The sequence below is a fragment of the Fundulus heteroclitus genome, chromosome 22 (genome assembly GCF_011125445.2).
Source record: "Fundulus heteroclitus isolate FHET01 chromosome 22, MU-UCD_Fhet_4.1, whole genome shotgun sequence".
Lineage (NCBI taxonomy): Eukaryota > Metazoa > Chordata > Actinopteri > Cyprinodontiformes > Fundulidae > Fundulus > Fundulus heteroclitus.
In genome coordinates, this window is record NC_046382.1 from 13,467,931 (window position 1) to 13,540,019 (window position 72,089).

Sequence of the window (72,089 nt, forward strand, 5' to 3'; positions counted from 1 at the left end):
GTCCAAGCTCAGTAAACCAGGCATCAAGGAATTTCAGGTCCAGCCAAGGAACATCTTCTCTAGACATCCCAACATGATCTCTTTCCGAGTCTTTCAGAGTCTTTGAGTAAGACTCTGAGATAATGGAAGCCCTCTGCTAATCTTGAATTTTTTGCAGTGCGGTTGCAAGCGTGCACGGGCGATTCTTCACACATCTGCCACAGATTGTGCTGCATTTTAAAATTTTAGCATTGGCGTTCCTCAAGGGTTCCTCAATTTTTTTTTTCTTACATATATAAGTAATGTTTTTAGCAAGTTCACATCCAGCTGTGGTTAATTGTTAGGCAGATGATAAAAATATATACACGTTAACATCATCTTGATAATATACTCTCTCAGGTCTCCAGTTGATCTTGTAAAAAGTTATTTGACCAAGCTAAAACTGGTACATGAAATGTTGAATGTATGGTTTTCACGCATTCTGAGTTTATGAATGCCTAAATCTTTGCAGTTTGTAAACTGCTTACTGAGCTGTTTTACCATAAAATGCAGGCTGCCTTGCAAATATACAGGAGCCTGTTGGTTTCAGGTCATTAGATCTGTGGACTTAGCACAGGAAGGTGGGTGATACGACGGCAAAGATGAGCTGCCCTTGTCTGGTGATGACGGCATCTGTGTGAGCCAGAATATGCAGACGACAAGGTTTTAATAAAAAGAAATAACTAAATCATAACGTGCTTGGTGAATGTCCACCATGTGTGTTTTTGTGAGGCAATTGTGTTTTGTTTTTGTGTTGTGGTGCTGTACTAAAGTTGTTTATATGTATATCTATGTTTTTTTTTTCTTTCTTTCTGGAAATTGCTTAATCTTCCTGGTGTCTGTGCCGTTTTGTTAGTTACCCTCAGGTGCCCCAGCTTTTTTTTTTTCTCCATGACTTCAAAACATCTTAAGTCACTTTGCCATTCAGGAATCCCCCTCTTTAGCATATGAACTCCTTGGTTTCTGTCATTCTCCGTCAGAGACTCCGCTTACCTGTTTTACTTTATGTTTATCCCAGGAACCATGTGTTTTTTTGTTTTTTTTTGTATTTAGGCTTTCAGTTCTTGGGCTTCTTAGGTTGTTGGCACTCATTTTATCTGCATTCTGATCCTTCACCACCACATATGCATGTAACACAAGGTCCATAAAATGTATAAAGCTGGTAAATACATGACAATTTTTCTTCAGCTGCTCTGGAAATGTTACAATTTATATCCTATGTATCACATGCAAACTAACAGACCCCAGATTCTTTTTATGACCACTTTTTATGCTGCCCTACCGCCAAATTAGTCACTTTCCCATTGGACTTTTCTTTTTGGATCTGGTTCAAGATTGGCACAGATGGGAAGAAACCCTCAAACTCTCCAAATCTAACTTTCCTCAAGGTCCCTGGTCTCAGCGACTAACCTTGTTTGAAAGCCAGAAATGTTGGCGCTGTCTGGAAAAATGATTACTTACAATAATAAATTAGTCGCCGCTGAAATGTATCAGAGGAAACGCTGATTTTCATCACTTCATCTGGCCTCCATCTTCAGGGTCAGAGTTCCCAACACTTGCTGACAGAATAACAGAGCCGACCTTCAGCAGTTGTGGGAGCTGATGTCCTCCTGAAATGTCAAGCTGAATGTCGGGCTGTGATGAGGGCAGAGGTCGGCACATCCACCTCAAGTCGCTGGACTGTTGCTAAAATAAGCTTCGTTTGACATTCATTGGCCAGGTACACACAGTTCACCTTTCCTCCGTCACCATGGTCTCTATGCGTGTCCACTTAAGCACTTCTGCTTTGACTGTGGAAGACGAAGACATGCCTGCAACACAGAGATCTTCGATGTAAATACAAATTTGACATCTTTAAGGCAAATTTGATGAAACCTCCTGCTACTGATTTTAATTAGGGCTGCAAAGTAACCTATAGCTCAAAAGGCAAGGTGATACATTATGTTGGGTTTACATCATGACATATAGAGAAAATTAGTCCCTTTTTTTAATTTTCACAAATCCATTGTTTGTTTGGTTTTTTTAATAAATCCATAAGCAGGGTCAAATAATTTAGTGCAGTTGATTTTATTATACCTGTCTCAAATCATTTTCACTTATTCTATGAAGTAAGGTGCTTTAAGGGCCTTCCACGTCAACGCTGTTATCATCCATGCATTTGGCGGACCAGTGATTGCTTCTTTAGATAGTTTGGTTGTTTTAGGCACATGTGAAAGTCCATCCAAACTCTGGTGCGGACCAGCCAAGCAAACTCTGGTCAGCCTGATTATGTGGACCCCGGTTCTTGCAAGGAAACCCTGGAGCGGTTTCCTTACAGTAGGAAAGCAAACTGACTTTTCAGTGACCTAGAGCAAAAATGTGAATCAGCTTGGAGGCAGTGATACACGAGTTGTAAGAGATTTACACAAAAGGTGTGTAAATATCTTACTTATAGCTCCTTTAAATGTGAGAACAAAAGAAAAGAAAACAGCAGCAATCCATAAAAGGAAAATACTTTTTTGGGTCACAGGATAGAGAATCATTTACAAAAAGTCAGGTGTATTTCTAGCAGCATTTCAAACTGTTTTCATGGTAAACTTTAGCAGTTATTTCTCCAGCTACCACCATCCCTCTGAAACAAATAGAATACTTGGACAGGTAAATGGAAAGCAAAGGGGGGGAAAGTGCTGAGTAAGCGATGCTCGCTGAGAGAAGTTTTTCCTACCATCAATCCTCTCTGAGCTTCTGGCTCCCTTGCCTCGTTAGCTAATTGAATAAATGACAGATTGTCCTCAGCTCCCTGTGAGACCCTTAGCTTTGCCTTTTATAAACATCCAAAGGTTCTTTTTAGTCATATCTGCCCTCACATCCATTTTTATGTTGTGATTGCATAAAAATTGTTTTTTTTCATGGATTGATGTCAACAGACCTAGTTTAGGCAAAACATTATGACCACTGATAAGTGAAGCACGTGACACAGATTGTCTTTTCATACTGTCTCGTCAGTTGGTGGGATGTATTTAATTCAGTTGAATAACTTGATGATCAGTTGTAGCTTTTGTTCTGAAAATGATTATGTAAAACTCTGAAATAAACGTGGTGCTTTGTTTTAGGAATTTAAACACAGTTTTAAATTAGGCTTAAGGACAAATCAGTAGATCTCTCAACGAAATACATTCCTAAATATAACATGTGATTTTTAAGATGACTGAATGCTGGACAACATCGGGGTGACCATATATAGAATAGAAATACCTTTATTATCCCACAATGGGGGAACAGTAACAACACACAGGCAGGATACACCAGAGATACACTAGATTAAGAATTAGCATAAAAACAGCTAATTTAAAGTTAAGTTCTAAAGCAAAAGAGATTGCACTTATCACAAAGGGGGGAAAAAAGAAAAATTGTGCAGTTATTAATTGGGATTAATTGATACACGCCATATTCAGGTGAGAAAGCATTCAGTACTTCAAAACTGAAACGTAATATTCAAGTTAAATAGAGGAAAGACAGCAGCCGATTTTACAGGACAACATGAGGAAACTATGCATTATTCATGTTTGTACAAGCAAACTCCTTAGAGTAGCAAAGGTATTCGTAACTTAACATTAGCATCTGAGTTTAAATGATTCTTTATCAGATTAAGAACCCGTGTAACCATTAGCATGTTCATAAACACTTATTGAGTCTCTTGTGAGAAGTAGAAGTTTAAAAGCAGCTGGGAGGAATAACCTACGAAGGCGCTCCTTTGAGCAACTGGGATGCAATAAGCTCTCTCTGAAAGAGCTCTCCAGCTCTGCAACAGCTACATGCATGGGGCGGGAGACATTGTCCATCAATGAGGTTATGTTTCTTACAGTCCTGCTGTCTCCCTCCACCTGCCCTGGGTTCAGGGGGGAATCCCAGGACAGAGCCGGCTCTCCCAATGAGTTTACCGCAGCAGGTAGAGTCTGCTCTGACCCTTTCTGTAAAAAGCATTGTGGGAGAGGATTTAACCTTAAAAAACAGACAGACAAGACCAGACACCACAACTTCTCTTCAGTGACCAGCAGGGGGATTTGTTTATTCTGGACTTACAATCATCTTCATTTCACAGCAGTCCCAACAATCCCAACAATATGGGGTAACTTTCAGCCTTTATAGGGATACAGTATGACGTGAATGGGAACATGATATCTTACTGTGTACAGGCACTGCTCTGGACCAAAAGCCCTTCCTCCCTAGTTGGAGGGGTGTGTGTGTGAAATGGTGTGTGTGCTGCTCTTCCATTTCTAGGAAGTCTTATAAACAGACCTTTAGAAAAACACAGAAACAGAGTAAGAGCCAAGAGTAGTTTAACTAAAGTTCCTTTGGCCTTACTTTACCTTGTTGTGATTCAGTGAAACATTCTAGAACTAATCATTCTTTGGGCAGTGATTTCAGTTATTAAGACAAACAGGATTCAACCTTGACAATATTAAAAGATCAAGCGGTTCTCTTCAGTTCCATATTGATAAATTCCTCCATACATCCCCCCTTGGCTCACTTACGTGAGCCATATCAAGGGGAAATCACACTGGGAACTATAAGAAAAATGGAATAATGTAAATGTGGAGTAATAGAGGAATATAAAAGGGTAAGAACACTTGCCAAAAAAAGAACAAAGAAAAATCGGTAATGTATGGTCGTAAATGTAGAATAAAATAAAAACATGCACTCAACTATTTACGAATGTACAAAATGTCCATTGTTTTTCCATAGGCCAGTTATTTCTGACCATATGCAACCGAAAAATCCCTGTTGCTGGTATTTATGTGTTTATTCAGGGTAAAAACTGTTGCAAGGACCCCTCCCCCACGGGCGTCCGCCAGCCGACCACCTGACCGACCAGCATGGCTCAGAAACCCAGCCATGGTACTCACAATGTGGTCAAAAGACATAAACATCTTACAAATAACAGGAAAGAAGACAAACATATTAAACAAAATGAAAACAATTCAGAATAGTATAATAGCGTCATTAAGTTTCTATGGTTACCACCCAAAAACATCCACCTAAAATCATGCCCATCATACACCTTATCATAAATCAAAAACTTCAGGGATTTAGCATAGCATAGATAAACTCAGATTTTATAACATTTGGTGGGATTGGCAGCGTCGTAGTGTAGCAAAGTTCTTGTCCTCATGTCGCTGACACCGTATGTCGCTCTCCAGGATCCTTTGATTAAATTGCACTGCTTTCTCACAGTCCTGGTGCAGGGCCCCCTCTGTTGCAAACATCACGCCTCTGAGTCCCTTAGTCCAGCACACAAAGAGGGACCCCGCCCTTCTACGTCCCTGGGTTGCCCTAAGGAGACAGGAAAAACTAACCAGTATCATATATTACAATGGTTCCCCAGCTCAGTCTTCACTAGTCTCATGATGATATCCTTCAAATGTCAATGGGGCTAATGTACATTTTCTTTAACATTGATGTTTAGTGTCACTAATTGCAGTTGGTCTAATGAAATCACTGTTTCATTAGACCTGATGAAGTTTTTTTGAACTACAGAACACCATGGCTGTTTTCAGCAGAAGCTGATTTAATGTTTGAGTGCGGTGGCATCTTCATGGAGGTAACTTCTCTCCTCCCCTCTGTGGTGCAAAGAAAAAAGGTAATGGCTATAGATGACGTTGGTGTGTCAAGGGAATGTTGTATTGTGTGCCCACCTGTGTGTGTGTTATTGTGTGTGTATGCTCTGGTGGTGTGTCAGCCTGAATTAGCCTCCATGTGACATGGGCCTGGCACACACTGCTGCCTGCCCTCTGCCCACCACCGTGCATATGTGTCCTAGATTATAATTAATAAGTAGCGTGCCAATCATGCTTTAATCACAATATCTCTGCATTTAGGGGGCACAAAGGGGTCAGATGCATCTGGGCCGCGGGATGGCCAATCTGGAGCAGCTAATAAGATACGTTTGCATCTGTGCATCCCTGATGGACTCATTTGAGTGTTGGCGGTTGCAGCTGCTCAGGTAAACCCGGGAGACTGGTCTGTTTTTTATTTTATTCATTTACTTATTTATTATCTTTCAGGAGAGGGGAAATCACTAGTAGCTGAAAATTGAAACGATAATTTTAATTTTACTTACTTCCTTGTTAGCTTGCAAGTGAAAGACCTTTGATAATGAACAGTACATGATAGTTTATTTCCATATGAAAGCAAAACCCATTTTTCAATATTTTCTTTTTTTAAATTCCTACTTTGCCAGTAAAGTAACTTGCCATCTATTCTAACAGCAAAAAAATTCCAGACTTCAATTCCAGATGCAAATCTGCAAAGTTTGGGAACATGAAGTCAGCTGAAAAATCCACCACCCCCACCCCCGGATGGTGTCACAGCTTACAGAACGCCAGACCATATGTACCGTCCCTAACAAAAAGAGAACAAAAAGTTAAATGTTGAAGACTGGTCATCTTTGAGAAACTTTCTAGTGTTAATCTGAAAATGTGCCCATCTGGAATCTGTTTCAGGGCCTCAGCTAAAGAATTAAATATATGAATGAGTCCGCTGCCTTCCATGCATTGAGTCTTCCCGATGTTCTCTGGAAATCAGCTGTCTCATGTCTCAAGGCGCAGATACACCAAACTGTCTGATCCGACGGAAAATCACGTTGTAGCAATTAGATCTGTTTGAAGTGAATAGGGCCGGGCAGACCCCTTTGCGATTCTCTGAAACTGTGTCTGCGTAGCTCCTACTAAGGTATACCCCTGGTCTACCTTGGTCGGAGCTATGTAGCAAATACGGGAAAGTCATGAGTCAGACAGGAAGACAGACACTTTGGCAAAGTAAAACTGTGCTTTTTTTTGTCTCTCTTATTGTGTCTCTGCTCTGTCTTCTCTAACCCCAGTGGGTCGAGGCAGATGACCGTTCACACTGAGCCTGATTCTGCCGGAAGTTTCCCTTCCTGTTAAAGGGGAGTTTTCCTCTCTACTGTCGCTTCATGCATGCTCAGTAACGGGGATTGCTGCAAAGCCATCAACAATGCAGACGACTGTCCACTGTGGCTCAACGCTCTTTCAGGATGAGTGAATGCTGCTTGTCAAGATTTGATGCAATCTGCTGGGTTTGCTTAGATAGAAAACTTTTTGACCAATCTGTATAATCTGATTGAATTTGACTTTGGAAAGTGCCTTGAGATGACATGTATCATGAATTGACGCTGTATAAATAAACTTTAATTGAATCTCTATGGAAAATTCAAAATAAAATCTCCAAACTGCAAAGTAAACGTCGTGGAATTTCTAGGCATGTTCGTCCCCATTCAGGTTCATCCCAGAAAACACACAGCTCAATCAATAATCAGTGAAACTTTTCAATAAACAGTGTACTTAACCATGGTATGAGCTCAGAAGTACAGAAAACAGATAAAGTGAAATGCCTATCTTCTTTATGCTTGTTCGAGCAGGAACTGCAGCTTTACAAAGGCTGTCCAGATTGTTTTTGCAGGCGGAATTTCTGGAATTTGCAGTATACACTCTGACGTAAATATTTGCAAGTCCGGTGCTCCGTAGAGGGACTCTCTATGCAGCCAGTAGGTCAGGAAAAGAATCTGTACGGATCATTCTGTCGAATTGGACAGTTTGGTGTGTCTTGGCCTCAAATGCCTGTTCATCTGGTGAGGTGTAGATTTCCTAACAGGAGTGTTGTTAAGAGATCCAAGCAACCAAAGCAATTATTGTGAACATTGATCGAAGCCTGTGTTGTCCTCGCAAGGTAAAAGGAGCAGCCTTTTAGTCTGTGATGTTCTGGACACCTTGCTACATGCGCCTGGCGTTTGTCGGGTCATGGAAGAATACCTGGATTTTCTGATTTTGCTGTATGGCACGGTTAGGGTTGACTCAGCTGAGTGCCTAACTGTCCCCACACTTGAACCTTGCATGTTTTGTCCTCAGCATTGTGCGTACCTTATTGGTCATCCAGGGTTTCCCATTTGCCCTTGTGGTGAAGATCTTGTTTGCAGAGACATTCTCCATGCAATTCTGGATGTTCTGGATGGACATTAACATCCCATATCCTGAATTATCAATATTCAACCAACAAAAACTTACAAAGTGGCTTAAAGACAACAAAGTCAATGTTTTGGGGGTGGCCATGGCAAAGCCTTGATCTCAGTCTCATGGAAAGTATTGCAGGTAGAGTTGAAAAGGGGTGTGAGAGCAATGCATCCTACAAACCCTTATTGGTTATTCCAGTTCTGTTAGGAGAAAAATGACAAAATTCCAGCAAACTACTGTGAGAAGGAAGAACATCCAAATCTTTTGATGTAACTCAGACACCTTTAAGGAAATTCTACCACGATATGTATGGAAACTATTGACTTTGATGAAAGTTTAAAGGTATATAGCCACATAATATGCTTACAGAAAAACAAAAGACCAAAAACCCTTTGATCATGATAAAACAAGGTTATCTACACCAAGACTATCTTGATAGTGTTTTGATAGTCCTTTTTTAGCTGAAAGATAATTTGCTCTCAGACGCCGCTAAAACAATCATAATGCCAGTTTGCTTAACTTATAATCCAATTGTAAATAATGCCGGACCAAGCCTCGCAATGCCTTGCCCCCAGGACAGCTGTGGCTACTAACATAGCTCGCCACCGAGAGGGTGTGACTGTGTGTGTGAATGACTGATTGTAGTGCAGAGCGCTTTGTGGTCTTTGGACTAAAACGCTATACAAGTACAAGCCTTTTACCATTTACAATCTAAAAGATTCTTTCCATGCTTTATCGCACAGGAAGCTATTCGTTGTGATGTGGATGAGAATTAGTCACCCAGCAGACAGGCGTGTCATTCCTACAGCACTGCATGTGAAGTTTTCCATTGTCATATGTTCACATTTGTACTTTGTAAAAAAGATTTTCTTTGTGCTGTTCCTGTCTTTTTCTTTCCCTGTCGCAATGACCCTGGTCTGTCAATAAATGACAGTACAAACAGTAAAAGCATAAACGTGAAATGTGTCCAGTCTCTTACAATCAATCCCCCACTCTAAGGTGTAACTTAAAATTTACAATATAATTGTCGTCAAAACGTTAGCAATACATCAACATTGACATCACTAAGAAATTTGACTTCCTTGTTCATACACAATGACACAAAGACTTGTCATTCGGATGCCACTGTTCAATGATACAGATATTTACTTTTGAAAGATGAATTAAGGATTTTGAGCAAGAGATTGACTTTTGCAAGTAAGCCACGGTGTTTTGCTGTCGAGTTTGATTCGAGAGATGTACCAAAGCGACCGATAAAAAAAAAAAAAAGGAAAATCTTGTGAGGGTTGAAAAAGAAAGAGTGATGTGGAACGTCATCTGCGGAACCCTAGTGCGCTGGAATTTGTTTCCACACGGCTGTGTTTATGGAATTCCCATTCATTTCCTGGTTGCGTTCAGAGCGTAGCTGAAGACCCAGAAGCCAAGTGGTTTTCACAGCTCGCACTGAATAAATGTGGATGTAGCGTCAAGGTTTTTCTGCCGACAATGATTCCTTACACGGTCAACATCAAGCTCGCGGCTCGGACGCTGACTGGCACGCTGAACTTGCAGAATAAAACAGCCGTTGACTGGTGGGTACGACACTTCCGCCGTTAGCATCATTGCTGTGTTGCTATTTAATTCAGCCGCTGTTGACAGAGCGAATGCTGTTTTATTGACTTTGGCTGTTTCGTTGTTGTCCGGGTGGAAGATAAACTAATTGTCAGTGTCGACGTGCTTTGACAGCGCAGAATCATGTGCCGACAAGCTGTCATGCAGGACGTTTGTGTGTCACGTGATGTGGCAGTTTGATCGCACCGATTAAACCTGACGACGTGTTATATTATGATCATTTTTGTAATCCCTCTGCTCAGCCCCTTCCCTTTTATGGAGCAGCGGGCTGCCACTGTGCTATTTCATCACTCCTTCCATTTTATTTTAATTCGTAGCCATGTAGTCCTACGTGATATCTTTGTGTTGATTCAATCAGCGTAGCCTGTGCACGTCTCAACAAATGTTCCGCATTTTATAGCAGAAATTAAACCAGTGGAACATTTTGGACACTATTTTTCACTGTTATAAATAAATCTGTTCCTGGTAAGAATTTTGTACATGAACAGCAGCAATTTGAACTTAAGGGGGTCTATAGGTTAGAAAACATCTTCCTTTTTTTTTTTTTTTCTTTTTTTTACAAAGGGAGTCAACTCTTTGATTTAGTTCAACTTAATTTATTTTAGGGCTGGACGACAATTCGATAATTATATATATTGATCGATAGGCATATATCGATGATAGAAAAAAAGATTAAATAAAAAGTTCAATAGAATAGGTTAATATTACAGTCATTACATCCTCCCAACCAATCACAAACGCAGACCTATGAACACACACACCAAGCCCCGCCCCCTTTCAAAGAGTTCAGAGCACCTGTTCTTCTTTTCATCTTGCAGTTTTGATAAAAAAAAGTTGGTTGAGTAAAGGGTTGAGTTTGAATTCAGTGTTTGTGTGTTCCTTATCTAAAAATAAGTCACTAAGCAACAGCATAAAATGGCAAGGGCTGCATTAAAATACATGTTTTGAATTTGTTGATAATTACCGGTATCAATCAATATGATTTTTATTTTATCGATATGCTTTTTTTTCTGTATATCGTCCAGCCCTAATTTATTTCAGTTCAAACTTGTTCAGTTAATTTCAGTTTATTTATGTCCCACCAGTAAAGACACTTTCCATGAGAAACGGGCCTAGTTCATTTTACTGTGACCTAGAATCATTTCGACCCAAACTCTGTTCATTTCAGTCCAATCAGATCCGATTCAAACATATAGTCAGATGTGCATTCAAAGTACACACATTCCAAATGTAATCCTTTTTTAAAATACATTACAGATAAATTCAGTCGGTCTAGTCATGCTAGCTGGAGCAACGCTAGCCAAGGTATCACTGATTGTTGCACAGAGTTGAGAATTTTTCAGCAATCCCTCATCCTGAGCAAGTATGCGGCAACAGTGGAGAGGAACGTTTAGTAGAAATCAGGTTTCTAATGTGATGCCATGTGCCTTTTAACATGTAAACATGACCAGATTGCTTAACTATTGCAAGTTTTTGAATTTTTTTTTTTTTACATCAGGCAGACCACATTCAAATTCTTTGCAAATGAACAAAATGTATGTATTGCTAAAAAGGTGGATTTTAATACTTTTATGGTGATGTTTCATTTCTATGTGATCTTTTTCATCAAATAAAATACCCATTAAGGGCGTTTGCAACAGACTCTCAGCGGTCTTTACTCACCCACATGTACTTGTTTTTTATTTCCTTTATCCATCCTCTGTTTATTGTCCATATCCTACAGGGGATGGCAGGGACTAATAGCGCAAGGATGTCACTCCAGTATTCTCATAATTGATCCAAAGACTGCTCAGACCATTCAAGTACTGGAGAGGCACAAAGCAATCGTTGTCAAGGTGAGTTTTTCTAAGTTGTTGTTAAAATGAATAAAAATCATCTTAAATGTTCTGCTTTGGTGGAATTTTTCAAATTTGTCTCGGGATGGGATTCTGCTTTTACATGGGGGTGAGTTACATTCTAAACAGGAACTTTCATTTCATGGGAATTTGCCAGGATGTCTTTTTTTTTTTTTTTTTTTTAATCAAGCATTCGTGATTTATTTTCTCAATACGTTACAAGTATTTGGGTCAACGTCTATGTTTTGTGCTCGCAGGTGAAATGGTCAAGAGAAAACTACTACCACAACCTGAGCTCTCCCTACTGCCTGCGGCTGGCCTCAGGAGACGCGTCAGGCAAGATCATCGTGTGGGACGTGGTCAGCGGCACAGCTCACTGCGAGATCCAGGAGCACTCCAAACCTATCCAGGGTGAGGCTCTTAATGAACATGATCATGAAGCTCTAACTCTGTGTTTTTCAACTCGCCACAAGAGACAGCCCTCACTCTGGCAGCTCTTCTGTCAAACTGTTGCTCTATCGATAGGCGATTTCTCTGCAGCAGCGTTTCTTTTACTGCTGCTCTGCCACACTCTAAGTCCTTCCTACTGTTTTGACCCTCGTCTCCCCCCGTCTCTCTGTGACAGATTTAGAGTGGCTGTGGAATCAGGATGCGTCTCGTGACCTCCTCTTGGCCGTTCATCCTCCCAACTACATCGTCCTGTGGAACGGAGACACCGGCACCAAGCTGTGGAAGAAGAGCTACGCTGAGAATATCCTCTCGTTTTCATTCGACCCATTCGACCCATCTAACATGGCATGTAGGTTCAACAGCGGGCCGGAGCTGTCAGACTCTGTGTTCTCAGTTTTCTTCTTCTTCTTCTTCTTGTTTTATGGCGGTTGGCAAGCAACTTAATGATGTGCATTACCGCCATCTACTAGAGTGGAGTGTGGATCGGGATGCTATGTATATATATTCTCCCACAAAAAATAAATAAATAGATATATAAATAAATATAAATATAATGATAATTACATAAATATACGTATATCCTTTCTATCAATTTTGTTTTCTTAAGGTAGCTTATCAAATAACCAAAATACTCAGAAGTAGAAATTTTTCCCAAAATATCTTTTAAATTTAACTGTAATTTATTTTCTTGTAATTGACGTAATAATTCTCTTCTCTCCATAGAATATTTATAACAAACCAACAAAACATGCTCCACCGTCTCCCCTTGATAACAAAAGTCACAAACTCCTGTTGGATGTTCTCCGTTTTCCCATTTTAGCTGGTACTTATTGTCAGGAGTCTTGGATTTACTGTCCTTTTAATGTACTGCGACTACATAAGACTTTATGAAAAAAGAATTTGAGATAATTTGGTGAAGATAAAGTAGATTTTTCATTAGACTAAGTGGTTTTAGTCCTGCTCTCAATCATTACTGGACAGAAAACAGTTCTGGCTTTTAATATAAAGCTTCTTCTTTTTTACGTTTCATTTGAAAACAAAATATTGAAATAAGTGTTTAGACCCTTTGTTATAAAAAATATGTTTGAAGCTGAAATCTTTTAAGTAAGACATTTAAAGTTTACAAAGCCCTGTGGTCTCCATTTTTCAAAAAATGTAAAAACAAATTTGAATTAACAAATATTAGAATCAGGCGTCTCTACATAGATTTTTAACTGATATTTTAACAATGAAACTGTTGGTAAAATGTAAGTATTTGTTTTTATAAAAAGCAGGAAGAATTTATATTTCAACAAGTGCCGGATGCAAAGTTGCCAGCAGACTTAATTCCATGAAACATTGCTTAGTAAGAAGATATAGAATATTTTTTTTATAATTTCTGTTTTGTTTCTGCTTTGGCAGTGCTGACCAGCGAAGGAATCGTTTTTATCACTGATTTCTCCCACTCTAAACCACCGAGCAGCGCTGGCAAAAAGGTGTACATCGCTAGCCCTCACGCAAGCCCAGCGCACGCCAAACCTGCGCCTGCCGCTGCCCCTGCACCCACCGGTGCCAAGAAGGCCCTTAACAAAGTCAAAGTGCTCATCACCAATGAAAAGCCCACGTAAGTACAGTTAAATTTTATTTATATAGCGCCAATTCATGAAACATGTCATCTCAAGGCACTTTATAAAGTCAAATTCAATCAGATTATACAGATTGGTTCAGATTATACAAATTTATTTCTAAATCCAGGATGAAGACGTCTCAGCCTAAATTTCCAGGTTTTGACAGAACTACAGGGTTTCCTCTTGGATTTTTTTAAAACCGTGATGGTGTCATCATCCTGTTTCCATATTTGTTCATACATTTGGGACCCAGGCTGTAGGGAAGCTTTAAATGTGTTTAAAATTACCTTTTATAAAATTAATTCTGAATTTTATTACATTGCCTGAATCCAAACTACATAAAACAAAGTGTACCAAAAAGACAGCCATTAGAGGCACACAAAGTGAACGAGGTGAATAAGTGATTGAAGCTGTGTGTGAATCAAATTCAGGGAATTATTTTAGTGCAACAGTTTCAGAAAAAAAAAAAAAAAGACTGTTTTGAATACTATATGTACGTGACGAGGCAGCAGCAGCTCTGGTGTGCCTGTGAGACAGCGCTGAGGGAAGCAGGAACCCTCATAGCAGCTCTCGCTGCTGCCTCAACACAGTGATTCCAGAACAACTTGTGCTTTCAGTAAAGTTGCCATTAAAACACAAAAAGTTGCTAAAAGTTGTTGTTGCTGGTCGCTTTTTGAAAGAAAATTGCTAGAGGTGTCTGAAAGGCCGCTAAGTATAGCAACATAGACGATAATGAGCATCAGTGGACTGTCCTCTCTAGTTTTCCTTCCCTCCTGAGAGCACCGCAGCACAGTAGCTGCTAACAGCTTCGCAGCCAGACAGGAAGAAACAGGCGGTGTTGGTTTATCAAAATAAAGTACATTTTAACTTTTCATGATGTTTAAATTGATTTCAAACTCGGATTATGGTTAAGTGCGCAAATATAGGCTGTACATAATATAGGATATATATATATCTCATATACTTGACCTTTTTTTTTTAAATACATTTAAAAAAACAACAACTTAATTCTGAAGGGGTTGTGGCTTTTAATTTGCTGTGGCGATGCGCCACGATCGATTACATGTAGCAGAAACCCTGAACTATGAAGGTTGAGTAAGATTTGCTTTCACCAAGAGGAAAGGAACTTTGAGTTGTAAAGTTTTCCTTTCTTTGTTTGATTCCACCGTAAGCACAAGGGAATATAGTTTATTCCAACATGGCTGAACCTGAGCTGTTTTGCATGCAAATATGAGAAAAATCATCTGTCTTACAGATGTGCAAAGCTGGTTGAGGCATACCTTAAAAGTCCTGCTGCTGTTATTGCAGCAAAGGTGGTTGTGAATAGAAATGCACAGTCTCTTCTCAGATTATTTGTAAAAGATGCAAAGAAAACACATGTATAATTTTACATTCCCCTTATAAATGTGCAGTACTTCTGTTAGTTTATCATATTAAATCCCTGAAAAAATGCACAGAAGCTTGAGTTTGTAATGGGACAAATATGAAAAGGTTTTGCAAGGCATTTTAAATACTTTAATACTTTAACCCTCACAAGGTGTTACAGTTTTTATCGGTTGCTTTGGCGCATCTCTCGACTCATCCTCGAAGCAAACAATTCGTACAAATATTAAAACACCACAGGTTACCTGCAAAAGTCAATCTCTTGCTCAAAATCCTTAATTCATCTTTCAAAAGTAAATATCTATATCAGTGAATGATCTGAAAAATGAACCTGTTTTCCTTCCTGCTGTGCGACGCTGCAGTGCAGAGGCAGTGACGCTGAACGACTGTCTGCAGCTGTCCTACCTGCCGTCCAAAAGGAACCACATGCTGCTGCTTTATCCCAGAGAAATCCTGATCCTGGACCTGGAGCTCAGCCAGACGGTGGGCGTGGTGGCCATTGAGCGCTCGGGGGTCCCCTTCACCCAGGTGACCGACTGCATATGCTATTGCTGAAAAGTTTGACAAAGTGATCTCTGTCGGTCAACGTGCGTCTTCATTCTCAATGTTCTCTTGGTACATTGCTAGTTTAATCACATTCTAGTGTTAGTTTTACAGCCATCAGTTATTTAGGTCCTAGAAGCCCACTGTGTCTGCTGTGATTCAATTCTCTGCTTTTATTCTTCACTGTGAGATCGCATCAACGTTGGATCTGCAGCTTCTAAATAATCTGAATAACTCAGTTTTGACATGGGTGATCAGATCATTAATTCTTCTTAAATGAGTGTTTTACATATCTGTGAAGGAATCACTGATATTTATTAATACTAAATGGTTATATTCAGTTTGAAAGCACACCTTTGTATTTTAAGTTAAAACATAAGGACGTAGGATTTGAGCTAAAATTCAAACACCCTCAGCAGTAAATAGGTTTATTCTCAGGTTTGTTGATCTGCTGTAGATAAGTGCATTCAAAGATGACCAAGCATTTAAAAACACAGTAAAACGCTACAGAAGGAGCTTTTAGATTGGTTTCTTTAATCAGCTTTTCCAACTTGGTTTTGAAAAGATGAGAGATGAAATGCTTGTAATCATTTTGCAAGCCTGGATAAGTTTGGAAAAAGGACAAACTTATTTTTTTGTCAGTCTCAAAAAATGTCAGAAATGTCAAAGATTCTTGATGTAGTCAACCTTTATTGTGTCCGCGGCACAATTTGTTTTGTAGACAGTGGTGAACAAATCAAACAAATGCGGCAGAAAATACATTAACTCTTGAAGAAAACTAAAAACTTGGAAAAAATGCCCTTTAATTTGAATGTGCATTCCTTTCTATGATTTAGTTTTTACCACAGAGAATCATCTTTTATTTACCCAAATTTTTTTTTCTTTTCTTCTTCTTCATTTTAGGTAATACCTTGCGCTCAGCGCGACACCCTCTACTGTCTCCATGAGAACGGTTGCATCACTCTGCGGGTGTGCCGCTCAACATCTGCTCAGGAGGAAGCAGCAGGTAGTGAAATGGAAACTCTAGCACCTGAAATCCTGAACATGATTCGCTGTAGTTATTTTCTACTCAGAAACTAGTCTTACCCCTTAGCGATCTTCCACTTCTTGCTTTGTCGTTGTTCTATGAGCAACTGTTCCAGGCCTATCTTAGTCAACCTCTCTCTTCTCTTGATTTAGTCTCCCTCACAGACACTTTGATTATTTCACTCACATGTCTTTTAGTTTCTCATATTCACCCATTCATTTATTTATCTAGCCCTTTACAACAGCCATTCTGATAGCCAAAGTGCTTTATAAAAAATTATAAAAAAACAAATATTATGCAGATGACTCCCCCAGATTTATCTCTCACTTAAGAAGCCAAGGGCTTCTTATTAGATTCACTGTCTAAATGTCTTAATGATATAAAGTCCTGAGGTGATGGTATTGAGGTGGCGCATCTGACATTTCCAACATAGATCTTGGTTCTCTGGCACAAAATGTTCAGCCGATTATCAAAAATCTGGGATTTAAGATTTTCAATTCAATTCAATTCAATTTTATTTATATAGCGCCAATTCATGAAACATGTCATCTCAAGGCACTTTACAAAATCAAATTCAATTATATTATACAGATTGGTCAAAAATTTCCTATATAAGGAAACCAGTTGATTGCTTCAAAGTCCCGACAAGCAGCATTCACTCCTGAAAGAGCGTAGAGCTACAGGAAGAGTCGTTTGCATTGTCCATGGCTTTGCAGCAATCCCTCATACTGAGCAAGCATGAAGCGACAGTGGAAAGAAAAAACACCCGTTAGCGGGAAGGAAAAACCTCCAGCAGAACCGGGCTCAGTATGAACGGTCACCTGCCTCGAGCAGAGACACAACAAGAGAGACAAACAAGCACAGAAGATAGATAGATGCAGATAAATAAAATTCAAAGCCAGGTTAGGGCAATTTTAAAATAGAACTATTTTTCTTTGAGGCAGCTAGATAAAGTAAAGTTATTTATATCAAGACAGCTTTTTTGAAACAGTATTCCATTCATTTGTTACATCTAGGCTGGAATACAGTAACTCACTTTATCTTGGGGTTAGTGATGCAGCCATCAGGCGCCTACAGGTTGTGCAAATTGCTTCAGCATAACCAGAACAAGGTCTGAGCACATTACCCCCATTCTGAAATTTCTGAAATGTCTTCACTGGTTACCTGTGTGTTTTAGGACCATTTTAAAATTCTCTTTAAAGAAGGGGGGTGGGGGGGGGGTATTTTTATGTTGTATCCCCAAATTCACACAGCCCTTTAGGCTCTACACGTCACTGCGTCTCACTATTCTGCACAGCCTAGATGGCTATAGAAAACCAATAGGCTATCTGGGAACAGACTGTCCGGTAATTTATGTGCAGTGATCCCAGGTTGAGGCGGTGAGGGGAATGGAAACAATTCTTCTTTTCAGTTACTGGACCAATTGAAGCCTGTTGAGGGACGACTGAGAGACACCAGCACAAACAGCATTACAGTAATCAGCTCTTGAGCTGCTAAGAGCGTCTATAACCTTCTCTTAAAGGCTTAACCTCAGATAAAAGATGAAGGGAGTCAAAGGTCCATTTGACCACTGAATCAACTTGTTTGTTGAATTCACTGATTTGCCATTATGTCACGTCTCTAAATCCTTACTATCAGACCCAGAACAGAGTCCCCAGGAACTCGTTTATGACCTGCGCTCCCAGTGCGACGCCATAAGAGTCACCAAGACGGTCCGGCCGTACCGGATGGTTATTTGCCCCGTAAACGAGAACAAAGCTGCGCTCATGGTCAGCGATGGAAGAGTCATGCTCTGGGAGCTGAAGGCACACACTGGACGGTCTGCTGCCAATCCAAGGTAGGCTACGTTTAAAATACATATACAGAATAAATCGATGGCTAAATGTTGACTATTTTAAAAGGTGAATGAATTAAAAACAAACAAATCCTATATTTTGTTGTCACATTGCAAACGAGGCCTTCGCCACATTGTTCATTTGCAGAAACAAAAGCGAATTACTTTTTAATTAGATTTCCTCCGGCTCTCCCTCCTCAGCTCTGGGCTGTCGCCGCTCTACTCCCCCGTGTCGTTCTGTGGAGCTCCTCTGGGTCCAAACCAAAAAAGAATCCAGGATCTTTGTCTCAACAGCATGATCGGTACGACCGTACACGACACCTTCGTCACCATCTGATATGTTAGACCAGAGGCTGGCTGAGGTTTAAAGCGTCTGTCACTTCCCGACTCTCACTGCGTTGAAGAGTGATTTCAATAATTTAAAGTATAGGTACAACAACAACAACATAGAAATTTTGACAATCGATTGTTTTTTTATATATACAGTAGCTCTGCTGCTAAAGATTTCCATTTAAATAGAAGTTTATTTAACATGAAATAGCCTAACAAGTCAAGTTAATGACTTAGTTATAGATTAATATGTAATATACATGCAATAAAGCACTAGGGCTGCAACTAACGAGTATTGTAATAGTCGACTAATCACAATTATCTTTTTTGGATGTTCTCCATCATGATTTCAGTTGCTTGTAAAAAAAATATTTATGACTCGCCTGTTCTTATCTACACATACCTTTTGAATGCCTCTTTATTGCCTCAGCATTTCATAACTTAGCCATATCTTGATAAACCAACCAAAGGCTACTAAGTCGTAATTATGAAGTGGTGCACAACTGTCCAGCAAATGTTTTTGGAGATCTGGATAAGTGTGCAACTTTCCTGATTTTTCTTTAGCTGTAAGGAAGCACAACAATTCCTGCCTATTTCCTTTTTAAAGGAGAACAAGCTAGACTTGCAATGTCCTGCTTGCACTGACAAATGCTACATAAGCTGTCATGGCTTCTGTGTGATTGATCCAGGTCAGACTCTGCTCGGTGGTGAAGCTCCTCCTCCATCATCGAGCCAGCAGGAGGTCCAACTCAAGTTCCTGCTCACCGGCCTCCTGTCCGGCCTGCCGCTGCCGCCCTTCGCCATCCGCATGTGTCCGCCTCTCACCACCAAGAACATCAACCACTATCAACCCCTTCTGGCTGCAGGTGGGCAGGAAAGCGTCAGCGTAACATTTTATGTGGAGCACAGCTCTCCCTCTGCCAGAGCTAAGAAAATGAATGACTTCATCAAACCTCCTTGGAGTTTCTCATCACATCAGGTGTCTGGAGTTCAACGGGGTTGTTTTGGGGGATGGGTGAAGTTCATGCAACGTTTCAGTGCAGCGTTCTCGTTTGATTCTGTAACTTTGTCTCTGAACAAACTTGCAACCAAAGTGTGACCCGGGGACTTAATTTCAAGAAAGATTTGTCCGATCAGCGCTGGTGGCTTTTTGCAGATGGAAACGTTTAATTTTTGATTAGGGTAAATTTGTTATCGACAAGTTTAAAATCTTACAGTTGAATGTTTAATTGAATGTTCAGGTACAACACAATACATTATTCTTTAATAAGGCACACTTTTTATATTTTGCTTTGATTTCATAGTAAATAGGGGGACTTTTACTCAAATGCAGACTTTGGTGCATTGGAATAAAATGGGCTAAATACAGTTTAAAATGTTTTTGTAAAATGATCATATTCTGTTGGGCAGGGTCAGTATTTTTGTTTATGTTATTTACTATTAATTTTTTGGACCCTCGAGTGCTTTCTGTTTAACAGGTTTGGCCCAATAGCCAAAATGTTTGAACACCGCTGAATTAGATAAAGATAAGGAGCTGTGTTGCTCTCATTTTTCTGTCAGTCATGTTTCTAATGCTCTGCTTTTTTTCCTGTCTCAGGCACCAGCAATGGGTCGGTGCTGGTGTACAACCTGACCAGTGGTCTTCTGCACAAGGAACTCAGCGTACACTCCTGTGAAGTCAGGTAAAAACTTGTTGCTTCGTGAATTATCTTCATTCAGATGTTAATCCAGAGTCCCACCACCACAATCCAAGGATATTGAGTTACTTTACATTTTTTAAATCACCTCAATTTGATTTATTCATATTGCACCGGTTTACAGTGGCAGTCATATCAAGGCTCATTGCAAGACAAATGGGTTTGGATCCAATAACTTATAATCAAGTTCAATACAAATTATTAAGCTTTTAATTAGGTTGGTAAGAAACGTTATTTATCAGTAGAAATGCAGCTGATTGAAGTCAGTCACTAACTTTGCAGCAATCCCTCATCCTGAGCTAGGATGTGGTGTTGGTGCAAAGCAAGCGCTCCATTTTATCAGGAAGAAACTTAAAGCAGAACCAGGTTCAATATGAGGCTAAATGAACTGAAAGGAGTCCCTAAAAAAACACAAGCAGTGCCTCTCATAGAGTTTTTTTGTTTGAAAGATAAAAAAAGAAATATTTTAAGCTTAAGCTACACCCAGTGCAGGTACCCAGCTGAATAGGGAAGCACCTGCTCAAGTGTTTTTACTTTAAAATCATAAAGTTAATGGCAGCTATAACTGCAAAAACTGAGCCCACTGGATCAATCCAGACAGTCGCCCGCTGGTGGATTTTCTTCGTCAGAGTTGGTGGAGGTAAATTCCTGAAATGTTCACCACAGCATTCACTGGATTTGACTTGATCATAGAAATGCTATTAGGAAATGAAAATAGCAAACCTAGAATAAAGGATCAAAAAGATAATTTGGCTTTTGGTACTGAGGCTTATACCGTCACATCAACGGTGTTGACAATAACGCTAAGTTAGTAACAAAACTACATTCAAAGGCATTCATACATATGTACGTCCCTATGATTGTACAGGCCATAACATTATGGTACCAAAAGTCATTCCTTCATTGGTTTCCTGTCATATTCTTATTTCAAGTCATAATAGTAATTCAAACTAGCACATTTACATGTTTAAAATGTATCCCCCAAAATAAGTAATTAATCTTTATGTGCACACTTAACACTTTTGAATTGAATTAAATTTGAATTGAACAATTGAATTAAAGTTGTTGTTTTTTTCTGATACTACACTAAATATATACCAGTTTAATGAGATTCAACTGTAGTTTTCGATCAAATGTGTAAACCGTAGTAATGGTACACAAAAGAGTATAAAGAAAAAAAAAAGTGGTTTTCTAATTTGCCATGAAGTGCATCATAGTGTAAAGGTACACTGGACAGTTTATGAGAAATTAGGCATGTAGGATATCTTTTCCACTGAGCTGAAGTAAAACGTACATTAAAATTAAATGAATTACCGCTTTTTAAAGAAGTACATTTCAAACATTGTGAGTTTTTGAGTTTGTAGTCACATCTGGAACATGTGCAACAACTGAAAAACCTCGAAGCACAGAAAAGTTTCCAGTAATAATGCATTCAATAGACAAAATAACAACTTTAGACTGTCTGTGTGCTGGCTTCTTTCCTCAGGGGACTGGAGTGGGTGAGTCTGACCAGTTTCCTGTCTTTTGCAACTTCTTCCCCCAACAACATGGGCCTGGTGCGAAATGAGCTGCAGCACGTCGACCTCCCTACTGGTATGCAACACACAAGTTAAGCCTCGAATACCGCCCATTCGTTTTCTCCTTGAGTTTTTTTAATCCTAGCAACAAATAAAACACATTCTTTATCTGAGCTGTTTTTAAAAAGACTCTCATTCATGAGTCCCTGCATGTGTGCAACAATGCTGCAGGAGACGTTACAGCAGTGGATGAAAATCTGTTACAATTGTTTGGTGCCATAGGAACAATTCACCAGCGAAGTGACATCAGGGCTTCTTTCTTGAGCAAAGCATAACTAACCATCAGCACCTTACTTATTTTACACATTCAAACAACCTTTACTGAGCATGATCCCTCTCTCCAGATGTAGCTGATGCTTGTCCAGACAAATCCTAGTGTTGTGGATCCCATCCTTTGTCCATCTAGTAAATATAAAAGATCAATATCAGTTTAATCTGTGTCTCTTCAGAAGGAAAGTAATATTGCTTTGGAGTGTGTTTAGTTTTCCACAGAACTGGGAGAAATAAAAGGTGAAAGAATCGATAGATCCAGTCAAAAATAAAATGTCTTAAAAAAAATAAAAGTGTTTCTGCATCTCCTAGATTTCCGTAAATGCCACACAGGAAAGGGGAAAAGGATGGAATGGTGCTAAATGCATTTTTTTTCTTTACCTCTAAATCTAAGTCCTTTTAAACTAATGACATTTACAGATGGAAAAACAGAAAAGTACAGTGAAACATCTCTTGCTTATTGTTGGGTCCTGCATTCATTGTGAGCTGCTGCTCTTTACAGTCAAATGTTTTAAGTTTGAAAGAGTTTCATTTCATGATGAGGAAAATTGAAGCTAAAGAGCCTATATTTTTACATGAACGGTGGCGCCAACATTTCATTATAAAGAATCATTATTTATATGCACACAGCTGGTGAATAGAAGGATCTTTCTGACATTCTTATGTTAGAAATGACTTTTTTGTTTTCGCACACATGAAACATTTGATTATATGGATATTTGTGTAAATGTGTGTAATAAGGACATATAGTCACTACTATGTAAAAAAAGAAAAGTATGAAATGATTAGCATCACCTCATGAGCTTCTAGCAGACCCCCATCCTACAAAGTTTTCCTGATACGATATTAATGTAACTCAGTTAATTAGAATGTTATTGAAAATTTCATTTATTTCAGTAATTTGGTTCAAAAAGTGAAACTATTGAAGTGAGGAAAAGTTTATCCAGTCCAACTTTATTTATAAAGCACTTTAAACAAACAGACACCAAAGTGCTGTACAGGAAACGAAAATATAAACGGCATCAAATTCAGTAATATTGATTTAAAAACGATATAGGAAAATAAACTAAAAATTGGCATAAAATCAACAAACACCAACACCACTTGAGTATTAAAAGTCAAGGTAAAAAGATCTTTAAGAGATTTAAAGATGGTCAATGAGGAAACCTGCCTGATATGCAGCGGGAAATCATTCCAGAGTCTGGGACCTTAGGGCGATACCTGCTGAGAAGCTTTAAGGAGATGCGGCTTGCTCTTTCACACTGACAGAAGTAACAATACCTGGCCATGGTATCATTGTGTTTCATTAGCCACCAAACTGGCCTGACACAAACCCCAAAGGCCATCCATGAAATATTGTCTAGAGGGGAAGATGAGCGATGCCAGAGCCAACAACGCAGACTGGCTGAAGGTGCTGTTAAAGCAATCTGAGTTTGTACCCTATGATCGCCACCATGCCACGCCGCACTGATGCAGTAATTCATGGCGTAGGAGACCAACTACTGGGGTCATATACTCTACACATGGACATGCTTTTCACAGAAGTGACATTTCTTTATTAAAAGTTGTCTTTTTGGGTTGTTATTAGTTTAGTTTATCATAATCATCAAAATTAACTGAAAGAAATACATGACATGTATCACTCTGGAATGAATCTATATAATTAGTCGGATTTAAAAACAATTTAGTTCTGGAAAGGAATCAATGATATTCCTATTTATCGAGATATATCTGCACGTTTAGCAAATCTTCCTATTTTAAGTGCGCCCGCTGTAGTCATCAGTCATGCACCTTCCAGACCACTCTATGGAGATCTTTAGCTTTTAGCCTTTAAACAGGCTGCTCTACAAATTGTCCTTTTCATAATCAAATCAGCACTGTCTTTGGGAAGCATTGTAGCCCGGACCTGAAGGACAACTTGTTTGTTCAAATTGCCATCTTGATGCTTAGCATAGTTCTGACGTTAACCAGTGGAAAGTTACTGACGGGAAGAAGGAATTGCAGCAGGTGGTCAGATTAGATTCAACTTTTTTTCCAAAATGCAACTCCAGCCAGGGAGAAAAAGCAGGAAAGGCTATTTAATGAGGAATAGGGGAAGAATCAATACTTAATCATTCGTTCGTCCATCGGTTGCTCCTCTTTCGACGCACTCCTCCTCTCACTGCCTGGCTTTCTTCCCTGTGTTTCAGGCCGATGCTTTGCATTCAGAGGTGAGCGAGGGACCGACGAGCCGCCCATCGAAATGATTAAAGTGTCTCATCTAAAGTGAGTTCTGACCTCCTCCCACTTGGAACAGAGCAAATAACTAGCTAATACAAACAGAGAGCAGTTACTGATGTGTTTACTGATGATGCACAGACTTCACACAAACACATTACACGCGCCATGAATGGCAAGTTTGCCATACAAATGTTTTACTGCAGTGTTTTTAAACTGTACAATAAGATGTAGGAAGTCCAGTGGAACTTCCTATATCTTCCTATATCTTGTTTTTTGTAGTGAAGAGTAGGGAATGGGTATCGTTAAGGATTTATCGATACTACTACTCTAAACGATACTCCTTATCGATACAGTATTTTATCGGTACTATTATCGATACTTTTTAAATCAAACAACCGGGTAACAAAACAAACAAATCATGATCACTGACTGATTAAACTTTTTAAACATTTGGAACAAAAGCATACAAAATAAAAGTAAAAAATAAACATTTTAATAGAAATAGAGCAATAAAAACATTATATAAATAACGGGAAAAATAAAGGATATATAGAGAGAAGATAGATATAAGAGAGAATAGAGAGAGAGATAGAGAGATAAGAGATAGAGAGAGAGATATTAGAAGGGGAAGGGAGAGAGGAAGAAGAGAAGGATAGAGATATAGGAGGAGAGAGGAAAGAGATATGAGATAGAGAGAGGAAGGGGATACGTAGAGAGAGCTTTCGAGAGAGAGTGAGAGAGAGAGGAATGGGTTAGAGAGATAGATATAGACGATATCCTATATCTTTGATCTTTATCTTATATATCGATTTTGATGTATATAGAGATATCTATCTAAGTTTATAGTAATAGATATATATATATATATATATATATATATATATATATATATATATATATATTATATATATATATATATATATATATATATAATATATATATATAATTAATATGGCTAAAGCACTATCTTGAATAAAAAAGTGTGTTGCAGGAGAGAAAAAATATCTACATCGACGAGACAAAAAATTATTAAAAACACAAAATATGCTCAAAACAAAAAAGAACTTCAAGAATTTCAAGCATTAAATAATACTTTTACCTGAATACAAACTACATTTCTACATGTTTTTACATTATAAATTTTTATAAATGTTTTTACATCCTGGGTAAGAAAATGTGGCGTACAACAAGGATTGAAATTTGTCCATGTAGTTAAATAAGACAGCAGGTTTATCTCATATTTAACCACATTAGTTTTGTTCTCTCCTTGGAGACTACAGATGCATGGTTGTGTTTCTCCTCCGCAGACAGTACCTGGTGGTGGTGTTCAGAGACAAACCCTTGGAGCTGTGGGACATCAGGACTGGGACACTTCTCCGAGAAATGGCCAAAAACTTTCCCACCGTCACTGCTCTGGTACCACAGCTTTGCGTTTTATAAAATCTAGATCCTATTCTCATTCTGGCAGGTTTTTTTTTTTTTTAGGTAAAAATAAGATTAAAACAGAACTGAATTAATTTGAAATAATTGTATGTGTTATAGATGATTCTATTCACATCCATTTTTGTTCTATAAAAATTTAAAAACACAAATCAATTTCAGTTCATAATCTACACCAGCAAAGGGATGGGGAGACTAGATGGCATACGTTTGATGACAAAGCTTTATTTTCAGTCATCAGAGACTTGAGACCCTGATTGGGAGAAACACCTTGTTAACAAATGTGTGTGTTTTTTAAAAGGAATGGTCTCCATCCCACAACCTTAAGAGTCTGAAGAAAAAGCAGATAGCAGCCAGAGAGGCCATGGCCCGCCAGACGGTGTCAGACGCAGAGCAGATCAGCGTCGAGTCCTCAGTCATCAGGTAAGTGTTTTCCTGAAGCTTTTTATTGTTCGGTTAGAACCTGCAGCAAATTCAATAGTTCCAGATAGCTACTATTTTACTTTTTATCGTGGTCTTTACATTTTATTCTACCGGTAAAATAAACGTAAAGTTTCTTAGGAGGAAGACTAGTAGTCAGGTGTTGGGTGACTGTAAAAAATAAGGTGCAGGCGGGGAGTGGACTGCAGAAAGAGAAAGATGCAGAGGGGGTAGGAAATGCTCTCTGAAGAGCTGCGTCTTCAAGCGATTCCTGAAGATATCTTCATGAATCGACCAAGTCTATTAACGACTTGGTCGATAATGTCCAATAGTATCATGTTTTTAAGTTATTGCTTGTGTTTACTGGGCTATGCAGTACCTAAAAGCTTTTCCACTAAAGCGTTGCTCCATGCCGTCCTTACGCCCTGCAGCCTCCTGCAAGATGCAGAGAGCAAATCAGAGACCAGTCAGGCCATCTCGGCCAGGGAGCACTTTGTGTTCACAGACACCGACGGGCAGGTCTATCACATCACCGTGGAGGGCAACACGGTGAAAGACGGAGCGCGGATCCCCCCTGATGTGAGTCCTGACGGGTTTTTTTTTGTTTGTTTTTTTTACACATCTCCTCTTAACGTCATATGCAATCCTTGATACCAGTTTTTCCAGATGCTCTTTTATGACCTCAAGCTTTGCTGCTGTCAATAAATCCTCTGCCTCTGTAAATATTTGTGTTATGTGTGTAAGATCTTTTAATAGTTGCATTGTCTTTCTGGCGTGACTCGCAATGGACTGTGGATAGCAATTTTAATATTTGTGTCTTTTGAAAAGTAAAAAAGAATCCTTAATATAGCATATTGGATTCTAAAACTAAGCCCCGATTCAACGTCTTTCCCAGTATTTTTAGGTTTGTTTAGTAAAATCTTTGCCGCTACGTCTAGACCAGGGGTGTCAAACTGATTTTGGTTTAGGGGCCGCATACAGCTTAATCTGATCTCAAGAGGGCCACACGAGTAAACTCATTGCAAGATTAAATAGAACTAATAAAAGTGGACTTGTTGATTTTTATATTAAATTAATTTCACTTTTACACAATATATTATGAATAACCTCAGCGGTTTTAAGAAAAGTATGTGCAATTTCAACAAGACTTTTACTGAGTTAAACATTTACTTGTGCATTATGCATAAGAACTGATCACAGTGATTATACAATGTTGAAAAACATTTATTCACATTGTTTTGGAACTTAAAAACACTGTCCTGCATGACAAAATACATCAAACAGATAAAAATTAAGAAATTATTTAAAATCAATTTTCCACATCTGAAGCTCAGAGCTACCATCTGCTGATTAAAACACAGCGCCCCTCGTGGACAATATAGGAACTGCAGATTTTCAATTAAACGAAGTACATGTTTTTTTCAATAATTGTTTTATCATTCTCTTCCTTTTATCTCCTCTTTCTTTCACCTTTTCTTTTTTTCTTCTTGTTCTTCCTTTCCTCTCCTACTTTCTCATTGTAGTGTCCATATCATTTGAGATATTCCCCGCATGAATCATAATAAAACTATTCACATTCATAAATCAAGCGGAGCACTGTGGCAAAAGCAGTACGGCTCCACTTGTGAAAGTCAAATCTGATGAGCTCTTTTTGGCATTAAGACAACAATTCTTATTGCCACATTGCCAGACAGGACACTGCAAAAAAAAAAAAAAAAAACACCCCTGGTCTACAAGCTCTATAACATTTTGTGCTTCCATTGGTGCAGGGCAGCATGGGCAGTATCGCCTGCATTGCCTGGAAAGGTGACACCCTGGTGCTTGGAGACGTAGATGGCAATCTCAACTTCTGGGACCTAAAAGCTCGTTTGTCAAGGTGAACAAAAAAAAAAAGTCTAAGATCATGTTTTTGCCATTGATCATTTCGTCTTCCATGAAATATTTAAATGTGTTGTGGTCCAAATGGTCTGATCTCCTCTGCAACTTATTTTTTCCATGGTGAGGAGTGAATTCTTTACATTCTTTATTAAATTAAACAGTTCATCAACTTTTGAGAATTACTCTTTTATTAAAAGATATTTTAGTTATAACTGTAGCATAAGCGCTTTTTTTTTTATCTTGCCTGTATTTAAACCTGTGGCCTTCTTCAAATTCACTGTTTTCTCTTAGTCATTTATGTGCACGAAAAAAGGGAGGTGTTGTTGTGCGTTCAGAACCACAAATTGACAATGAATTTAAACAGTAGTTTGGAAGAGCATTTAAAAAGATGGCAGAAAACCAACTCAGTGTGGGAAACCGATTTTTCTCAGGGGGATACCGACACATCGAGGCTGGGTGAAGAAGATCCGCTTCGCTCCTGGTAAGGGCAACCAAAAGCTGCTGGTCATGTACACAGACGGAGCAGAAGTCTGGGACACCAAAGAGGTAAGGCTCTGTGTGCAGAAGAAGTTAAAGATAACTGGAGTAAAAACAAAAGGCAGTTTTATTATTTCATTTATTAAAGGAAAAAGCTATAAATAGAAAGAGCAGTTAAATGAATACTGAAATAATAAATCGATTTTACATTATTCACCTAACAGATGTTTTGATTTCTTTTTTTTTTTTTAAAGGTCCAAATGGTCAGCGGTATCCGGTTTGGACGCAACGTGAACTACCGCATCCTAGACATCGACTGGTGCACCTCAGACAAAGTCGTGCTGGCTTCGGACGACGGCTGCATCCGAGTTTTGGAGATGGCCATGAAGTCCGCCAGCTACCGGATGGATGAACAGGACCTGACTGGTGAGCAAAGGAAACCAGAGTCAGGGGATGAATGGCGAAAAAGAAATATAATCCAAATGTTTATGGTCTTTTAGGACCCAGCTACTCTTCACACTACACGATTACCGTCAGAACAAATCAGAAACTTAAGTTGTTTACTCAGACAGAATCAAAAAGTACACATTGGAAGATGAGCCGTTGACGGCAGTTCACACTAATTGAAGGGCCTGTATCATACAACATTTTTTTTTTTTTTAGCTTTTATCTATGTAACGATGCAGTTCTTTTATTAAAATCATGGCCAAAGTGATATTGCTTGATTCATGCGTGTCTGAGTAGTCCTCATGTATTGTGCTCTGAGCAGCATCCCCTCCTTGTCCTGGAAATTGAGCTGCCATCATATTTTTACATAGAGCATCGATTAGCCGCCGCCTACAGGAAGTACCTAACTTGACTGCGGCCACCCTGCCCAGTTAATAACGCTCCTGAGTGGTGATATGAGGCAGATCACCATCATTTCTGCTCAGAGCTGGGACAAAGTGGCTCTTTTAGCACCTAGTCTCCACAGCGACAGTAACTAGTCTTTGCCTTAGAGCCGCCCATGCTGCGGCGGTTCTAGGGCGACCCCTCATGGGGAGAGGCGGCTTCGCAGTGAAGGCAAGCGTCCTTCTTCCAAAATGGAAAAATGGCATCAGAAAACAACTACCATTTCATAACAGTTGACCACTCTGTGGTGCCAAAGGCATTATTTTATCATATATATTCCTATAGTTGAATTTGGAAGGCTTTAAAAAGCATGATATAGAACCTTTAATAGTCCATGTTCAATTTCAAGATTGACAGACAGAACTTTGTTTAAGCTGTTTAAGCTTTCTTCATTCATGATTCATAGCTTGGCCGGGGTTAGACGTGATGTTATTGGCCAATCTCGTCATATTAGTTTGGTAGGAATATTTGTAAAGTTTCTGGACTGGATGGCCTACAATCTTAAAGCAAATCTTTATTTTAAGAAGCAGTTTAGATTTTTTTTATCATTGGATAACGAGGAGCTATAATTACGGTGCTGCAAAACACTGATAGAAAACGAACGAAGAGCTGCTTTGCCTGCTCCGAAGGACCTAAAAATTTATCATTTTTGTCTTTTTACAGACCAATTAAGTTTTTTTTTTTTTTTTTTTTCAAGTTATCAAAGCCATGGCTTAACATTTTGTTCCTGTTTATCTGTTGGGATTATACACAGACCCGGTGTGGTGTCCTTACCTGCTGCTTCCCCGGGCTGCCCTCACTCTTAAGACTTTCCTTCTCCTGCAGCCCTGGTCAGGGACCTTCACCATGGACATCACCCAGGTGTAAGTCTCTGAGGCTGAATGCACCATCTTCATCACACAAACTCATAGAGGAAAATCTCTTCTTGTCAGTGTTAAAGGTTTTGGGTAGACTCTTGTTTTTTAGACTGTGTGCTTTAATGAGGAGGCAAAGCTCGTTCAGGTTAAACTATGTTTTAGGCAAGGCAGGTATATTTCTGTAGTGCTTTTCAGCAACAAGATGATTCAAAGTGCTGTACATGAACAGAAAAACATCACAAAGGGAAATATTTCATTGGAGAAGAGAAGCATTACAATAACAAAGGAATAAATCCTTGACTAGACTACTTTAGTTTCCTTGGAACAAGCTTTATCTCTTATATTCAAAGTTTCATACATTAACAAACCTACAGAAAGCATAAAATCACAGGACATAATTGTTTTTATCCATAATAAAAATGAACTAAGTAAACCTTTGGGGGTTTCTGATATAAAGTAGTTTTGTCCAACTTTTCTAAGAGCTACAATAACTATACTAACTGAATTTCTTTTGTTTGTTTGTAATAGAATTGAATCGTTAAAGCTACAACTTAAGGTCTCTGATTTGACCTTTCTGACATTACATGTAAAACAGAAATCAGGCAGAGTAAAGGAAAAAGCCCAGCGAAGATGATGTGTGTTAGTGTAGGTCTGTGAACACTGTGCCAGTAGCTCCCGCAGCCTCAGTCATTGACAGCGATGGAACGTTATCAGGCAGTTCAGTAGCGCTCTGCTTCAGGTCACAGATGTCAGAGCATCTTCTTTGCATAACATCCAGGAAAAATTAAGATTGTTTGCCTTTCATAGGGTAGTCGGACTCTTTTTTTTTTCTGTCTGCCTTAAAGTTATTGTGGTTAGGTTTAGGGTCAATGGTGAGGCAAACAACCACATTTGTGGTAATTGCACCAAAGCCGAGCTTCTACCGTCTCCGAGATCTATTCCGTCGCACCAGTGAGTTCAGGAACTGCAGATGGCCTGCGATTCTGTGCAAGGATCGGATCCAGTTTGCGGTTCTGCTCACACAGCATTTCAGTCTGAGTGTTGCTAGCAGACATTTCCCTCGCATTGTTCGGGCAGCCTTGACATGGGCCGAAACAGCTGCTGACGTTTTCGGAGTTTCTCGACACTCCAGGTAACCTCCAGCTCCAAAAAGCAGAAATCCTGTCAACATAAATCCAATTATGTACGCATTTTCAACTTCCTCGACCGACAAAATGGACAGACACACAACCCCCCTCCCATTAGTCCACCATGTGTCCACTGGCAAATGTCCCGCCGGGCCACGAGGGCTCTCCTTTGCCCAGTCTTCTCGTTGAGAAAATTTTATCAATGGCGTTGAGAGTCCACCTGACCAGATCCAAAATTTACAATTTGGATATTTATTCCCCTTGAGTCTCACTCTGCAGGATTTTAAAAAACTTTTGATAATTCAGTTTGTCAGCATAAAGTCCAGCTGAAGCAGCAGGTGTTTTCCTAAGTTCATCAGGGATTTTTCTAAGTACATTAGGGATTTTTATTCACAAATACATCAGGAAGCTACTTTACCTACATCTCCTCAGTATATCTGGTAGAATTAGATTGTAATTGACTCCACTGTCAGGTCACCATTTAATGTTAATTAACATGTATTCACCAATTCACCAAACTAGCCATTTTACTTTCTTTGATCTCCCTATTTTAGAGACTACAGTGAAAAGCTTGAGATAAAAGGCCTGATCCAGGAGCAGCTCAACTCTCTGTCAAAGTAAGTTTTAAACCTTCTTTTTGTGTGTTTTAAAGGCTTTTAGAATTGCTAACATGCTAGAGAATTTCACTTTTGGCAATCTATTACATACACTTAATGTCAATCATCATTTTATATACATACAACCCCCTAACATCTGGATAGATGAGCCTCACCGCATGCTTCTGTATAGATTATAGAAAACCCAACAATAATTATCAGAAACATCAAAGTTGTCATTATTCCACCCTGGAAAAGTAAATGATTCGAAGGCTTCTTTAAATGCCAAGCATTTCTATGACATTATATGCTTTTTACAATAGAAGTTGCAGCCTGAAAGCCATAATGAAAACAATCAAACTCACGTTTGTGTATTTACATCATTATGTGTGCTCTAAGTTTGGGTTTATGTCGTTTTGCCCTTCATTAGTTTTAAACTGCAGCCCCTGGATTGTCATGTGCTCTGGGGTCTAAAAGCCTGGTTCCTCTGTCCTGAAACATTGTCTGTCTCTCCTTGGTTCCTCAGCGACATGAAGAGCGTGCTCCAGGACCCAGAGCTCAGCCTTCTGCAGCGCTGCCTGCTGGTCTCACGGTGGGTTCTACCTCTCTGTGCCATTGCTTCTCTTTATTAACGGGCAGATTGTACTTGTGTTATGAGACTACAGGTGTGCCTGCACAATTTCACAGGTTATTACCTTTAAATGATAACCGATGGGGTGATGATTTGTAGAAAGGCTAAAGTTGCTTCGGTAATTTAAAAACACAACAAATGAGATGAAGCACAAGATTAGAAACAATCAATGGCACAACTTAATAAGTCTGAATAATGTGAAATAATACTGCTTTAAAACAAGCCACCTTGGAAAAATAAACGATGATGAGTCCTTTGTTTTGTACCGTTTTAGCACCAGAGCTGACGTCAGCAACCCGAATCACGTTTCTGCTTCAGTTCTCTTTTCATTTGAGCGCCTCCCACACCTGGAGCCTCCAGTCTGAGCAGAAGTATAACGGCTTCCTCGGGTTTCCAGCCTTTTATTACAACCTTCATTTATGAGGGAACTACAAAGCAACTCTTTTCTTGGAATGCTTCGTAGGGCTGAACAATTAATCGCATTTTCAATATAATCGCGATTAAAAAAAAAAAAACGCAATTTCCAAATCGCAGAGTCAGCAATTTTTGGCTATGTAACAATTAGGGAATTAGACACGTCCATTAGGTGTTGGTAAAATGTTTAAAGTGGGTTTGCCTCCACATGGAAGGGAAGACAGTTGCAGCAGTGAGATAATCTAATTTTATTACTTGTTTTAGAGTTTATATAATCATACATAGCATTAAGTACAGGTCAATCAGTTTAATACATAGACTTGCTTGTTGATTGCACTTTATGTCCAACAAGGATTGATGTCCAAATCAACTAAAAGCTGTTCTCTTGAATAATATTCTGATCAATAGAAATATTAAAAGTTCTTGTTTTAAATAGTCCTTGTTTACAAACATCTTTATTTAGAGTCCATTTTTGTTGCTTGTGGTTAATGCAGAGAAAAGTCAAAATTGCAATTTTGGTTGAAATATATTGTAGGCAGAACGCAATCATTACTGCTCTGAGTTTAGATGCTGTGGGTCTTTTAGCAACTAATCTGCATGGCGAGGAGACAAATTAATTTGTTGTTTGTATATGTTTAAAAAGACATAAATTAAACTGGGGAAAGAAATTGCATTAAATCGCAATATTAAGAAAAAAAATCGCAATTAGATTATTTTCCAAAATCGTTCAGCCCTAATGCTTCGTCATTACAATGGAAATCTGATGATTATCATCTCGACATTTTGCCGTCCCAAGTTCTTATTCTGCCGTTAATGTTGCAACGTAACACAGCAACGGCTTAGTGCCCTTGTAACTGTGTTACATGAAGCCGAGGCAAGTAAAAGATGGAAGAAAAGGTGTAAAATATGTAATATGCAAGAGCTGGGATCTTTAATGAGAATACTACCAAGAAAATGAATCGGCTTGTCAACCTGTGGAGTGTTTTTAGCTCCCCCCACTGTGTCTGACTTGTCTTTTGTCTGACTTTAGGCTGTTTGGGGATGAGTCCGACCTGAACTTCTGGACAGTGGCGTCCCACTACCTGCAGCTGTTTGCCCAGGCTCGGCAGCTCAGCGTGACCACGGAAGGCGGGAGCGAAGAAACCCGGCCGCCGTCTCAAAACCCTCTGGACATTTGCCACGACATCTTGTGCGAGTGTTCTTACTTCCAGGTCAGTGAGAGAAGCTACTGAGGAGACGCTTTTGCTTGTTTCTTCATCATCTTCAGGAAAAGATCCTGAAGATGAATGCGTCAAAGGTCCCTGCTAAGCTGTGAGCTAAGGTCACAGACACAATGAGTACGAGTGTCATCCAGTGTCAGCGTTACCTCAACAACTCTAACTATACTTATAATAATGACGCTGCCTTACAGCAGTTTCTATTGAATCGTTTAACATTGTCTTACGTTACCGTCAAATACATCAATATATGTATTTGGGGTTGTCCATGAGATCTTCTGTGACATCAGTCCTACTTTCCTTTTACTTATCCATTATTCTCTGTTATACATGTTGGTCTTTCATCCCAAATTACAATAAAAAACACTGAAGTTTGTGGTTGTAAAGTGACAAAATGTAAAAAAGGAAAATAATTTTGAAGAGGTGCAAATTTTGAGCCACTGAGGTCATGATTTTAGGAGGATGTTTCATATTGTAGAGACTGGGGTTAAATTAATTGTTTTTTTTTATTATTCTTAGAATTCTAATTATTATGTATTATAATTATTTTTTCTATAATTCCCTCTGCGCTTTTTGGTGTGATTGATTTCAGCCTTGATCGCTGGATTCTGCAGTCGTGTATTTGTCTTCCCATCTCTCTGTTCTCATCAGTACTCGGTCAATGTCTGTACCTGACTAAGTTTCCTCCGTGCGTCGCCGACACGTAAACGTTTGAACAATGATGCTCAGAGGTCTTCTGCTCCGCCTGTTTGACTCAACAGAAGTTCCAGCTGGATCGAGTTCACTTGCAGGAGGTGAAGAGGTCCAGTTATGAACACACCAAGAAGTGTGCGGACCAGCTCCTCCTGCTGGGTCAGGTAGGTACAACACCATCCCAGCACCTAAAGCACTCAGACGTCAGGGTGACGGGTCCAAGTCTGACAGAAAATTGGCCCTTTGATTTTATAAGACATTTAAAGTCAGACTTCTGTAGCTCGTTTACTTTTAATGTCACAACAAATAAAATGCTCTTAACCAGAATAAACTACTGTAACATAACAAGAGTTGAGGAGAAAGTTACAGATACCTAGACGTAATTGTCTCTGTAGTTTCTTTTAAATTTCACATTATTGTCCCCTAATATTTAAAAAATAATTATTTGATGTTTTACAAAGTGAACACCGCTGGAGAAACATCTAATGAAATAGTTGATGTTTACGATTTCAACAGTACAATGGAAAAGTAAACCGATTCCATTGGGATTATTTATCGTTGCGAAGTTCTCAGACAGTCCGTTATCTCTAAACGTTGCACATGATTCAAATGAGAGCAAAGAAACTATAAAATGAAAACTCTTCACATATGAACTATAAATTCACACTGCTCTTCATCTGTAGCAGGGTGAGGTGCAGTTCTGACAGCACCTCACCCTGCTACAGATGGTGTGTATTTAACGGGCTTTCTGAGTCGGCACAAAAACACTACCAAACATCAATAAAGCACCATGTTACTGTGCTAAGGATCGCTGTAGAGGGATTCTCACTTGCATCAAGTTCGCCCTCCTCCTCTCTGCTTTGAAATCACAACGTGTCTTCCTCCCAGACCCCAGCGTGACATTCAGATTTCACATACACCAGATTGAAATCACGGCGATAAACATGGCTGACCTGTCTCGTTTGCGGCTCTCAGACTGACCGCGCGGTGCAGCTGCTGCTGGAGACGAGTGCAGACAACCCCAGCTACTACTGTGACTCCCTCAAAGCCTGCCTGGTGACCACCATCACCTCCTCGGGACCCTCGCAGTCTACTATCAAGCTAGTGGCCACCAATATGATCGCTAACGGCAAACTCGCAGGTAACGTTACTGATCTCCCCGTTACGGCTTCCCGTCTGTGGTCAAACGAAGCAAATTCAGAATCTCAGCACGTCAGTAGTTTGTCTCCTTCACACGTGTCCGTGGGCCGCTCTGTCTGCGTTGCAGAGGGAGTCCAGCTGCTGTGTCTTATCGACAAGGCAGCCGATGCCTGCCGCTACCTGCAGACCTATGGGGAGTGGAACCGAGCCGCGTGGCTTGCTAAGGTAGCGCAATATTACAGGAGCGGCTAAGGTTTAGTGCTTTGATGGGGGAAACAAGCAGGTTTGTTGGGTTGGAGGACAAAGTTAGTCAGAGGAAGCTGTTTTTAATCAGTTTTTCAGTAGTTCCTTACACACTGCAAAAAGGGAACTAAAAGTAAAATTTTCTTGAAATTACTGTATTATTCAAACTATAAGGCGCGTTTAAAATCCTTACATTTAATTAATTTAAATGTAATTTAAATAAGGTTAATTTAACCTTAATTGATGGTGTGCCTTATATATAATTACTGTTGTGCTTACTGATTGATCTTATGTGGTACAATGTGCTAAAAAATATATGTAAAAATGTGTAAGTACGACTTTGGTTAGCAACCAAGTTGCTCCGTTCAGTGGATATTCAGAGTAATTACAGTAACTGTGTCACTACCTGATAGGACCCCTGAGCTGTCTACAAGACTGCCTGACTGTAATGTCTAAACTAGAAGAGCATTCACATGTAAGGCAGCCGGAGTACACGCTAGCAGCAATAAACCCAGTAAGTTAATTCAATATAAAAGTTACGTTTATTTTGGCCTTATGTTAGAAACTCGAGTGTAGTCCAATTACTCTGTCCTCGCGACAGAGACGGATAGTTTGTTCGTCAACAGTGATGTTACACACTGGGGAAGAATATTTAATGCGCCTTATAATCCCGTGTGCCTATGTGTGAGCATAGGCACGTTAATTCATGTTGCGCCTTATAGTCCAGAAAGTACGGTAGTGTATTTGAGCAGATGAATAAGTTTATCTGCCAGTGGAATAAGATTTTGGCACCTAAAATAGGAACAACTCATGTCCATCATCTTATTTCAAGTGCAGTTTATCTAATTATCTTATTTTAGAGGTAAAAACACTCATTCCTTTGGTAGATCATTTAAATTTGCCTGCTCATATCAAGGACAAATTACACTAATTTCAAGCAAATGTTACTTTTTGTTCCCTTTTTAGCAGTGTAGTTTTAAATTATCTGGGATCCCTTACAGTCTGGCTAATTCCGGATTTTGATTTAAATGTTACCCAGGTCTAAAAGTTTTATCCTTTGGGCCGTCCGTCCATCCATATAGCAGAACTATTTCATGAACTATGTTCATTTTTCCCTTAATAATGATGGGATACAAAGATGTAGGAACTCAGGGCAAAGTGTGTGGGAAGCATGTAGGTTTTTAGATGAACGCGCCTCCAGACTGCTGCGCTCTCACCCCCGCCCCCTCCTCTGCCAAGCCGTGTCATGCAGCTTTCCCTGCAGTTCGACAGTTTAAGATAAGATAGGCTTTATTGATCTCACATTGGAGAGATCGGTTTCAGTCTCTTGTGTGACGTGTGGGTTCCCAGGTGCGCTTGAACGCGGCAGAAAGCTCCGACGTGCTGAAGCGCTGGGCAGAACATCTGTGCTCCCCTCAGGTCAACCAGAAATCCAAAGCCATCCTGGTGCTGCTGTCGCTGGGCTGCTTCTACAAAGTGGCAGAGATGCTGCACAGGTACGACAAACTCATGCTCGTTAATAATTCTCTTCAAACAGGGGGAAAACTTCTCTAAAATGTCCTTTTCTTGCACAAAGTTCAGTTTTTATGATCAGAAATAATACATGAAATATAATTGAACATATTTATAGTTTATTTCAATAAAATTCCAGAACTGTTATGTGATTAGATTAGACAGCAGCGCAGGAGCTAGGAGTTCGTCCTGTAACCAGTGGGTTGCCAGTTCGTCTATCCTGAGACTTTCACTTCTAAATCTTTAAATGTGTGTATTAGGGTCACTTTCTATCACGTATATTTTACCACCAAATCAATCGGGTGCTGGTGCAGCGATGCTCCTGGCAGCAGGAAGCTCTGAGCGACTCACAGCCACCAGGGCTGACGGATGCTTCACGATCACGCATGAAGACATGGATGCTGCTGGTTCTTGGCAGTAGTTCTAACCTCCTCCTCTGTGTTTTGTTTTGTTTTCTTCTCTTCTCTCCGCCCGCTGGGGCAGCATGAGGTACTTTGATCGCGCCGCTCTCTTCATCGAGGCGTGTCTGAAATCCGGGGTCATGGAGGCCAACGACTCTTCCAATATCCTTTTTTTCCAAATCCCATTTCAGCACTCGGTGGGTCTCAGTTCAGGCGCTCAGTCGGACCCTTCCTGCTCTTACGTTGTTGAAGACGCTTCACGTAGGTGGGTATATATGTATAAGAGACGAGAAATGTTTGGTGAAAAGTCAGTTCAGTTTCAGATGAGATAAATGTCCTCCTGTGCATGAGAAGACGCCGTGAATCCTAAACAGAAGTAGGACTGTGCGAATTTGCCAAAAATCTAAACTGCAATTTATTTTAACCATAATTGCGATCGTGGTTTGATTTTGACTTTTCTCTTCATTAACTACAAGCAACAAAAATTCCCTCCATAGATAAAGAAGTTTGTAAACAAGGACTATTTAAAACAGGAAATGCAACCATTTTTTTTATTAATCAGAATATTATTATTCAAGAGAACAGCTTTTAATTGAGTTGGACATCAATCAATGTCGAACATAAAGTGAAAACAACAATAAAGTCTATGTATTAAACTCATAGACCTGTACTTAACGCTGTGATGAGATTCCTGAAAACGGTATGATTATATAAACTCTAAAACGTAATAAAAGTAGATTATCTCACTGCTGTAACTCTCTTCCACGTGGAGGCAAACCCACTTTAAACATGTTACACTGCAAAAACGGAATAGAAATAAGTAAAATGTTCTTAAAATTTGTGTATTTGTCCTTAATTTGAGCAGGTAAATAAGATTATTTGCCAATGGAATAAGAATTTTGCACTTAAAATAGGAACAACTTATCTCAATTATCCTATTTCAAGTGCAGGATGTCTAATTATCTTAATTTAGGGGTGAAAACACTCATTCCATTGGCAAATAATCTTATTTACCTGCTCAAATTAAGGACAAATACACTAACGTTAAGAACATTTTACTTATTTTTAGATCCGTTTTTGCAGTGTACAGACACCTAAAGTCTGATCCATTAATTGTTACATAGGCAAAAATTGCAGACCTCTGCGATTTGGAATTTTTTTTTTGTATTATTGCGATTAATTGTCCAGCCCTAAATAGAAGCAGAATGATTCTGGGAAAATTCAGAGTTTGTTGGTGCTCCCCACTGTGTGTCTTTATCACAGGTTTCTAATTCTGAAACCAGACATAAAGGCAGATCCGCTCCTAAAACAGCAGAACCAACCAATCAGATGCAGTTATTCCACATTATATATGATATGCATGCATGTAGGGGGAAGGACACCCTTATTTATGCGAAAAGAAAAAAAAAACAGAGCAAAGGCGATTGTATACCCAAAGACCAGTGCTGCTTCTGTCCTTCAGATTGCATTAAAACAATACCGCTAAAAGCTGACAGTGATTCTGAATTTGAAGCTTAAAAATGGGAATTCATCCTCTCTTTTGGTGACATTTATGTGACTAATTGACTAATACGTGATTTAAAAAAAAAAATACTCTGCGGTGTTTTCCTGCCGATCAGAATCCTCCGTTGAGTGTTTATTAGGGCTGAACAATTAATCGCATTTTCAATATAATCGCGATTTAAAAAAACGCAATTTCCAAATCGCAGAGTCTGCAATTTTTGGCTATGTAACAATTAGGGAATTAGACATGTCTATTAGGTGTTGGTAAAATGTTTAAAGTGGGTTTGCCTCCACATAGAAGGGAAGACAGTTGCAGCAGTGAGATAATCTAATTGTATTACTTGTTTTAGAGTTTATATAATCATACATAGCATTAAGTACAGGTCAATCAGTTTAATACATAGACTTGCTTGTTTTAGATTTAGTTGATTGATGTCCAAATCAACTAAAAGCTGTTCTCTTGAAGAATATTCTGATTAATAGAAACATTTAAAATTCTTGTTTAAAATAGTCCTTGTTTACAAACATCTTTATTTAGAAGCCATTTTTGTTGCTTGTGGTTAACGCAGAGAAAAGTCAAAATTGCAATGTTGGTTGAAATATATCGTAGGCAGAACGCAATCATTTCTGCATCGAGTTTAGATGCTGTGGGTGTTTTAGCAACTAATCTGCACAGCGAGGAAACAAGTTGATTTATTGTTTGTATATGTTTAAAAAGACATGATAAATTAAACTGGGGAAAAAAATCGCATTAAATCGCAATATTAAAAAAAAAAAATCGCAATTAGATTATTTTCCAAAATGGTTCAGGCCTAGTGTTTATCACTCAGGTGTCCTCCTTGACTCACATCTGCACATAAACTCATCGAGGCGGCGTTCCTGGAATACGCGCGGCTGCTGCGCTCGCTGGGCCTGCGGGAGGGCGCCGCCCTGTGGGCCTCGCGCGCCGGCAGCGCCGGAGAGCAGCTGATGGAGGAGCTCTTCCGAGGCGAGGGAGGCGTTCCCGACGCCGTCGACGACGTGGAGGTGGGACCGGAGAGCGCCGAGTGACGGGGGCGAGCGGCTCCTTCGGTGTCTCTCGCAAACGAACTCTGGGTCGGCGTCCAGGAGACTCACGCTCATCATCTCCGCGTCGCCGAAGAGAAGAGGAAGGGGCGGGAGGCGTTTATTCCTTGGAGACCACCTGTGTCCCGTGGCTGTGACGAGGTTGAGTTTTCCAAACACGTGATGTAAACGGTGTGTGTTTGTGTTCATGTGTAAGTGCACGTAACGGCGTGAAAAGAAACGCACCTCGTGTCCTCGTCGCCTCTTTATCCCCTCCATGTTGCGTAGCACATTTAAGTCCCTGAATGTTTTCTTTTGTGAATGGTTACGTTCTGTGCTGGTATCGGTGATTTCACAGTACTGCTCTAGCTCTGTGGGTGTCATTGGGGGGGAAGAAAAAAAAAAAAAAAAGATCTTTCCTTTTTGAAAATGTTTTGTTACGGCAGCCCATGGGGGACTTTCCTGATTTAATGACTGCACTTTGAATTTTACCCCTAAAAGTTTTGTCATTTTGAATGGAGAACTTGCTTTTATCATGCACAGGTGCACAGACACAGAAGCTGCTTTGTTCTCCGAGTCTTTCACCGAAACCTTCTGCTGCATCTCTAACGGTGGTTAAGTTTTACACCCGGGCCACGCTGGGCTCGTTAAACACACTTATGGGTTTGATATCTGAGGACTGCCGCCGCAGGGACGCAGTGAATTACATACATGATGTGTCTTAAACTATTTCAGTTATCTTCGAGGAATTATTATTTTATATATTTTTTTGAGACTTGCAACAATGTTTTTTTTTTTGTTCGTTTCTTATGTTTCTGTAATGAAATCGATCTTTGCTGCGGTCAGCCTGTTGTTGATCAGACCTCTGAAACGTATAACCAGTCTGCGCTGCTTCCCCTCGCCGCTTATCACAATCACAGAATCTAACTCCCTGAAATGGCACCTTGCATTCACGCCCCTTAAACTTTTTCCAAATTTTTTTTTTTCTTCTTTTACCTTCCAACCGCCTAACTCTTTGTACTTTATAGGAATTACACACGACAGACCAACACAAAGAAGCACATAATTGTGAAAGTGAACTTTCAGCAGCAAGTCTCTCCACCAGCCTTGCATTGCTAGAGATTAAAGATTTTGCTCAGTTCTCAGATTAGACGGAGGGCATCTGTGAACGTCTGTTTTCAAGCCCTGCCACAGATTCGTAACTAGATTTATATCCAGACTTTGACTGGATATAAATGCCTACTGACACATGAAGATGTTCTGTTGTTTAAGTTGAATGCCGTCCTGCCAGAAAGTGAACCTCCACCCAAAGTCGCGAGTTTTCTGTATTCTCTAAGAGTTTTCCTTCCAGGATTGTCCTGCAGGGGCGTCCATCCATTTTCCTGTCATCTCTGAGCAGCTTCATCTGTCCAAGCTAAACAAATAGCCTCCCCGCAGCATGATGCTGCCACCAGCAAATATCACCATGGGGATGCTGTGTTCAGGGTACTACGTTTCTGTTTCACCGCTGACTTCTAAAGTTGCATTGGATTTTATTTAGGGCTCGATACAAATGCGCATCACACTTTTCAGATTTTTAGTTGTGAGAAAGTGTTTTTTTTTTTTCCCCCCTTCCACCTCATAATTATGTGCCATTGACATGTTGGTCTGTTATATAAAATCCCTATAGAAAACATTACAGTTGGTGGCTGTGATCTGACCAAAGGAAAGGATGTTTGAGGGGTGGGAATACTTTTTGCGAGGCACGGTAGTCTCCTCCCGATGGCACCCGTCCTCCCGCCTCCTGACGATCAAAACCATCAGTATGACATTGCTGACGTTTTCAGCGTGCGTTCGTCACAAAACCAGACACTAACTTGTGGTGTTGATGTGATTCCTAAACCCATCGGCAGTGTTTCATTTAGTCTGTGCTACTGCAAAAAAAATAAACTAACAGTGTTGCTGTGGTTACCCAAATCCACGGACAGCTCCGCTAGCAGACAGCCAGAGTCCGATGAGCTGTAGCGCATCTTCTGCCCGCGTGACGGTGTGTGTTTTGCGAAGACCTGTAGCGGTCTTCTCATTCGTTAGATGACGTCTTTCATGATATTTGCTGCTTTTTCTTTTAAATGTACAATGAAATTATACTGTTGAAAATCCAGGCATGTGGACATGTCTTTAACTGTATGTTTTCTAAGAAGAAAAAAAACCCTAATGGTCTCTCTTTGGATTTCTTCGTCTATTGTTGAAACCGTGATTCTGAAGCTTTTACGAAGCGATAAAGCATATATGTGTTTATGGATGGCAATAAATGTGTTAAGTGAGTTTTTTTTTTTTTTCTTTCTCACCTCTGTGATTGTTTTAACACAAGAGGGCGCTCTGGTCATGCTAAAGGAGTCCCAACGCCTCCAGCCCCGTTTTGAGTTAAAGCGAAAAGGGCTTTTGAATATTATTCCTGTTTCTCAGTGAATTCCAGCCCAGGTAGGCTGAATTTTAATGTTTGCTCGTTTATCAAACTGTCCCTAAGCTGAATTAGTCCCCGCAGGAGCCACTTCCGCCGTTAATTAATTTCTTTTCTGCTCAGGAGGAGGGCCAACAGCTGGCCTCAGCTCGCTTGCCCAGGTCTAACCGTTTTCTCCCCCTTTTCATCGCCTCGGGATTTATTCCTCGGTCCGTATTCTGCTTCTCTTCCTTGTCCCTGAAGACAGAAAGGAAGAAAGAGGAGAAGAAAAAGTGTCTGGAACACGTTGGCCTCCCGAATGACTTGCTTGTGCTCCTTTTTTTAATGGCTTGATGAATAACTGCCGGAGAGCTGTTACAGCCAGGTCATCAGTATGCATGCAGGGCCTCACCACGTGTTTTTTTTCCTCCTGCTACCACCCAGCTACCCTGAGTTTACGCTTCCAACTTACTGCTTCTGTTCTACTTTCACTGCGCCTAAATGCAACCTGGCAGACACTCCTGCTCTCTCTGCACAACCTCCATTGATTTCCTTAAAGACTTGTTTCCATCTGCTGCTTGGCTTTTACCTCCCAGTGCCGGCCCTCCTCCCGAAACCGGATTAAAAGCAGGCAGAAACACAAGGATAAGTATCCTGAGAGCCAAATCTGGGAGAGATTTCAGGGTGAGAACAGCAGACGCCAGTATATATATTTTTGGGGGTGATAAACCAGTGGTTCTCAAACTTTTTTTGCAACTAATACCACGACAGCAAATACTCAGTTTTGAAAATGTTTTGTTTGTCCCACATAAAAGAAGGAAAAAGAAATAAAAATTAATTAAAGGATAGTGCCATGCATTTATTTATATATATATTAATATATATATTTTTTTTTTTTTTCAGAAGTTAAAATCCCCGCTATTTTAAGTGTGGAAATCTAAAAAAGTTTTAGTTCTGAGCGAAAAAATCTGATATTTCTCGCCAACTTGTCACATAAAATTTAGTGATGGCTGCAGTTAAAGCTCTTTGCAAACGGAGTCCACCTGTGTGTAACGTAATCTCAGTATAAACAAAGCCGCTCTGCCTTACAGGTTTTTTAGGCGGCATAAGTGAACAAACAGGGTTGTGAATGAACTGGAGTATGGCACATCTGCAAACCAAGCAAGACGTGAGCATCCAACTCCACACGACAGGCTGTGCTAGGCTAGTATTATCCAGATAAGCAGTCATGAAACACATAGCACCTGTGGGTGAGCTGCAGATATCCACTGCTCAGGTGGGAAAAGCTGTGGACACCGAAACTATGTGTTGCGCAAGCTACAGGAAGAGAGGCAAGAAGAAAGGCAAAATAAATGTCCTTTGGAAGTTATCACAAGCCATAAAGGGGGACTTTTTGGCAAAAAGCTGTGTGGCAGAAAACTAAGACTCCACCGAGAACAAGCTATCCCAACTGTGAAGCACGGCTGAGGCAGTTTCATGATGTGGGAATACTTGTGTTCAGCTGAGACAGGTAAGCTCGTCAGAGTTGGTGTGTTTACTGATAAGGTCACTTCTGAAGATCCTTTGTTAAACTGGATTTTATTTGGAAGTGTCAGACTAAATGTGGGCTTAATTGCAAATGTGCATCTCTTAGGTTTTTATTTATATAAAGAAAAGGAAAACCATGTGTTTGCCTATGAGATAGATTGGGGTTCATGCACTGGAAAAAGGGAACTAAAAGTAAGTATATTTTTCTTCAAATTAGTGCATTTGTCCTTGATCTGAGCAGGTAAAAAAGATGATCTGCCTATGGAATGAGTATTTATACCCCTAAAATAAGCTAATTAGATGGAGAGGAGTTGTTCCTATTAAGTGCAAAGATCTTGTTCCACTGCAGACCTTATTTATCTGCTCAAATCAAGGGCAAATACACTCATTTCGAGAAAACTGCGCTTACTTTTAGTTCCCGTTTTGCAGTGCGGTTGTAAGGTGACAAAATGTGAAAAGTTACAATGTATTATATTGTAAATCTTCTTGATGAAGCAGAGGCAAAGCGAGCGTTGCACGGTTAGTGTGGGGCAATGCAGGTAAAGCACGGCAGGTCATCGTGTTCCCATGAGCGTCTGCTGCTGACAGATAGCTGAATCCAGGCGCGGCACGTCCCAACCTGCTCGCACAACTTACCCAAAACCCCGCTGTTTATCCTGATTTTGAGAGTTCGTTTCCCAATCCTCAGTCGGAGCGTTGCTTTGTGTGGAGGCAATCATTTCGCTCCCTTTAACAACCCTCCCCAGAGGGGGATTTGAGCAGTTTCTGCCAGCCCCGCCCCAAGCAGTGGCTTTGTTTTTACCCATTTCACTGTTAAAACGCGCAGGAATGAACTTTTAAATGCTTCCCTGTTCTGATGCTGACATTATCAACCAGTTTTCTCATTTTTATCCACAGTGTCGTATGAGGGGCACCTTGGAGATCCTTACCCCTATGAAACGTCTCCTCACCCACATCCCAGGCTATCGCTTTGCATCACAGAGGCCCAGAGGTCCCGTCTAATCTGAAATTCACAGCCAGCCACTCCTTCCATTGGCAAGATGTCGTTTCCCTTTTCTGCTATTGGTCCAAGCTTCCTGTTTACCCAAACTCCTTCAGGCTCCAGTTGGCTGTCGCGGCGGTGCTGGGGCCCACGCCGGGGTGGGGGGGGGGGCTCCAGGTGATGTTTATGTTGGGAGCATTTAGGGCCCCCAGCTTTATGCGAGCTCATTTAGATGAATGTCACAGTGTTCAGCAGACCGTGCCTCTAAAACCGCAACAACACAATGCTCCCATTTAAGAGCAGCATCAAGTGTGTGGATATGGGCCTACGTATGAGCTGCTAAACGGCAGGATCTATGGCACATTAACATGATAAACTCTTATGGAGGACTGATGATGGCTGCCAGACAGGATCGTTATTTTAGAAACTCCCACCTTCTTGTGTCGTGACGTTGTGTGTGTCGATGTTATCTGCTGTGAGGGAGAAGGAAAAGGTGCGCTGTGTCAGGAGTGTAGAGGAGGGTCTGCTGGCTATGGCTGTATTCCAAGGCTATTCTGAGATGGAAATAAGTCCAGAAACCTATGATATTCTATTTTTTTAGTTTTACTTGCTTTAATACCTTTCAAACTGATGTTTTTATTCTTTAAATGACCAAGTCATGAATTAAATCAAATGAGCCAGACTACATTCAACACAATAAACAGTCAGGTGCTGAACTAAACTCCCTGAATGTGATTCTCAAACCAAAATCGCTTCTTGGTGCTTCTGAAGTTTACGTTTCCTGTGCAACAGAAAAACATCAGATTACATCCGTTTAACAGCAGCTTGTTTTGCGGGAGATCAGATGATGACGTGATGAGAAAAGATTAAAAAAAAAAAACTAGTTCTTTCTGACTGAAGCACGATACTGTGAAAACGTATTTGCCCCCATAACTTTATCCACTTGTTTTGTATTGCATGGCACGTTTTAGAACATCAAACAGATTTTAATGTTAAAGGTAACCAAAGTAAATACAAACTCAAAATTTTCAAATTATTTTATTTACTGAGGGGAAAAAGATGTTCATATCACCCTGGCCTTATGGGTGAAAGCAGTCTCTCCCATGACTCGGCTAATGTCATACCTTCACCAAACCCTTAATTTTCTCATTTTGGGGTCAATGAGTGGTGCTTGGATCATCGTCCTTCTGCATAACCCAAACTTCTTTCAGTTTATGGCCACTAACTGATGACATTATCTCTTGAGATTTCTTTGCAAGAAAGCTGAATTTATGGTTACATGAATTACAGCGAGTCCTCTGGGCCAGCGAGGAAGTCCCCCACACAATGTTCTTTTTCTGAAATATTAGCTTTGCTCCAGATGTGACAGGTTCTGCAGTCTACAGAATACTTCTTAATAGTTTTCTTAGGGCCTAAGGGCTCACCAAGATCTGTTTGGCAAATGTGACACAGACCTTTGTGATCTTTTTGCTCAGCAAACCTTTGGCACAGGAGCTCTTTCATGGATGCTGTTTTAACCCAGTCTTCTTGTCATTAAATATTTAACAATAGGCTTAACTGAGCCAGGTAAAGCCTCCGGTACGTTGAATGTGGTTCTGCCTTTTTTTCTTGTGACCTCCTAGATGAAGCATTGATGAGAGTAATTCTGGTAGGCCCCCCCATCCTACGGAGGTTTACCAGTGGCTCTCACTGTGGTTCACCGCAGGCCAGAAACATAGAAATTGCTTTCTAACCCTTTTCAGACGACTTTTTCCTCATTTGTTCTTGAATTTCTTTCGATTGGATCATATGTTGGTTTTTGAAATCTTTTAATTTACTTAATGTTATGAGACATTGCTGAGGTGGATTTGATTCAAATTTCTTCTATATAAATAAATTGAACATTGGTGCAGTTGGTAGTATATATATATATATATATATATATATATATATATATATATATATATATATATATATATATATATATATGTATATGTATGTATGTATATATATATATATATATGTCATCTTAAGGCACTTAACAGTCCTTAAAATCATACGGACAGATTTCAAGTCAGTCAGAACACAAAAAGTAGTTAATGGTTTTCAAAATCCTAATTTTCAAAAGGTTTTATCAAATAAACATCTGAAATAAGAGGCAGGCATTTGTGTTCACCCCAGTGTATTCTGATAACATTAGATAAAGGTTCCCCTGTGTGTAATTTAGTTTCAGTATAAATCCAGTGGTTCTGTGAAAACCTCTGTGACGACCTACAGCATCATGAACAGCGAGGGACACAGCTGGCAGCTCGGAGAGAAAGATGTGGAGACCCCGGAGTATTGTTAAAACATTTTCTCTGAAAACAGGAGCCTTGTGACACTCAGTCCACAGATCCGTATGGTGGTGGCAGCATGATGCAGTGGGGATGCATTTCCTAAGAATGAACAGACACACTGCCCACAGATAACTGTAAATACAATTTGCTAAAGACAGAGCGCCAGTTTTTGGCATAAATGCCTCACCTCAGGAAGAAAAAAATAAATAAATAAATGCCTCACCTCTTTTCACTTACAAAAGAGGCCTTAATGTGGCAGAAAGGGGAAACTGACACTAATTCAGCTTGAGTTGACTGTAAAATAAAGCTAAATCAATACAGTCTCACACAATCTGGAAAAGCAAAACAAGAACAGCAAGGATTTAAGGCTTATAAGATGTAATTTCTTGGCCAGGAGTCTTTGGGAGACTCCTCAGTTACTGCAGGAGCTGCAAAAACGTGGTTTTGCAGCTCCTGCAGTAACTGAGGATCGGAAGCAGATGATCCTCAGAGAGTAATCAGGGGTGTGCATCATAATGAAATGACAAATGACTCCGGCTCGGCACTGCATTGTGAGTGAGACGTGTTTCTGTAGACTTGACTCATCGCTTCGGTGGAAATCTCCAAACTAACCGGGAACAGGAGGCTTACCTGACACCGTGAACGCCTCTCGGCAGGAAATCCACGCCCCTGCGTCAACAAGCCAAAACGAGCACGGCTGAAAGATTGGATGTTGACAAAGCTTAAACTGCATTCAGCCTCGCTACAGACGTATACGTTTTAATATTTAATGACAAATGGGCTCTGCGTAAAGACTCTCTGGACGACTGAGCAGCTCAACGGTGAGGCGACGACAGATGGGGCTCAAAGGTACGCTCGATCTGGAGACAACTTTAAGCATAGCAGGCGGGGATGCAGAAACCAAAATATGTTCCTATATGTTTTTAGTGTATTTTCAGGGGTAATGGAGATGCCACGGATGCCCCCCCACAACAACGAGGCCCTCTGCTGGCTAATGCCCCCCCCCCTCCTCGTCCTTTGAGAGATTAGGACAGAGGAAGACTGCAGTGATTATGAAGGAAATGGCCTTTCATGAGCTGGTGCACACGAGGGCAGCTGGGCTCAGGTCTGCAGAGATCGGGGTATTCGCTTTCATCAGGAGACAGTGGGAGCCAGGAGAGGAAGTAAAGGATACCTGCGCTGTAGCCGAACCCATTTCCTGTATCGCCGTGCACGCGTGTGTGTTTGCCGGAGCCAGCGCTGCGCGCCCCCAGTGCGTAAATGTACAGAAAGATCGCAGTTTAACTGCTCAGGCCTCTTTCCTGTTAGCGGCGAGGGACCAGGCTGCTGTGTGTGGCTCTCTCTCTCTCTCTCTCTCTCTCTCTCTCTCTCTCTCTCTCTCTCTCTTTCTCTCTCTCTCACCAAGCTGCCTGTTTTGGCTTCAGGTCAAGCAGAATATGCATTTCCTCCCAATTGCAGTCTGAGCAGACACACTGTGGACATGTGTGCGTTAAAGAGCTGTGCCGTGTGTGTGTGTGTGTGTGGGTGGGATGGGGGGGGGCTGTTTTGCTGTGGCCCGTGCAGGCCTTCTCTCCCGGGGATAAGCACGTGCTACGCTTCCATAGGGGAACCAGGTTCAGGCTCAGGCCTGCTGCACTGGATTTAAAGAGGAAAGCATCCACAGTGCTGTTCAGTCCAGAGCGTAATCCATAACAGTTGATTTACGGCGCGCAGAAGCCTCAGAAACGACTGGCTCTGATTTATTACTGCAGCTTCTGCTTCTTGGTCGTGATTTCACACAGTTTACTTTATTTCTGGATTGCGTTTGTAATTCGTTTTTGCAGCAACAAACCTGTTTTTTTTTTTTTTTTACATTTTCACTCAGCCGCAAACTTCAATGCATTTTATTGAAATTTTAGACAAATACAAAGACGTTTTGTTCCCCCTTTAACAGTGTGGTTGCATCTTCATTCAGCCCTCTGACCGAATACTTTGTAGAAACCACTGACCACTGCGAGTACACCTGCAAGTCTTTTGGGGGCATATTTCTCGTTCTCTTTTGCATAATGGTTCAACCTCAGCCAGATTGGATGGAGAGTTTCAGTGAAGAACAATTTTCGAATAAAATGATTTTAAGTCTGGACGTTGACCGGGCCGTTCCACTGTAGCTCTTTCTGGACGTTTAGGGCGGCTGTCCTGCTGAAAGGTGAACCGATCCTTTGCCACCTCTAACAGGTTTTCTTCCAGCATTACCCTTTAGTTATCTGTTCCATCCTCTGTTCAATTATGACCATCTTCTCTGTTCATGCAAAAAAAAAAAGATTATCTCTACAGCGTGATGCTGCCATTACCAGTGGATAACAGGAATTCCTGTGGCTTCCTTATTACATCCTACTCTTGCCCCATATCTTTCCAGATTTGTGGAGAGCACAACTAGCAGTTGTCCTGTCAACAGATTCTTCCATCTGAGCTGCTGATCTCTGCAACTCCTCCAGAGTTACCATGGACTTCTTGGCTGCTTCTCTGAATATAAAATTATATTATATCTCTTTTGTCTGCACCATCAACACCAAGTCAAATTCCTTGTAAGTGCAAACTTACTTGGCAATAAACTTGATTCAGATTCTGATTCTGAATAGCAATATCCATCCTTTCACTTTAGGTGGATAGCAATGTTTAAGTTTAATTTCAGTTATGCTGCACTCTTTCATTATGTATTGAAGATTATGGACATTGAAAACTTGGGATATCGTTTTGTAACCTGGCACTACTTTGAAATGACCTCTCAGGGCCCTCTGCTGTGTTCCTTGGTGATGCATCTATTGTCATTCATTCCACCAGGGGGCAGCAGATGCATTTGAAAGTCCTGGGACAGAAGATTCTCCACACCAGTCTCTAGATGCAACCATATATAAACACTCCATTTTATCTGTAGTTTGCCTGCTTGTACATTAACAGGTTTTGGAAATCAGCCAAGAGGTGCAGATCCATTTGTTGTTTGTGCGTATCGGCGCCACCTTCCCCCTCCTATCAGAGGGGACCATCTCAGCCTGCCGCTGCAGCATGCCGTCTAATCTGGGAATCAGCGTTGTTGGGGATTCCATACAGTACACAAAACTATCCCCCCTGTGCAGGGAATACTCTTGTCAAGCGTCCCCCATGCAGGACACCACCCACTGCAGCTCCAGCTTGATTCGTTTGGAGCAAACTTTGAGCGATGTTTGATGCAGCGCAGCTGGAAGAAGTGCTGGCATCCTGGAAATGTATGACATCAGAGCAGACTGAAGCCTAACAGACAGGGAGAAGAAAGAGAGGGCGACGGAAAGGTTAAAGTGACGAGGAGACTGAGTGGGGGGTTGCAGGATGACAGAAGAAGTGAAAGGAAAGGCTATATGAGGGAGGGATGGGGTGCTGGGGGAGTTTTTTTTTTTTTTTAGATGTGATCTCCTCTGATGTGCAGGTAAAGCCGCCTTCTGCTGTAAGCAGGGACAAATATGTGCAACTAACACATTGTGTGCTGCTACACCTTTGCTGCTCCGTGTGTAGGTGCGTGCACTCTCAACGCCTTGTTGCACCTCTGTCTGGCTGCTGAAAGAAGGAAACAAAAAGTAGATATTCCCTTTATTTAAGCTGCACACTGCAAAAAGGGAACTAAAAGTTTCTTGAAATTAGTGTATCTTACCTTGATTTGAGCGAGTCACTAAGACTATTTGCCAATGGAATAAGATTTTTGCACTTAAAATAAGAACGATTGTGTCCATTATCTTATTTCAAGTGTGGGATAGCTAATTATCATATTTTAGGGGTATAAATACTTCTTCCATTGGGAAACAGTGTTATTTAGTTGCTCAAGTTAAGGAAAAATATACTCATTTCAAGAAAATGTTACTTTAAGTTCCCTTTTTGCTGAGCAAGGGCTGCCATACGGTGCAAAAGAGAGAGAGAGAGAGAGAGGTGGATATTCTGCAAATGCCACCATGAGTGCACTAATACCAGCTTTATTCAGCAAGGTAATTATATTATTATATTGGAGTTAAAATCTTGCATTTCCCCTCCATTTTTTAGCCTTTCTTGCTCGTCTTTGTGCTCCCGTAAAAAAAGGGTCAGGACCGCACCGGCAAAGTTAAAAATGAGTCCTGCAGTAGATGTTCTACGCTGTACTGTTTTTTTCTTTTCTTTATGTTTTAAGCACTGTTTCCTCCTGCCATGCATGGGGATCACTCCCAAAGCGTTCCTTTAAATGTCAAGCCAACCCAGTGATCTGCACCAGTGTCCATCGCCCTCAAATGTTCTCAGTTGATTTTTGTCACATTGCAATCACAAACCTGAGCTTTTTATCGGAACTTTTGTGATAGACCAAAACAGGAAGTACATGATTGTGAAGTGGAAGAAATATTTTTGCCCCTTTTTTCTTTTATAAAATACTTATTTCAGTGGTCATCCAATTGGATGGAGGTGGCATCTGAGCAACGCGATGCCTGTATGTTGAGGGTTGATGACCTTCCAGCCCGGTCTGCAGTCTTTAGCGCCCTCTCACATCCTGTCTCAGCTCCCTCCATCTGTCCGTCAACTCAGAGCAGCCTCTCTGGTCCCGCTGAGGAAAAGCAGCCCGTCAGCACGACTCCGCCACCGCCAACTTCCGTCATCAGGACGGTGTATTCAGGATGATGTGCGGCATCAGGTGGTTTGTTTTGACACACTTCTATGTAGGCTGTAAAGTTCACTTTTATTTCATACATCCAGAGCAGGAATGTCACTGAATGAGTAAGGATGGTTCATTTGGAAAGGCACCAAAATATCTTGAAGCGTTATTTGAGGTAAAAATATTTGGAAATGCACTTTTATGGCTGGCACCGCACGTCAATTGGCTGCACTTGGTTTTATTTAGGGGTGTTTCCAAAAATATTTACACTGCAAAAAGGGAACCAAAAGGAAGTAAAATTTTCTTGAAATCAGTATATTTTCCTTGATTTGAGCAGCGAAACAAGACTATTTGCCAATGGAAGAAGTATTTTTACCCCTAAAATAAGATAATTAGGTATCCTGCAGTTCAAATAAGATGATGGACATGAATTGTTCTTATTTTAAGTGCAAAAATCTCATTCCATTGGCAAATAGTCTTAGTTACCTGCTCAAATCGAGGACAAATACACTAATTTCAATACATTTGTTTACTTTTAGTTCCTTTTTTGCAGTGTAGGGGTATCTGAGGGAACATAATACCAGACTATTATTGTTTTTGTAACATATATGAATAAAAAAAACAAGATATTTCCCTCACACACCACAGTTCCGCTATCTTTTAGCTAGTTTTTTTAAGGTGTTTAAGGGGAAGCAACCGTTTTGCCAGGCAATGTAACACAACAGACATGTTATAGATCTTTGAAAGAGTTTATTAGGTTCCCTGGACCTGTTTGCTGGTTTCTGCGGTGTTCATAATCCCTTGTTCTCTAAAGTTCTCTAACAAACCTCAGACACCCTCACAGAACAGTTGGATTTATATGGACATCAAACAACACAAAGGGAGACCCTGTTAAGTATCTGAATAAAATTAAACTGCACCGGTGTGCAAAACACACTTTCTGATTTTTATTTGCATATATGTGAAATCCATAAACCATTTTCATTCCACTCATTGATACTTTTTCAAGGCAATGCGTCCGACTGAGTTCAAGGCACGTGAAAAACCTGGTATTCGCCTAAAGTCTGTTGATCATATGGGATGGATTGTACAGTGAACAGGTCATCAGTTTATGGGTAGATGCTAAAAAAAAAAAAAACATTCTGAGAAAAATGATCAAGAAGCAATAAATATATACACAACTGTTTTCAAGTCTGTGACGCAAATATACAGATTCATTCAGGGGAAAGCATTTTCAGCTCGTTGCAGTGCAGTTTTTAGGGTATTTGCAAAACCACAAACCTGATTAATTCAGCTCCGTCCATTGATGCAGTGCCTAATGTTCGTGTGTAATTGCTTTTCAGGATTTCTGCAATCTACGGAAGCAGAGAGAGGTAGACCAAGAGGCTGCTTAAAATTAGATAAAGATGCCATGATGTTCTGCCTGAGTAGGATAAATTTCAGCGGGGAAAATAGCATCAGAGATTCGCAAAGATTTGGAAATCATCCGTGGCACTACCCTAGTCCCTCTGGGAGAGGGTTTACTGCGCAGTCCCATGCTGGGAAGAAGGAGGCGGCGGCTGTCAGAGCAGGCCTTTGGGCCATGCAATGACTTGGTGCATATCCAGTAATGTTCTCTCCACTGAGATTGTTCTGTCTCCCCTTTGGGCACCGCATCAGTTTTACCCAGCGGCCCCATCAGAGCCCCTAATCCCTGCGGCCTGGGAACAGCTCCAACTTGCAGTTTCTTAAAATGCCTTAGTTTGTTCATTATTAGATGCTATGAAATACACTTAGGAACATATGGCTGGGGGGACTGCGTGGCAACTGGAAAACAGGGCAGTGATAAATCTGAAATAATGAAACAGGGCTCTAAGTGGAACCAGGAGGGCTCTGCTGACCCATAATCAGGGTAACCCGATAGGCCTGGGTGTATCAGTAAAACCCAGCTCTATGGTGGGACAGTAAGCTGGCTGAGCAGAGAATGAAAGTTTCATAAGGTGCAAAATGTATAAATTCATTGTACACCGTCGCCTTCATTTTAATCATTTATCTTTCATGAAGGTCTGCAGTCCAAAGCACATTTAATGTAAATTAATTGTTTTTGGTAGTAGCATGAAATCACACTGAGACATTTCTGAAACTTTCCAGCTTTGATGAGAGTGCATATATTCAGTTGCATATATTCAGATAATCTCATTATAAGAAACAAAACTTGAACAAAGTAATTGTTGACGCAGTTGTTGGTAAGGCCAGGCAACTTTGTATGTGCAGTATCATTCACAAAATACATTTAAAGACTAACAGAAAGTTTTAAACATTATATACAAAGACCTAAATCATAATATGTACATGTAAAGTAAATATGAAGCTAAAGGTGGAAAATTCAACTGAAGAAACTTTTGCTTACTTCCATCCAATCGGAGGCCGGTCCGCCTCCGACGCAGCCAATCCGCTTCGAGCCACACCTCCTCGAAGCCCAATCATCATCCAGTGTTCACCCTAAAAGCAACTCCAAATCATCTCTCTGCCTACTTTTCAGCAAGCGCAAGAACCGTCGCACCATGTCAGATTTTGATTCAGACGGCATTTTTGGGGAGGAAATATCCCTATTCTCATACATCTGCTTATCTACATTAATGTTTAAATCAGCGTTTATGCTTCCTGCCGAGGTCTGAGCGCCAAAGTTTAAATTATTGTATCAATAAATTCTTCTAATTGCCTTTCCTCTCTTTGTGAGTTTTTCAGCTTAAAATAGCTAAGTAATAAAAATAAAACGATTACATGTTTCACTTTTAGAGTAAGTTTGCAGCAAACACCAGAGATGGGTGGTAACTGTAGTTACATTTACTCAGGTACATTTATTTGAGTAACGTTTTGAGAAAAATTACTCTTAGGCGTACCTTTACTGCACTGTACTTTTACTTGAGTAATATCTCTGGCTAAGCTAACTACTGCGAGTAACTTCACGAATAAAGAACAGACTGGTTTTAACCAAAAATGCACCAGAGAAACAAAAACCTGGAGTTCATGTTAAAGTGAGACTTCTTATTTGTACACAAACTTTGTTGTTTTGATGTTATTTTCCATTTGCTGAGCTCAATGAGCCGTTTGGAGGTCAACTGAACGTACAGTAAAAAGTAGATATTGTCTTTGAAAATACTTTGCACTGTTCTAACATACTGTATGTACATTAACCGCTGTAAGTATTGCTTTCAAGTAGGGCTGGACGATATAGAAAAAAAGCATATTGATAAAATAGAAATCATATTGATCGATAGATAATTATCACAAAAATTCAACATATACATTCTAAGTGCAGCCCTGGCCAATTTATGCTGTTGCTCGATGACCTATTTTTAAATGGATTCAAACACAATCCTTTATTCAACCAACTTTTTACAAAAACTGTAAGTGTCAAAAAAGAAAAAAAAAGAACACGTGGATGTAATGACTGTAGTATTAACCTACATGATAGGCAAGAATGCAGTGTTCTTTTGAACTTTTTATTGAACCCTGTTTTTTATATCGAACCATACGTCTATCGATCGATATATATCGTTATTGAATTATCGTTCAGCCCTACTTTCAAGTTCAGTATAGAAAAAAAGGATTTAGAAAAGTCTCTTTTGTCTTTAAAATAACACACACACACACAAACACACCACATTCAACCTTAAATAACTCAGATTTATATTTGTGTAACAATATAAAAACTATTCCACAATAACAGACAGCACTGCCCCTTTTTGAAACTTTGAATCAGGATCTTACTATCAACCACATCGAAAGCAACACTGAGATCCAGAAATCACAACACGGAGGTTTTGGCTACATGGTTGACGTAAGCCAATTAAAACATTTACCATGCTGTCATGATCTGTGCCTGTCTGCTGTCTTCGCCCCCACGCTCGGCTACAATCAAGCTTACACCGCATACGTTTTTCTACTCTCTATAAGCTCGCCGAATACAGCAAGACGGTGTCAGAGCATTGAAAGCTTTTGCCTATGGATGTCCAGCGTTCCTGTCATGCCTAATTGCTACGTCACAACCTCGATCATGTCTCCTGGATTTTCCTGCCTCGCCTTCCCCAAGTCTGACCTTTCCTGAGCTTCTGATTTCTGGACATCAACCTTGTTTATGAACCACAACCAACAAACCTTGCCTTCTCTGACCACCTATGCAAGACCCTCGCCTGTCCCCCGGACTCTGATCAAGCATTTGCCACTCAGCCTGACACCTCTGCAGTGAGCACAGCAGGCTTTTGTCACTGCACGGTTGTACCGGTTGTTTTCATTAGTAATCTTTTTAAAATGCAACTCTGTATCTGGTGGGATTTTTGGACTTCAATCTGGTTTTAATGGCAAATGCAGTCTCAGACTTCTTTAAAAGAGGGAATTTTACTGAACTCTCAAGAGGCTGGTTAAAAATAACTTGAGTGAGAAGAAGAACCCTTAGCATATCTTGTAAAATGCATTTTTACCTGAAGCATTTTTGTAATTTAATAATACTTTACATTTTTAAGTTCATTAGCCACTGTCCACCATAGGCCTTGCATATCTTTAAAGGAGGGGCCCGTGCATGTGGCCAGCATTAACATTGAGCGACGGTAATAAGTAGAGGTAGAGCAAATAAATCATTAAATGGTATTACTCTAGGCAGGATGACAAATATTGTTAAAGGCAGAATCCCTGCTGTCATCGTGCTAAGATTCCTTATTCTTCTGTCTGTTCATGCAATGAATACAGGCAGGATAATAGGGATTTATATATCTATAAAAGAAGCTTTGTGTTTAATTTCCTGCATGTGTCACAGCTTTGAGTGCATTTTTGTATGAGGGGCCCCATGGCTCTGCAGCCAAAGGAGGGATGGGTCTCTGTGCCCAGAATAAGGCATGGTGGCTCTAAAAAAATTTAAATTCCAAACTGGTAACATAAAATATTTGGCTTGATTGGTTTCTTTTTTTTTTTACATCTCTCTCTCTTTCTCTGAATGGATTTTCAAAGTAAATGGGGTATATGAGTCCTATGGAAAGAAGAGAGTAGAGAAAGCCATGACAGAGAGAGGCCCCCTAATAAAGTGGATGCAAGGAAGGGGGGTGGGGTGGGGGGGGGTTTAAAAGAATGTGTCTCGTCTTTCACCCCCCCCTTCATCGTTGGTTGTCATCGAGGTTGAATTAGTTTTATTCTGAAGCGGCTATAGCCATTGAAAGTCCGTGCAGTGGTCAGACCCTTCCCATATCACCCCCCCACGCCCCGGCCTCTTGGTGGAAATTGTGTTGGCCACGGTTTAGCAGACGCATGCGGCTCGAGTTGCAGCTCTTTTGAACTTTTTATCGTCAATAAATTACCAGATCAGGCAGATTGTCTAAGTGTGTCTTGGCTTCTTTTCAAAGCCTGGTGACATTTTATGGTGCGTGTACAGCGTCAGGAGTTTATAAACACTCATCAATGGCATATTGAGTCAGGGCTTTTAATGACGTATCTGACATGTTCTTTTAAAGGGAAAAGCATTTGGCTGGTTTAAATCTTATCTGTCTGACAGAATCCAGTTTGTTAATGTTAATATCTCCAGGGTTACTTGTGGAGTACCACATTGTTCAGTCCTTGGGACAATTTTTTATATATATATATATATATATATATATATACACACACACACACACACATTTTATTTTATTGTATTTTTTGTCTGCATCATCAACACCAAGTCAAATTGCTTGTAAGTGCAAACCTACTTGCCGATTAAACTTGATTCTGATTCTGAACAGGCAAAGGTCTTGTCCAGATACCAAGAAGAACCAACTGAGAGTCCGACAAGAGTGAGGCAAACAGGCAGAAATCCAAAAACACGAACGGGGTTGCTCACAGGTAGGCAAGCTGAGAACGCTGATGGTCTACTCACACAAAGGTTTCCAAGAATCTGGCACCAGAGCTCAGGAGGAGGCAGGCTTAAATAGCGCCAAACACAGGTGAAACAGAACCAGTAATCAGGCAGAAACAGGTGCAAGCAATCAGGAGAACTTGCCAGAACAAACCAGAGTGCAGAAGGTGACGTCAGCAGCCAACAGCAGGAACAATGGCTGTGAGCAGGAGAAGTCCATGCATTTGTTACTTCAAGGCTGGTTATTCTTTACTATCAGGAAGTCCACAAAATGCAGTTCAACGCCTCCAACTGACCCAAAATGGTGCAGCAAGAGTTCTGTTGAAAATGCCCATGGACCGAATTTATCCTATTTTATCTTTCCTTCATTGGCTTCCTGTAAAATCAAGAATAAAATTAAAAATTCTCCTTCTCACATATAAAGCCCTTAACTGGTTCCCTTATATAGGAAATCTTTCACCAATCTGTATAATCTGATTGAATTTGACTTTGTAAAGTGCCTTGAGATGACATGTTTCATGAATTGGCGCTATATAAATAAAATTGAATTGAATTGAATTAATAATCAACTCCATCATATATCAGAGCTCTGATTACCCCGTATGTTCCTAACAGAGCACTTCGCTCTCAGACTGCAGGTCTGCTGGTGGTTCCTAGAGTCTCTAAAAGTAGAATGGGAGGCAGATCCTTTAGCTTTCAGGCTCCTCTACTGTGGAACCTTTTATGTTGCCTAGAAAGTTGTGAATGGCTAGGACATCTATCCTAAGGAAAATCTATGGTCTGATCTTAAAAGTTAGGTGTGTGGCAGGAAACTCACCAATTTAAATGAACACTATCAATTGTGCAAATAATGGTGGTCAAATATTCATCCTAAAATAACAGATGATGGCTACGAAAACAGCGTGGTTACTCTGTGTGTTACTAAGGCACTTTTATTTAAATATTAGTCGGAGTGGATGCATATATTTGAGCCTGTATTTATCATTTGACTTTCTGTACAATAGAGAAAATATGCATTAATTGCAAATTTGTGCACCCAATTCTCATTTAGAAACACAAATTAAAGTTGTCTATTCGTTCCACCCTGGAAAAAGTATGGTTCAAATGCACCAATAAAAGCCCAGAATGATTATGACGTCCGTGCTTAGGAGGAGTGTTTGTTTATTTCAGAGGTGAGAACTGTCCTGTTGAGCTCTCCAGTAATTAGCAATCTAAAAGGCTGTTTCCCTTTAAACTGCTTCAAAGCTCCAGGGAGGACTTGTACCTGATGCCCAAACATCTCTCCCAGCCAGCCTGAGTCACGTTACTGTCATTAGCTGTATGAGAATATTTTAAAGCTCCCGTTAGAGTCGACTAATACTGCACTGGACAAGAACAATACGTCATGTTAAAGTAGCCTCTGCTGCTCTCTGATTTTGATTCGTGGCTGTGTTCGACCCCGTCTCCATCGAACACTTTGACAGACATGCTCCCAGAGAAAATTCCCAATATCCATCAAACTAACAGCTCCTCTTTATTCCGACCAGAGTAACGGATCAATCCCTCCGGCCTGCTTCGTTTTCCCAGGCCTCATCCCTGGAGGAGGGGAAGGGGAGGATGTTGTTTAACCTGATAACCCGTATCCATCAATGTGACGCGAGGGGAACGGAGGTGCAGCCCAGTGGGGTGGGTAACCCCAAGCTTGGAGTTGGAGGATGGGGGAGATGAAGAGCAGATCCTGTAACAGCAGCGGGGAGGGCAGGGTTGATAAAAAGTCAGGGTGAGTGATGGAGCTGCAGCTCACTTATCTGTTCAGCCTGATGTTCGACAGACTTCTTTTCTCTCTTATAATCATTCACCCAGCCTCGTGAAACCAGTTTTACTGCGGCGCCGACTTGTTATCAGGATATCCAGAATTCCACAGAAATGTGTACATTCGGGTTATCATAAAGGTGCATTACTACATACCGACAGCATGACTCAGCTGAGCTGCGCAGATAAGGGTTGGGTACAGCTTCACGTAATTCGAAATCATTAGATCGGCTTGTCTCTCATGAAATGAACACACACTGCATATACGAGCAATGAATGAATTAGGGTCTATGGCATGGCTAAAATATAGATAGATAGATAGATAGATAGATAGATAGATAGATAGATAGATAGATAGATAGATAGATAGATAGCTAGATAGATATAAATATATATATATATATAAAAAAATATATATAATAGATTAGATAGATATATATATCTATATATATTATAATATATATTATATAATATATATATATATTATATTATTATAGATATCGATATGAGATATATATAGATCTAGATAGATAGATAGATATACAATACATATATATATATATATATATAATATAAATAGCTAGATGAATAGATAGATAGCTATATAGATAGATAGATAGATATAATCTATCTATATAAATATATTATATAAATAGATAGATCTAATATAATATATATAAATATAATAGCTGGATCGATAGATAGATAGATAGAAGTAGATAGATCGATAGATAGATAGATAGATAGATAGATGATAGAATAGATAGATAGATAGATAGATAGATTAGATTTATTACTGCTCTTTGTCTGTCCATTCCACTTTGATCGGCCATGTCTGACCATGGGGATTATGTGTTCAGGATGACTATTTATTATGAACTAATAGTTGTCCTGTCGACAATTCCTCCACCTGAGTCGTGGATCTATGCAGCTCCTCTAGAGTTACCATGTCTTGATAACTTTAGAGTTGTGCCATACTCTTCTTTATTTAGATCATGGACTGAACAGAGCTCTGTCAGATATCTGAGTCTGGTTCGTCGGTTTAAGACCTAACGTTGCCTTACACGTCTGAAACACTTCCTCTCTTACTGGCTGCTGTCCTCCTCTGTCATTTTTTATTATGCTGCTTATCCTCTAATGTTCTCCAGTAAACCTCTGAAGTCTTCACAGAACAGCTGGATTCATGCCAAGATTAGATGACACACAGGCAGACTCTGTTTACTTAGGTTTTAACTGGTTGTGCAGGATTTTACTGAGGGCATAAAACAAATGCACACCACACTTTTCAGGTATTTATTTGTGAAAAACATTGAAAATCTTGCATCCTTTCGCTTAAACTTCACAATTACAGGTTATATTGAGTTGGATCTAGGTGCAACAAGGCGTTGATGGATGCAAGGGATAAAATGTAGAAAAGTTCCAGCCGTATGGAAAATCTTGCAATGCGCTGTTGTTAAATGTTAAATTTATTGAAACAAATTTGGCAGTTATCTGTTATGAAAGAGTGAGAAAAAAAGCCCTGAGTGTATTTTGAGAGAACACTGCACGCTCAGCGGGCTGCAGCAAAAAACGACTGAAGACAAGCAGCTTATGCACATTCGGTTGTTTCTTTAAATCTCTACCTAAACGCCGACCGGGGCACTCTGCCATGCCTCACAGCGTCTGCTCAAACTAGTGATTAATTTAATGCTTCGGGTAGCACTTGTTCAAAGTTACGGAAACTTATTGGGTTCCCAAAGTATTTATAGCAAAGCCAAATGAGAGTTGGAAGAGGTACGGTGCAATTCATAATGTCTTTCATGTTGGGACAGGTGAGCTGATCCATCGTGGGCGGCACCACTGTATGATGGATAAGTTCACAAGTTGTTGAAATGGGCGGCTGCTTTCTTTTTCCATCTACTTCAGCCATTAAAAGAAAAAAATACCCTATTACCGTCTCTTCAGTAACGAGTCTTCCCACACATACTAATATTAGCTTCACAATTTACATTTTCTTTCCTAAAACGACTGGAGTTAAGATTTATGCTGATCCAGATTAGGTAAAATAAGGTTCTGGCTCGGGGAGCGAAACAAAAAAAATGCTTTCCATCTTGAAAATCATCTGTCTGAAACGCACGGCTAATCTGTTTCCGTGTAGATTTTGATGAACCGACAGAGACGTGGGGATTTGGGACCTATGGATTGTGCAGCTGTTGGGGCTTGATGCGGATGTAGCACGCAGGCTGCACTCCTCTGCTTCCTGCTCTGCAACATGTGGAGCACGGCTAATATATCACAACACAACGGGGAATTGGTAAAGCTCCCTTCTGCCGTTCTTTTTTTCATTATTAAAATTGCACAGGCTATTATTCAAAGCTACCAAACATAAGCGTTAACAAGGGAGCCGCTCTGGTAAACCAAACACAGCAGTCACATTACCTTGCAAGAAGTAATTCTGGGCATTGTACTTTTCCACATTTTGTGACGTCACAAGCACAAGGTATACTGAATTAACGTTTCCTCCGCATCGCACTGATGCTCCTCTCGAACCCCACAATCACGTCGCACCCCATAACAGCAAACAATTACTCTATTCCCAACTTTTTAAAAGGGGGGAAAAGAGTTTGAAACTTCCAAAAAAAAAGTAAAAAACAAAGCAACTGGACTTGTTTTCCGTAGTTGAAAACGTTTCGCTTCCTCTCCAGGAAGCTTTCTCAATTCAAAAGGTCTAGAACAAAGGCCTTGGGCAGCAGTATAAAGCTTGGTACTCATCATTAATCTAGACCTTTTGAATTGAGAAAGCTTCCTGGAGAGGAAGCGAAACGTCTTTAACTACGGAAAACAAGTCCAGTCGCTTAGTTTTTTACTTTTTTTTGGAATGACCATGACCTGGATGACTGAGAATCTTCACCAGCACGAGTTTTGAAACTTGCTCTTTGTCCATCTGTTCGTGTTCACCTGGAGTCTGTTTCTCAGCATTTTTAATGACATGGAAACCTCCGGGGTTGCCTTGTATTTAGCTCCATCCATCTTCCCATCAGGGCCGACCAGCTTCACTGTCCTTGTTGAAGAGAAGCAGCATGTCAGCATGATGCTACCACCACCAGGTAGGTTTTCTACCACACAAGCTTTCTGGATTTAGGGCAGAAAGTTTGAGTTTGTTCTTATATGACCAAAAGTTTACTCTGTCCCCTTCGTGACTTTTCTGCAAACTCCAAACAGCACCTCTCATGGCTTTCTATTAGCAATGCCTTAATTCTTCCAAAGGTAGATTATCCCACCAGAACTGTAGATCTCTGCAGCGCCTCCAGAGTTACCATTGGTCTCTTGAGCGCTTCTCCTGCTCTCCAAGCCCAGCCTGTGAGTTTAGTTGGACGGACAACTAAGTCTGAACAGAGTTCAGTGAGATGTTCAAAGCTTTTGACCTAACCCTAGTTTTAACTTCTGCAAAACTTTGTCCCTGGCCTGTCTGCTGTGTTTCTTGGTCTTAATGATGCTGTTTTCCAACAAGCTTTTCAGGACTTCACAGCACAGCAAACGTCCGCAAGTTATTGGTGGCACTTAGTTTAATTTTGGGGTGCTGAAATAAACAAATGTACGTCACCCGTTTACAGATTTTTGTTTGCGATGACTTTTGAAAGCGTCTATGTTTCTACTTCTGCTTCATAATTAAGCTCTAATTTGAGTTTTTCTCTCACATAAAATACCAACATGCAGGCTTGTGGTTGCCGTGTTATGATGAAATGTCCAAAAGTTCAAGAGCTATGAATTCGCTTGTGAGGCACTTCTTCCGTGTTCGCACCAACCAAGTCCTCCTCTACCTTTGCGTTTAAACTCCCCCCACAAGTCAAACTAACACTGACATACAAAGACTGATATATTTGTACCCTCCCCCAGCTTCACTAATGTTTTGCTAGAGGTAAACCTGTCACCGGGAGTGTTTTTGAAACCCATACCACCGAGAAAAGACTGACGGATGTGTTCCGAGGATCGGATAAATATTTAATGTATGAAAGCCAGGCCACACCAAACGAGTGGTGGTGAAAGATCAGAATGAAAAGGAGAACATGTGCAAAGCTTGAATGGAGGAAAAGAATGAGTCCAAGAATATTTCATTAACATCAAGAGTGTTCTTTTCTCCTTAATTTGTTTCTTTTGCGTAGATTCATCAGTTGTCAGCTTCAAAGCCTTGGCATCCGACAACTTGGAGAACAAAAGACTCTTTGCATGTTGTTTTGGAGCAGAGCTTGCTGCCCAGCCTTTCTGCTTTCATAGTCAGTTGCTTCATTTGAAGGCCTGTGGGGCCTTACATAGTTTTTTCCCTTGGTTTCAACTTCATTTTATGTGTTTTGAGCCTTTGTCTTCTGCTCTGCATTCTTTTTGTAATTTAAAAAGGTTGCTAACTAGATTTGATACTGGCCAGATATGCTCTTATGTATGGGACACCTGCTCTCCTTTACTCTTTCACACTCCTCTCTTGATTAACAAACCGTTGGGCCTCCATGACAACCTTTGAGTAATTATTCTTTAAGCAGAAGATAAATTCATCACTTTCTCTTTGTCGTCCTACTTCTATCCAAATTTCAACCTTGTACTCCCCATACTATTGTAATGTGTCCAAATGTGATTGACCAATGATTTGTAGTCACATGTGTGCATACATACACATATATATATATATATATATATATATATATATATATATATATATATATATATATATATGCACAATATGCATGTGCTCACATGTAGGTGTCTGAATGTGTTTGCTATGCTTGATTTGGTTTAACTTTGAAATGGGGGTGAGCACATGATTTTAATCAGGCGATCTCTGCTCCTACCAGACAGCTTTGCACTGTTCCTCTTTCTCCGACTCAGATTTTCCCACACCAACTAAAGTTTTGTAAACATACATATGATAACAAAGGCAGGTATTACGCAGTTTCTAGGTTTATGGAATAATTGCATTTGCATTTTCATGACAGAATGACACTAAAAGTGTCCAAAGGCCAAGGAACGTCTGCGGCTCTAAACGAGTTTTATTCAGACAGAAATGGTTCTTTGGAATATAAAGTTTGAATACCCCTGGATAAACTGCTTAGAAATGGCTCACTGGTTCCACACTGTGGAACAGATGTAGCTCAGAGGAGAATATACGTAATTTGGTTTATTTTCTTGCAATCAATATGTGCTTCTGTCCTTTCTGTGTCTCTGCTCTGTCTTCTCTAACCCCCAGACGGTCGAGGCAGATGACCGTTCACACTGAGCCTGGTTTTGGTTCTGCTGGAGGTTTTTCCTTCAAGTTAAAGGGGAGTTTTCCTCTCCACTGTCGCTTCATGCATGCTCAGTATGAGGGATTGCTGCAAATCCATCAACAATGCAGACGACTGTCCACTGTGGCTCTACGCTTCTTCAGGAGTGAATGCTGCTTGTCGAGACTTGATGTAACCTGCTGGGTTTCCTTAGATAGAAAACTTTTTGACCAATCTGTCTGGAGGATTTGATTGTTTTTGGCTTTGTAAAGTGCCTTGAGATGACGTGTTGTGAATTGGGACTATATAAATAAAATTTAATTGAACTGAATAAAAAAAAAAACTGTAAAGTTATGATTAGTGAAAAATTATTTTATAATAATAGTAGCAAAAATACTGTTGCACAGTAAATATCCTTGTAGAAGTATTTTTTTTACATAATCTGTTACATTCAAAGCTGTCATTTGAATGTTTGTAATCTTATTTTAGCTGACAGATCTGTGCAAAAAAAAAAGTTGGTAAAGTGAAATTAGAAAAATATGTAACCCTAACCCTAAAATTGCCACGTTATGAAGCCCCTAAAAAGTAGGTTTAGAAAAGATATCCCGATTGTTGATATTCTCCTGGAGCACCAACAAAACCACTATCTTTACATGGAAAGCACATGGTACCACAACGAAAGTACCAAGAGAGGACCGCCCATCGGAACTCACAGACCGGGCCAAGAGGGCGTTAATCCAGGAGGGGGAGTGGTGGCCGAGTGGTTAGAGCAGCACGCTTGCACTCAGAGAAGGATGCAAGTACCCGGTTGGATCCCCATTACCTGCACTCTGGGTCCCTGAGCAAGACCCTTAACCCCAGATTGCTCCGCGGGCGCCGCACATGGCAGCCCATTGCTCCCCAAGGGGATGGGATAAAAGCAGAGAACAAATTTCATTGTAATGTATGTTTCAATGTATATAGTCAATTGACAATAAGATGATATTACTAATAAGAGAGTCAACGGACGACCAAAGGTGACCCTGAAGGAGCTGCAGGGCTCCACAGCAGAACTGGAGCGTCTGCCCACAGTTATGCATGCAGTTATAACAGTTATGTACTGTGAGGTTTTCTATTATTTTGCCCATTTGTTTTGCTTCACTATATTAAAAAAAATAATATCTACATCTTCAAAGAGTTGAAAACCTGTTCTGTGCATTTAATGGTTCAAACTGAAATTATTTTCATTTCAGCTATGAGGCAACAAAACCTGAAAAACACTATGGGGAAGGGGCACTATAGCTAGATAGATTAAATATTGAATGATGCAACTTTAATCATTTAATATAAAAAAAATTTATGTATAAATACTTACAGTACCTTATTTTAGACAGCCCGCTCCTGCGTCTTCCCAGCAGTGATAAGTGACAGCTGGAGTGACAAGTTCATTAAGGTTTCATTACATGGCTGCGTGCACGGTAGGAGGACAGAAGCCCAACAGATGAGTGGGCAGCCCCCGGCAGGCCCAGAAGTTTTCCTGCGCAGGTTTACGGATGGCCTCTGGGAGGGAAAGCACACCTGAACCACACCTGACATTTGCCACAAAGGGGGGCACCAGGTGCACAGTAGTACTGGTAGCAGATTATTTCCAAACAAACCTCGTGGGTAACCTTGGAGCAAGCTGTGCACAAACACGGGCACATAGTGTGCAAACAGTGATAGTCCCAATAATGAGAAATAAGACAAGACACAAGTCAAGACAGGAGCCGCCGTCTCAGGCTGCTCCTCCTTGAACCGCGCCGCTCCTCTGAATCCTGTCAGCCGGGGAGCTATAGAAAAGGCTTTAGACGACTGTTGTGGGGCTGGAGTTGAGTCGAACGCCTGGCAACAAATGTCAGTCAGAGGTTTGTTTTCTTGCGGCGCAACCCAGAAACTTTATCTGAAGCTGCTGCAATTAAGGCACTCAAGACCCATTAAGTAGTTAAAGTAAGTGGTCGAATGGAAACCAGGTTGCTTAACGTTTGTGAGAGATTTAAAATGTGAGCTGCAAAACAATCCCAAGTCACACTGAGATAAGCTTGCAGAGAAGAAAATTCACAATGGTTGCAGGATTCAGCCTGTTGAAACTTATTCAGCACATAATTTGAGTGGAGGCCTGCAGGTGCTTCATGTTACTATTAAAAATGTTCCACTACTGGGGGGGTTGGGGGGGCGTTGGGGGTGCAAAGGCATATTCAGAATCTGTAACAGGACATTACTGCCAATCATTCGCTACATGCGCAGAATTTCATCGTAAATGCTCCAATCCCAAATAGTGACTGTGACCATGTTGTGTGTCACAATCAGGGGGGGATTTTCCACAAGACGTTTTCAACACCTGTCCCGAGCTCCTCACACTCCCCTAATGGTGATAAACGACCGGGTCGAGTCTGTGAGGGTCTTGTTCAAAACAGGCTGCGCCTATAACTCTGTGGAAGTGAAATACACCTAAATGAAGGAACCGTGGCTTCAGTGGGATTTATCGCTTCCACCGGTGTGTATGAGTGCTCTGTAATAGGTAGAGTGAGAGGGGGCTAAGAGAGGGGAAACTAGCGTTGTGGCAGTGTGTGTAAATAAGGCGTCTCTTTTTCACTCTTTGTATGCATTGAGTTCCTTTGCAATGAATAGCCTCTACTGTCGGCTTAGTGTAAAGTCACAAAAAAAACCGTGTATCTGAATCATGATTGCGGCTTTGTTAAATTTTGTGTGATAATTGACTGCACGATGACAACCTTTATCTTTAATTGGATTTGAATGGAAGACTGTGAAAAGTCAAAATGTTCCAAAGAGTCTAATGTATTTCAAGCAAATGTGTAGTTATGCCACGTTTTGGGAAAAAGACATCCTGGATATAAAGTAGGAAATGTATTTTGTAATGAGCTTTTAAAGCACTAAACGGCGGAAAAGGAAATTATGGTCATTTATTTTTTTTAAATTCTCAGTAATTTTTTCTAACATTTATCACGCTTGTGGTTTTACTTCAGTTTATTACAGTAGTGCTATTCCATTCCATGTCCACCGTGTATATTATTTGTCTCAGAAGTTGGTGCTCTAATCGAGGAATGACATCACAGTTGAGTTGAAAATAATCTATTTGCAAGTAGAAAAATGGTAAATGGTAGATTGGCGGACTTTATATGCCGTTTATTTAGGCTTACCGACATCTTGCACCCACTACTGCGTAAGCATTCATGCACAGATGCGCAGATCGGCAGGCAAATGAGGATTAAGCACCTTGTGTTAACATCAGATGTTTATTAAAAATCTCTTTAAATAAATGACATAGCAGACTTTTAAAAAGATGAATATGTCATCTAGCACATAGTTGCACAATGTGGTAAATTAATAGATTTTAGGGAGTACGGTTTAGAAAACAGGGTCTGATTCTGTACGTTAAGAAATAATAATGCTAATAGACTTGGATACTGTTGCTGCTTTCTACAGGTTATTTACTAAGATGGTAAATACTTTTGAAAAACAAACCACATGATTAACAAAGAATTTGGTTTACAGTTGAAAACTTTATGAGATTGTCAGTTTTGAAAAACAAGCATTGAAATGAAATTCATCAATCTGGTGGAGAAGGATACAAATCACAAGTACAAAATCATCACAAGTGGACTTTTTCAAAACATGACCAATAATCTGTCCAAACCTGGATCTCAGTGAAAAACGTTTGGGCTGAATCTGCAAACAACAACTATTACAAAAACAAGAAAAATGTATCACGTAATCACACAGAAATGGAGTGCTGTAAAACAAAATTTTCTGATTCTTTTTTAAATGTTTTTACTTTTTATCATACTTGAATCTTTTAGATTGTCAAACAAAATTTAAATTTGACAAACATAAGCTACGTAAATTCAAAATGCAATTTTTTTTATCACTTCATCTACAATGGGGGGAAAAAAACCATTTGAACTAACCAGAATTTATGTGATAAACTAATTGACCCCAAGCCTAATAAAGGGTTGTCCATCGGTTGCTGCAACAACTGCTAACAAGTTTTTGTCTTTAATTCCTGTGGACAATTTTTTATACATTTTTTTTTTTGCCATGGTACGATCTTTGGGATCATCTAAAAGCTTTTTGGCACTAGTGAGATGGGCTTTTATATTATGGCTGATCAGAAGTTATTTTTGCATTGGATCATTTCCAGTGATACAGTTTCCATCCAGCCTTCTGATCAAATCACAAACACGGACCTTAAAGGGGACATATCATGCTTTTAAGTTATTCCGTTTCACATTGAAATCATGCAGTTGTGGTCTGTATAAAGGGGAACTTAGTCCGAATGCCTCATTAATTTACCCCCATGTTCCTCCTTTTTACCCCTGTTCTGAGGTGCATCAAGAGCGACTCGTTTGATGCTGCCTCTTTAAGTCAAAAGGAGCCCCTCACACCCCGCCCTCCTCCAGGTCACAGAGCATTTCAGTCCACCCTAATCAGCCAAATTTTTGTAGTATGCTGGGGGACGGTGTGATAAACAACCAAACACTTTCACTTGTCCACGTGTAGCTTCAGCATCCTGCAGCTTGCTCTACAAAATCGCTCTGAGAAATGAAAATGGTGGATTTGCGAATTTGTTAACCCAGAAGTCTGTGACCTTGTTTAGCAGCCCAGCAAATACTGTGACACGACTGTTCAAAAAGTGTCAAAGAAAAGAGAAGAGAGAAAACTGAACAGCTTGAAAAATATGACCCAAACAGAATATAAAGATATTTACACAGCTCCTGGACAGACTGCTTTTAACTTTTATGGATTACTTTTATGGATACAATTAGAAGACAAAATGTATTGAAGTGCTAAAAAAGTGGATTTTGCATATGTACACGTTAAATAAGGGATGAGATCCGCAGTGCTTTAGATACTGTTAATCGTTTCTTTGTTTTTCTTATGGAGGAGTTGTTGATGTGCCCTTGGGTTAAATGTTTCTCTATTTTCACTTAAATTTATAATTTTCTAGTCAGAAATGAAATTACAATTGTTTTAGTTGTACATTTCCTCAGGCTTTTGTTGTATATCATCACTTGTTTAATGAACAGATACAATTAACACTGAAAAAAAAATAGTAAAAACAGGCAGGAAGGGAGTAAATGTCACATCAGGCACCGTCCTACCACAGTATGCGAACACTGTTTTGAGTTTTATATCAATGAGTTTTTCTGACTTGTCTCTCCTAGCTGACCAGAAAGGTTCTTTGTGTAGAAGAAATGCAGAAAAAACTAGAACAATTAGAAGTCATTTACTTGGGCTGGTGACTGAACGTGTTGAAATGTGGCCAACCTTGTTGGGTTTGTTGTACAGCCTTTGGAGACGACACAATGGCAGGTGGGTTTAAAACCTCAAGATAGATACACTTACAAAAAAAGCAGTCCAAAAGTGACTTCATCCAAAAACGACTACTAACTAAAAGGGCATCAGTTGTTCTGATGACCTCAAATCATTTGATATTTACATTTTAATGGTCAGTTTTATTTGTAAGCCAAGTTTTATTATACCAGGCAAGTATAATGAAAACACATGAAATGAAGAAGAAGTTCTGTTTCTGGATTTAAACAGTAGTACAGAGCTGGGACAAAAACTGTTAATTATTGTCATTTATCTTGCTCTCCTATTTGTTCCCATCAAAAACAAAAAAGAGACTCCTGATATTTTTTAAGTTCATATTAAAACATTAAAACCAACAGCTTCTAAGAATTGGGGGATCAGGCCATTGCAGACCAAAAAAAAAATTACACCTTTCTGTTTTATTTCTGAAAACCTTGGCACCGTATATTCTCTTTCCAAAGTAGTTGTCAAGCAGCATCACTGGACTTTCTTCAATGTACAACATCACCTTTTCTCCCATTATGAATCCTTGCGTACTGTTTGGTATCCGATACTACTTAGAGAGCCAAGTTTTCTTTAGTCACTGTATTTCTGGCCATCATGGTGGCCTGGGTGAAATGAGGAGCTGATTGATTAAAATGGAAAATAGACACAGCCATTGTCTTTGCCTGATTTTTCCTATTGCTTTCATTGTGTCAGAGACTGGCAGATGCCTCACCACATCTTGTTTTCCATATGTTGCCATATCAGTTCATTCCTTTTTTTTCTTTTTCTAGTTTATTCTTGTGTTTGTCCTTTTGCATTTGGATTTATTTCTTATATCGCGTTAATCTTTTTCCCTGTGGTCTGTGGAGTTCTGTGTCTAGTTTAACCTCTTGTGTGTTTAAATCTTACCTTACTTGGAAGTTTTGTTCACTCCACAGCTATTTCTAATCTCCTGATTTACTCAATGAATTTAATGTCATTCTCCACTCTTCCCTCAGTATTAAAGCTGACTGGTTTTCACTATTCTTTGTAGGTTTCCTGTGTTACTTGCTCTGGCTCTGCCTTTGTTCTATTTGAATAAATTCAGTGTTTCGTGTTTAGTTTTTAAGTCTCC

At 40.1% G+C, this 72,089-nt stretch overlaps 1 protein-coding gene across 1 annotated transcript; it reads left to right on the forward strand.

Annotated features, from left to right (window-relative positions):
* Nucleotides 1–9,386: 9,386 nt before the first annotated feature.
* Nucleotides 9,387–43,196, forward strand: wdr11 (WD repeat domain 11). The gene is made up of 29 exons (XM_036126162.1): nt 9,387–9,595; nt 11,359–11,470; nt 11,728–11,881; nt 12,096–12,269; nt 13,322–13,523; nt 15,273–15,438; nt 16,357–16,459; nt 18,119–18,317; nt 18,516–18,616; nt 19,334–19,510; nt 20,242–20,326; nt 21,828–21,934; nt 24,378–24,453; nt 25,716–25,824; nt 26,150–26,271; nt 26,700–26,847; nt 28,038–28,144; nt 28,578–28,692; nt 28,878–29,049; nt 30,269–30,377; nt 32,053–32,115; nt 32,621–32,686; nt 34,170–34,350; nt 35,118–35,213; nt 36,025–36,190; nt 36,317–36,414; nt 37,783–37,928; nt 38,428–38,507; nt 40,705–43,196. Exons 1-29 carry the CDS (start codon nt 9,510–9,512, stop codon nt 40,896–40,898), a joined length of 3,714 nt encoding a protein of 1,237 aa, XP_035982055.1. The 5' UTR covers nt 9,387–9,509; the 3' UTR covers nt 40,899–43,196.
* The last annotated feature ends 28,893 nt before the right edge of the window (nt 43,197–72,089 follow it).

Bases quoted from the DNA above. Each gene is read 5' to 3' on its own strand.
- wdr11 (XM_036126162.1), top strand. From the start codon at position 9,510: ATGATTCCTTACACGGTCAACATCAAGCTCGCGGCTCGGACGCTGACT. The intron at 34,351-35,117 runs GTCAGTGAGAGA...TTGACTCAACAG, and splicing joins GCGAGTGTTCTTACTTCCAG to AAGTTCCAGCTGGATCGAGT. The intron at 38,508-40,704 runs ATATCCTTTTTT...TCACATCTGCAC, and splicing joins GGAGGCCAACGACTCTTCCA to ATAAACTCATCGAGGCGGCG.